The sequence below is a fragment of the Phyllostomus hastatus genome, unplaced genomic scaffold (genome assembly GCF_019186645.2).
Source record: "Phyllostomus hastatus isolate PE091 unplaced genomic scaffold, TTU_PhHast_1.1 phas_contig_58, whole genome shotgun sequence".
Lineage (NCBI taxonomy): Eukaryota > Metazoa > Chordata > Mammalia > Chiroptera > Phyllostomidae > Phyllostomus > Phyllostomus hastatus.
The window spans coordinates 59013755-59085198 of record NW_025333916.1 but is presented as its reverse complement, the minus strand read 5'-3'; the positions used below and the strand labels follow the sequence as shown (position 1 = coordinate 59085198).

Sequence of the window (71444 nt, the reverse complement as noted above, 5' to 3'; positions counted from 1 at the left end):
ACTTTCCCAATTTTCTTCCCTTTATCCCCCCTCCACCCTACACTCACCAACCCTCCAGCCTCCCCCCTCCTTAGTTCATGTCCATGGGTTGTACCTATGAGTTCTTTGAATTCTCTGTTTCCTGTACCATTTTTGACCTCTTCCCATCTATTTTATGCCTGCCAATTATGCTTCTTCTTCCCTGTACCTTTTCCTCCCATTCCTCCTCTCCCCCTCCCCACTGAAAACCCTCCATGTAATCTCTATTTCTCTGATTTTGTTCCTGTTCTGGTTGCTTGCTTAGTTTTTTGTTTTCATTGTTTTTTTTTCTTTAGGATCATTTGTTGATAGTTATGAGATTGTTGTCATTTTACTGTTCATATTTTTTTATCTTCAATTTCATAGATAAGACCTTTTAACTTTTCATATAATAAGGACTTTGTGATGATGAACTCCTTTAACTTGACCTTATCTGGGAAGCACTTTATCTGCCCTTCCATTCTAAATGAAAACTTTGCTGGATGGAGTAATCTTGGATGTAGGTCCTTGCCTTTCATGACTTCAAACAATTCTTTCCACCCCCTTCTTGCCATCAAGATTTCTTTTGAGATATCACCTGATAGTCTAATGGGATCTCCTTTGTAGGTAACTGTCTCTTTTTCTCTTGCTGCTTTTAAGACTCTCTCTTTATTTTTAATCTTGGGTAATGTAATGATGATGTGCCTTGGTGTGTTCCTCTTTGGGTCCAACTTCTTTGGGACTTTCTGAACTTCCTGACAGTCTATTTCCTTTGCCAGACTGGGGGAGTTTTCCTTTATTATTTGTTCAAATAAGTTTTCAATTTCTTGCTCTTCCTCTTTTCCTTCTGGCACCCCTATAATTCAGATATTGGAACATTTCAAGTTGTCCCAGAGGTTCCTAAGCTTGTCTTCATTTTTTTTTTTGAATTCTTGTATCTTCCTTCTGTTCCAGTTGGATGTTTACTTCTTTCTTTTGTTCCAAATCATTGCTTTGAGTCCTTGTTCCCTCCCTGTCACTGCTGGTTTCCTGAATATTTTGCTTTATTTCATTTTGAACATCTTTCATTTGTTCTTTCATTTATCAACCAAGATCAATTCTGTGAGCATTTTGATTACCAGGGCTTCAAATTCTCCATCAGATATGTTGGCTATCTCCTCATTGCTTAGCTCCTTTTCTGAGGTTTTGCTCTGTTCTTTCATTTGGGCCCTATTTCTTTGTTAGGGGCACCTGTTAAGTTGTAAGGGGCGGGGCCTTAGGTATCCACCAGGGTGGGGCAACCCTCCTTGCTACACTGTGGTGCTGCCTGTGGGGGTGGGACCAGAGGGGGAACAATGCAGCTTACTTGCTCGTGTCTAGTGCATTTTCCAATAAACTTTTGTGTGAGACTGGGAGTTTCCCCCACCGTGGCAACCACCGTAGTCCACAGTCAGCTCCGAGTCTCAGCTTCACTTTAAGTCAGCCCCTCCCACACAGCCCACCGCCGTGGCCACACTGCAGCCAGCTCCATCTGCAAGGTCCACCACCTCTACACCAGCCGTCTCCGTCTGCCCCCTTATAGATCTGGTTGGTCTGGTTGACTGTTTCTTTAATTCCTCAGTTTTCAGAGTTCCATGCAGTTTGATTTTCTGGCACATCTGGTTGTCTGTTGATTTTAGATTGGTTGTAATCCTCCTTTTGGTTGTATGAGGAAGCGAAGGGTTTCTACCCATGCTTCCATCTTGGCCTGAACTCTGGAGGTTAGGATTTCAACAAATAAACTTTTGGAGGACACAAACATTTAATCCATAACGCTGAAACTTCTACTGTTCCAGACTTTCTTCAAAGCCAGTTAGACCTGGAGCTGAATCATCAGGAGCAAATCTTGGGCACCTGGGTAGAAGTCCTCAGATTGCTAGCCCCATTCCCTTCCCCACACATTTTATATTGGTCCATCTGAAAATGTACATAATTCTAAGTGTTCATTAATTATAATTCTCCTCCGTTGTTTCTAGCAGTTGAGTTTTGCCCATTGTGTCAGGGTGGTGGGAGGCCACCAAGTTCCTGCTGTGCTCTCTTCTGGGATGGTCCCTGGTCTTCACACACTCACCGCTCCCTCCCTACTGGCAACCATCTCTCTCCCCATGTGACGCATAACTATGACTCGTTCTATATTTGTCTGCCACCTGAAATCCCAGGGGTCCAGCACTCTGCTCACCTTCCTGACTACTTACATATTTTACTAAGCTTAATTTTTTTAGTGATTCTAAAACCATTTATCTGTCATTTTAGTGAACTTGTCTCTGGTCCCCTAATATCCTCTCCATACTGGCTGCACAGTGTTATCAATTTCTAAATACTCCTGTGGGTGAGATCACCTAGTTTATAGCCTCTAAACCATTTTTAAATGTTTAGTTTCAAAATTTATTCATTCAACAAATATTTATTAAGCATCTACTATTTGCCTACTACTGTTCTGAAAACCAGAAACAGAGAAATAAATAAACAAGTGAAATGCCCTGTCCTCATTTGAAGTAGATGTACTTTGAATTTTTTCTCAAAACTGTGAGGTATATTATTAGAAGGTAGAAGAATCAAAATATACTATAAGGATAATCCTAAGCAAATAAGATTAAATTTAGCTAAATGATACATTTTTAATTGTCTTTACAAATTCCTTTATTTAAATGTGTGTTAGGGAAGATCTAATATACCGGCATTTCAAGCAAAAAAGACCTGTGAATTGATTAGAATATAGAAACCCAGTGTGATAGAGCTGCTAAAACAACAAAACAAAACTTCAGTCTTAGCCTGAAGGAAGAGAAATTCAGTGTTTACATCAGTATGGAATACTGCGATCAGTTATTGGCAGCATAGAGGAGGCTTTTGAGCACAACAAGGTATTTAGAAGTAAATGAGAAAGGTCATAAGAGAGACATGGAAATCACATTATTGTGGGAACTATTAAGAGATCATGTAGAGACTTCCTAGAAAACAGAAACATTTGCAAGGTACAGAATAGTTCTGGGAATCTTACCAAATATTTAAAATACTATCATATGGAAGTAAGAATAGAGTTTTCCTACTTCAAAAGACAAATCTGTGGCCAACCATAGGCTTCCCAAACCAAAGAAACTAGCTCATGCACTAGATTTTCTAATAATTTGAGTTGTGTCAAAATGGAATAGTCTGATTGTCTACAAATTTTCCTGCAGAGGTCAAGGTGCTACCTGCTAAGAACTGGAAGTGAGCGAGAGGATGATAGGAGTTTTACAGTAGGGCATAGGTGACTGTACAGCCATCTAATATCCCCTCCTCATATCTATTGCTTCACCACTTACCAAAGGAAAAAGAGATACTTCCCAGGCATTACAAAAAGAATCTGACAAGCCCAGTGATCCTCCTGCCATGGAGAAAGCTACATCTAACATCAACACAGTCACAGCACAAATGGAAGCAAAATTGTTACAGTAGGCAGCCAGCTAGGTATTAACAGAGAAAGGGAGCAAATGGAATCAGACATTAGGCCTGATGTCCAGATGCCCCAGGGAGATGCCCCAGAGCTGCATCTTTTGCCAAACGGACATTAATCCCAAGCAGGCTGGAGGGACGGGCTTTCCAATCTCCCCAGGAAACAACTGGCCTCTGCCCCGAGATTACTTGGGGGAGGAATAAAAGAGAAGGGGAACTTTTCCTGCTGGGTGCATGCACAGTAGAAACCAAGATAGCTCAGGGGGAGGTCCTTCCACTATGAGGCATGTGCAGAAGGAGTTAAATGTTGACCAGAAAGAACAGGTGTCTAGCATGGGAAAATCTGGGTAAAGGATTAGATAGGATAAGAACACAGAACACCAGAAGATCCAGGAAAGGGATTGGATAGGAAGAGGGTCCAGCACAAGCCAGCAAAGGATTAGGAAGAAGATTGGCTAGTCCGAAAAGAAGCATACTCCTTCCCAAACCCAAGGCAATATAATAAAAGCTTAACAAAGGCCTGAAGTCCTTTCTCAGTAGCAGTTTTGGGCCTGGGTATGTCAGTCAATCATGGCCCAGGTGTCCATCAGTCTTTGACAGTGGACATACAGATGGAGAAATGAAACACAGAGAATTTCTTCATCTCTGGGTCCTGGCCCCCCTGGGCCTGATAGGCACTGGTGCAGGTCAGAAGCCCTGGACTTCTGCACCAAGATGGAGTAGAGCCACCTGGTCATGGATGAGGCAACAGGCACCTGGAGGCAGTCCTTTGTTTTTGCTTCAATAAATCTCGCCACTATTGCTCACAGCCTCCTATGCATGAGCCCTCAAAGTGTTTTTATTGTGACTGTGGAAGAATCCTATTTCCACTGGCAGAAAAATGGCCCTTGTGAGGGTTGCTAATTCAATCACTTAAATAAAACTGTCTAAATTTAGATGTGCATATGGTCCACATTTAATAAATCTTAGAAGTGACACTTCTTGACAGGCAAGGGAAATATTTAAGTGCCAATTTCAGGACCATAAATCTGTCTAAATCCTAACATTTGTGAATGACATACCTTGCCAATTAAAATACAAATAAGGTATACATACAGCTACAAATACATGCACACATGCTTTTTAAAGTACTCCTTCTTATATTGTATATGTTTGTTTTTATAAGGCAAGTGTTTATAGCTGAAATTGTTCAATATTTTTTACTTTAAGCTTATTTTTCTCTGTTTCCTTAATATTGCTATCTTTTACTAAACCAATGTTTTGTAAATAGGGAAAACAATTATTCTGATATAGCCCACATGTTAAGTCACAGTAGGTAGTAGTAAATCTTGTTCATATTAACTTTAAACCATATGCAATTTGTGGTATCTGTATAACCAAAATGTATTTGTCATATAAATTTGGCCTTCATTCAGGCTTTCTAGTTCACAGCTTCCAAACTCTTAAAATTTCCTTAATGTTGAAAGTGATAAATATGTCTTTTGTTATTTAATGAGGAGACTTTTAGAAAACTCCTGAGAATAGGGGCTGGTTGCCAGGGGACCCACCCCTGTAATTAAAGGGTTGGGGCTTTCAGTCCCACCCCTGACCTTCACCTGAGAGATGGAGAGAGGGAATGGAGATTGATTTCAATCACCAGTGGTCAATGATTTATTTTATTCCACCCAAAACAAATATATTCCAAATAGCACAAGTAAATTATGCAGATTTTATTGACTGTTTAGTTAGGAAATGGGAAGAATTTGCAACATTCTTTACACTGATGTCAATTTTTTTAAAATCTGTAGATGGAAATAGACTTAAGAGGCATATCAGCTAATTGCAATGGATGGATCATAACTGGGTCATATTCAAATAAATGAATTCTAAAAAGCATATAATGATACTCTGAGTAAATGAAACTAAATATTTAATGATATTAAGAAAATGCTGTTAATTTTTAAAAGTATAATAATGGTATTGTGCTTATGTTTTCTTTAAAGACTCTTTGTTTAAATTGTAATCTCTATTGTATTTTTTTCCATTACCATTTAGTCCCCTTACACTCCACTCCCCCAGCAATCACCACGCTGTTGTCCGTGTCCATGAGTCCTTTTTCCTTTTTGTCCAATCCCTCCACCCCCAACCCCCCCTCTCCACTAGCTGTCATGTCTTCTCCATCTATGAGTCTGTCTCTGGTTTGCTTGTTAGTTCAGTTTGTTCATTAGATTGCACATATGAGTGAAATCATATCATATTTGCCTTTCTGGAAGTCTTAGCCACAGCAATTAGAGAAGAAGAATTAAAAGCTATCCAAATTGGAAAAGGAGAAGTAAAATTGTCTTTATTTGCAGATAACATGGTTCTGTACATAGACAGCCCCAAAGATTCCACCAAGAAACTACTAGAACTGATAAATGAATTGAGCAAAGTAGCAGGATAAAACATTAATATTCAGAAACCAGTTTCATTTTCATATGCCAAAAGTTAACTAACAAAAAGGGAAATTAACAAAACAATCCAATGCACAATTGCTTCAAAAGGAGCAAAATACCTAGGAATGAACCTAAACAAGGATATAAAAGACCTGTACTCAGAAAATTATATGACACTGAAGAAAGAAATTGAAGAAGATACAAATAAGTGGAAGCACGTACTGTGTTCATGGATAGGGAGAATGAACATCATTAAAATGTCCACACTACCCAAAGCAACCTGTAGATCCTTTATCTACAGCAATCTGTAGATTGTAAAGCAATCTAGGAATTGCTTTAAAACAATCCATAAAGGTGGGCAAAGGGGGGACACAGATGAAAGAAGGTGAACTATGACTTGATTATTATTGAAACTGGTGATAAAGACATATATGAGATGCAAGAATGGTGGAGGAGTAAGCGGAAGCTACACTAACCTCCTCCCAGGACCAATCTTGAATTACAACTACATTGTAGAGAAATCATCCAGAATAACCAACCGAACAATAACTGGAGAGAAGACTTATAACCACAGACAAAGAAAACACTGCAGCACAACATGACTGGTATGGAGTGCAGAGGAGATGCAAGAGAGCTGGATGGGTTCCCATGGGTGGCAGCTGAAGTACTTGAGGAATATTTCGGCAGCTGTGGGGGTCCCCCTGAGAAGCGTGGGGTCTAAATTCCAAGCTGGGCTCCCCAGTCTACAGCACCAGAGCTGGAAAAGAACCCAGATAACATCCAGCTGCAGAGTTTCAATCTGCCAGGGAGAGACAGCTGCAGTCACAGAGGCCCTTAAAGAGCCAATACATAAAATTTCATTTGCAGCCACTTAGCCTAGACTCTGGCAGAGGGGGGACAGAGTGGACTAGAGATGCTTGAGAAGAGACTGGAGACAGTGGTTTTGGGGAGAGAACTGAGGGAGCAGCCACCAGGGTCCCTGGGCTGCATAATCTCCCATACTGCAGGAGCCATCTTGCTCAAGCAGAGCACCACCCCCCAAGTGGCATCAGCCTGAGGGGAAGCAATAGCCCCGCCCATAGGAATAACTCTGCCCCAGCCTGTGGTGCTTAAGCTGGGCTGCTGACTACAGCTTGATTAGACTAACAACTAAAGAAGACAGCCCTAGATTGTGGACCCCTTAGTCTCCAACGGGCTGTCTAAGGCCAGCCTGGGACACCATCTGACATCACCAGGGGTGGATCCAGAAAGAGAAAAAAGTTGCAAATACTAGATGTTACCAAGAAAAATTCCACCCTGTCTTCTTCAGGATTTGCAATCGTTTATCTCCTGCAGAGCTTTTTAACATTCATTTCTTGTTCTTCAGATTTGTGCATATTAAGTCACTAGATTTTATATTACAGTTTATTTCAAATCTCATATTTTGCTCCTCCCTGCTCCTACTCCATTTTACCTTCTTCTTTCCTCTTCTTATTTTTTATTTAAATTTTATTTTCTCTCTTGCTACAACTCGTTTCCCTTCCCTTACTCTCTCTCCCCACTCCAGCCTCTCAAAACCATTTTTCCTGTCATTAGTCAAATCCCATTCTTTCTCCTACTCTTAAAATACCCTTATTCTCTGTCCACCTTTACCAGTCTTTGCTCATTGGTTGTGGGCAAGGTGGTTGTTGTTGAATTTTTTCCAACTTTATTTCTAGATCTTCACTATTTTGGTATTTCAAATCTCAAATTTTACTGTTCTCCTCCCCTACTCCATTTAGCCTTCTTCTTGACTTTTCTTTTTTTACATCTCAGATTTTAACTTTTCCCTGTCTTAGCCTGGTTTTCATTCCTCACTCTTAGTATTCCTTCTCCCTCTATCATCTCAAAATCACTTCCCTTTCCTCTAGACATCTCTTAAGCTTTTCTTTCTTTCTCCCCCCGTATTGCCATCCCGCCTATATTGATTTTTGCTCATTGGTTGTTGATAGTGCTTTGGTGGATCTTTTTCTCTAATTTAGTTTCCATTTTTTTTAATTTACTTATTTTTTTCTTTCTAACTATATATATTTTTTAATTTCTGTGTAAACCTAATACTATGCACTTCCCTTCTCTTACTGCATTCTGCCTTCTTCCCTCTCTTTTTTACTTACCATGTAAATTTTACTTTCTTTCCCTCTTCACCTGGTCCCTATTCCCTACTCTTATTATTGTTCTTCCCTCTACCCTCTCAAAATCATTTTTCTTTCAGTTAGTTATCTCATATTTGTTTTTTCTCTCTTATAAGAGTCTTAATCTCTTTACACCTTTATTAATACTGGCTCATTTGCTGTAGATAGTGTGATCATGGATGGGGGTTATTTTTGAGGGTGGTGGGTTTGTTCCTTCAGCTGTGTGGTTTTCTTCTGGCAGCACAACAGTGTACAAAACCTGGTGGGTGGAGAGACTAACAGTCTGCCAGCCATAGAGAAGGACCCACCGAAGACAGACCCAACAACAATCAAAACCCAGTTACAACCAGAGAGCCAACATAAATGGCATAAAAGGCATCCCAAGAGCATCAAGTTCAGGAGATCAAGGAGACTACACCACTGAATCCCACAGGTCTCCTACCACAGAAGATGGAAACATTCAACAGACTGGAAGAGTATAATGGGGGAAAGAAGGGGAAGGGACTAGTTAAAGAACATGTATGAATGACCCATGGACATGGGCAACGGTGAGGGAATTGACTGTGGGAGTGGGGGGATGGACTGGGCAGAGGAGGGCAAAGGAGGAAAAATTGGGACAACTGTGATAGAATAACAATAAAAAATGATGAGAGAGAGAGAAGAAAGAAAGAAAGAGGAAGGAAGGAAAATAAAGAAAGGAAGGAAGGAAGGAAGGAGGGAAGGAAGGAAGGAAGGAAGGAAGGAAGGAAGGAAGAAAGAAAGAAAGAAAGAAAGAAAGAAAGAAAGAAAGAAAGAAAGAAAGAAAGAAAGAAAGAAAGAAAGAAAGAAAGAAAAAGAAAACAAAGAAAAAGAAAGAGGAAGGAAGGAAGGAAGGAAGAAAGGAAGGAAGGAAGGAAGGAAGGAAAGAATAAAGAAAGGCCTATTCTAACGCTAAGACCAGCCATGAAAGTCATGGTTTGTTTTTCAGTCCTTGACCTTGAGATGTGCCTCTTTTCCAGCAAAATCCCTACTCATATCTGAATGATTCTAGTAACCAAAAATTTATCAATTGAACTTTTATCTAATATTTTACCATTAGTTCTTGACTTAAATGATTTTGAAGAGTTTCACTTAATAAGCTGTTTTTGCAAACTCATTGAATATTTATAGGATTTTGAAAGTCTCCAAGTATACCATAAAAATATCCACATTTTTATGGTATATCTAGAGAGGCAATTGAAACTGCCAAAATCATGAATGATGTGTTTTTAATATTATAAAAGGAATCAAAAGACAACAGAGATGTGTTTGTTTCCCTAAGGAAAAAAAAAGTGAATTTTTTTTTTGCTTTTTAAATATAAGATAATCACCCAGAGGTAATCAGATTATATTTTAATCCTTAAAAATATAATACTAATGACTTTTTAATAAGGATACACTTACTTAGGAAGTTAGGGGACCCAAGTAATGTATTATGGACAGCTGAGATACCTTAGCAACCATTGAATTATCTAGCCACCGTTAAAGCTGAATTCCTCAGTCAAAAACATGATGTTTCATTTCTCACTAACACAACCTAACAGTTAAAACCTAGTCTTTCTAAAAGCTTCAGCCAAGGCCAAAGGAGCTCCCGAAAGCAGCCAGCCAGTTCCTGTGAAGCCAGGCATTAGGCGAGGTCTGTGGGGGTCAAGGGCTTCCTCGCGCCTCCAAATCACAAAGTCGGGCTGTGTTCTTCTCCCGGCGCTTGTTAGTAATGAAGCTAGGACGCCTAATAGGAGAGGCACTGGAGAAACAAATTGCTAGAAAATTACTTAGTCATCTGCAGGAGCTTGAATTATCTATCACTTTGATAGTGAAATCATTATATAAATCCATCTTCAAATGTCCTTGTCTGGATTAAATTCCTAAGCACCTTCTGAATTCCTGAAGGGATGACTTTCAGATCAGAGCCTCAATTTTAAAATGCGACATGTTTAATAATATACAAAAAAAGTAACTGCTGTTTACACATGTTTCATATTAGCAATTCACGGCTAATATCCCTCGAGGTTTATTATTCCACAAACATTAACGAGGCTTAGTCCCTAGGCTTTCAGGTGTTTTTGTGAGCCTTACTGTGCCCTCCACAGTGGCTGTCTTACATTCAATCCCTACACACGTCTCTGACCTCTTCTCCCTCCACCACGAGCTGCTGCTACCAGTGCAAGGAGGAAGGGAGTCTCCGTCCTGGGCCTATATAGGAAGTAGTATAGGGCATTTCTTTTTTTATTTTTTTTTAAAGATTTTTATTTATTTATTTTTAGAGAGGGAAGGGAGGGAAGAAGAGAGAGGGAGAAACATCAATGTGCGGTTGCTGGGCGTCATGGCCTGCAACTCAGGCATGTACCCTGACTGGGAATCGAACCTGCGACACTTTGGTTCACAGCCTGCTCTCAATCCACTGAGCTATGCCAGCCAGGGCTTATATAGGGCATTTCTTATCCACAAAAGGTCCAGTGCAAAAAAGTTATAAGCTTGTTGTTCAGGAATTAAAAACAGCATTACAAATGATTTTGGCATTACCAGGAAAATAAAAACTAAGTTGCTTTGTGCAGGAAGTAATAATCCTTAGGTCAACTAATGTGATCCTCAGATTTTGCAGTTGAGAACACAAGCCCAGTCCAGAGAGGCTGATTTTTCCAGAGGGATACAACCCGTTTGCAGCAGAACTTAGATGCAGTTCAAGTTTCTGAACTCTGGAGTTCCATGCTGTTTTTTTCTCTTTCCTTTTATTTCAGATCATGCTCTGGGGGAAAAATAGGTATTTTGGAAATATATTTTATCATGATAACATAGCTGAACACCATGTATTTGCACTGAAAACAATAACTAACCCTTGGCAAATAGAAAAAAATTGATCATCTAACTTTTCTAATCTGTATGAAATCAAGGTATTCTTTTAAAGAATTTATTTATTTATTTTAGACAGAGGGGAAGTGAGGGGGAAAGAGAGGGAGAGAAACACCAATTGTGGTTGCCTCTCACATGTTCCCCAATGGGGACCTGATGGGACCCACCACCTAGGCATGTGCCCTGACTGGGAATCGAACCAGTGACCCTTTGGCTAGCAGGCTGGTGCTCAATCCACTGAGCCACACCAGCCAGAGTGAAATCAAAGAATTCTTTATGCACAGACATTCACAAAAATGTATGTCATCACTTACAAAAAGAGTAAGACATTGATTATAACAATACTTAAATGACTAGCTTTCTTCTTGATTTTATTGCACATTGTTCTTTAAGATTCTAAGTGCACATAATTGCCAATGTTTTTTTCCTGTAAGACATTAGGAGTGTTAGGCTGCCTCTCATCGCCTCCATATCTCTCTGACCCACCAACTCTCGGCCCTTCTCCAGTGGCTGAGTCGTGGCGTCAAGGTGAGCAGCTGCTGGTTGTGCCCAACCCAGTGGGTGCCCTTGAGGTAACCGCCAGATTTTCAGCTGCCCGCTAATGGGTGATCGGGCAAGGGTCTTGGCCAGTGCTCCTTAGGATTTAGCAAACCTAACAATCACCAGGAGCACTCATTAAAAATACAGATTTCTGCCGCTCATTCTAATTTACCAGGTCTGACAAGGACCTGGGAAGGGACTTTTTAAATGAGGTGCCAGGTGACCCCTGTTACTAGGCACTAGTGGACACATCAGAAGATAGCGATGCTGACCTGGAAGCTGCAAATGTTCTGAAACAGCAGCGTGCTGAGGACCCCTAAGTAAGCACAGTGCAAAGTATCGGTCTGTGAAAACAACAGTGAATTCAAAGATTTAGTTGGGAGCGATTTACCTCAGAATGTGAAATAAAGTTCACCAATGAAGGGGAGATAGCCAGAGAAGCAGCAGCCCCTGAGCACGGTGCTGAGCCGCACCCCCCCGCCCCGCCCCCCTGCACCAGGCCCCTTTCCCGTCCAGACCTAAATACTGCCGGGACACGCTTCCCACTCCCTCCAACAGTGTGTCACATTAACATCCCATCTGGACACACCTTGGAAACTGTGGCCCTCTAGATTTAGGATTGGGGGGTATGGAGACCAGATTTAAGTTCAAACGAGTAAAGTTGAAAACGTTATAGCTGAGAAGTCAGGATAAAAAAATCATTTGAAAATCAGAAGAGAGAATGAAGTCAAGAGAAGAAATCCTGAGCCTGCAGTGCGACCCAGTCCGTCCAGCGGGGTGGGGTGGGGAGAGTGGGGAGGGGTGGGGAGAGCCGGGAGGGACGTGGAGAGAGCTTTGCTTGGCTGACGTCAGTTGGACGTTCCATCCAACTGCCCCTGGCGGGGATTCCAGCGCCCTGAGCATGCCCAGTCTGTGTGACCGAGTTTCCCCAAGCAGAACAATCAACAAGATCACCACCATAAAGGCTTTGCCACCACCAAGCCTGTAAAGTGACCACTGAAAATCATTCCCAAATTTGTGCTCCATGGACCCAAGTTTAGAGGGAGGAGCTCGTTTGGTCTGCAAACATGGTTTCAGTTCCAGTCTCTAACTTCTTCCCTCTCAGGTGCTCTGGTCTCCACTGAAGGGACAGCATTTGGTGAGATGCAGCCATTTTGTTGGTCAGCAGGAGCTCAGAAGCGAGAAAATGTCGTAGTGGTAGAATACAGCATCCTCCTCCTCCTCCTCCTCGACAGCAGCCCGTCACTGGAGCTTCCAGGTCATCGTGCCCATCAAGCGAGGGGGGGAACTTTCAGTTAGAGAATCTTATGTGAACCTTGTATGAGAAGCCTGCCAACCTGCTTCTTCGCACTGTTAGCCTACCGTTTCGGATACTCAGGTGCTATCTCTTCACCTGAAATAGCAGAGACATGACTCAGGGCAAGGAGGAGTCTGTAGGTAAGGCTCACACTCTCCCGAGGAGTTGGGTGTTTTTGTGTCTGTGTGGCCACGTGCCTCTGCGGGGCAGGGGGTGGTGTGTGTCATGGCGGGAGGTCCACACCCTTAAAGGTTGTCTGAGAAGCTGTGCTGAAGTAAGTCTGTCTCTCTGCTCTTTCTTAATTCTAAAATGATAAAACCACACTGAGCGTAAATGACCAAGGATAGACTAGGAGCCTGGAGATGATTACGTAGTCATTAAAATGTATAGTCTGCCTGGCTACAACACAAGAAAGACCACTTATTTTTGTTAATGTAAGAAACATCCAAACCTGTACATAAATTTTATGGCTTATTTGAGCTAAATGGATGACATAGGCGGGGGAGCAAGTTCTTAAATGTTCTGGAAAAATCACAGTTTTGCAGTTTCATGTATGCATTTGAAATTAAGGAGGGAATCTAAGAAATATTACATAAACGTGGGAGGAAGCAAGGTGGGGACTAAGGTACAGGACGGTTAACAAGGTTATGTGCTCTCCTGAGGGCGGTAGAGTCTTGTTTCAAAGGGGTGTTAACCTAGATGCACAGGAACCATGAACAGGCTTGCTTAAAGCACAGCTAACCCTTTGACTAAGAAGTGATAGGCTAGCCCTGACTGGCCTAGCTCAGTGGATTGAGTGCGGGCTGTGAACCAAAGTGTCGCAGGTTCGATTCCCAGTCAGGGTACGTGCCTGGGTTGCAGGCCATAACCCCCAGTAACCGCACATTGATGTTTCTCGCTCTGTCTTTATCTCCCTCTCTTCCTTCTCTAGAAATAAATACATAAAATCTTAAAAAAAGAAAAAAGAAGAAGTGATAGGCTTGTGTGGCTGGGTGAAAAAAGTAAAGGGATTAACTAAAAGGCAACACACACACACACACACACACACCCTGAGGTGTGACTAGCCACCGTGACCTGCCCATTTAGGAGTTTATGATCAGATCACCCTGATCTGTGGCTGTGAGGTTACTTCTTTGAAGCCCTTTTTTGTTTTGTTTTGGTCCACACTGTTTAACCTTAAATACTGATTCATTAAGAAGAATTCTTTGTAAATATTGTCTCTAATTTTCAAGTTTGGTTGACTTTCTGCCCTGCCAGAAAAGACTGTGCTAAGGGCTCTGCTGTTGAACCTGGAGGCTTGTGGAGAATCACCGTCTCCAAAAGTATGTCTTCCGCCAACTTGCTGTGGGGCCTAAAACTACTCAATCTCTTTGACTCCATCATTTTTTCCGGTTTCCGGAGAGCTGTCTTCAAGCACAAATATTCCCGGAGCGTGCGCATCAAAAACCTTTAGAATGTTTGTATCAGGGAAGAGCAGGCTTCCACGAGCACGGCGGGGCCACAGGGCGGACCGGCAGGGCCCAGAAGGACAGAGGGTGTGCAAGGGGGAGACGGAAAGTGTGCCGAGGGGGGACCATCTCCCACGCTGCCCTCTCAGGCTCTCGTCGGGTGTCAGCGCCTCCGTTCACGGCACCCGAGGGCTGAGCCTTGCTGGAAAGGGTGCCAGGCAGGGGACGCCCACAGAACTGGAGGGACATGTAGAAATCTGGCATCTTTCCTCTTTTCCTCCACATTTAATTTAGGTTTGGGAAAAAATGCTTAGCATCGGTGAGTTTTGAGTATGTCAAGTGTAAGAAATATGAATGAGACACAGTTCCTGCCAACCGAGAGCCGGCAGTTAAGAAGCAGGGGCCGGGGGTGACAGAGGGAGGGAGAGAGAAAACTTTTCTGTGACTATTGATTATAATGAACAGGAAGGCACTGTAGCATAGATTCAATTCATTTTTTTCCATGTATTTCAGAGACTTTTGGAGATATTAACCTCACTCTTGGCATGCTGAACAAGGAAGATATTATCAGCAAGGTAAGAAAAATAGAGAGAAATCCCCTTCCCATTCACTTTTCCTAGTTAGGTTATTTCAGCATTTCACACCCGTCCTTCTTTGCCTCAACCCCCTCTTTTCTCTCTGGTTTCTCACGTGGCAATCATTTCGTCAGAAAATGCACTTTCAATGAATGTCATCATAGTCTCTAAACAATTACATTTGGCGTTGGAGGAATCAGAGTACCCAGTTCTAGAAGTTAGCGAAGAATGCCCCTTTCCATAATCTTTTCGAGGAGTGTGTGGACAAGGGGATGTCGGACTCACAAGCCTGTGGATTGCAGCCTCCTCCTGAATAATCTTAGCACTCCCCTGAAAATCCCAGAAGATCTCCTGTGGTTGTCTACAATGCTGATTAACAATTAACTGTTCTTTCCTCTGGGACGCGAAGGCTATCTGGCTTCATTAACCTTTTGTAAAAGAGCAACAGCTACCCTTTGATGTGCACTTACTGTTAGCTTTGCAAACAACAGTGCATCAGAGTACATTCCCTCCTCACGGCTTCACGAGGTAGGTATTGTGAGCTCCATTTGACACCTAAGGAAAGAGAGGCACAGAGAACTTACATGCTTCGCCTCGGAACAGCAGGGCTGCATCCCAACACAAGCCTGTCTACCCGCAAAGTAAGGCTCCTGACAGTTACTCAGTGTAGCCGCCCTGAGAGGGACGATGCCTGGTCTTTTCTCGCTTAGTCCAGTGGTTCTCTACCCCGACTGCCGGTGAGGGTCTGTATTCAACGAGAGTTGTTTCACATGTGAAATACAGACACAGTACCTTGAGGCGGCATGCTGGGGCTGATGGAGATTTCAGAACCCCAGTCTCTCATCTTCCAAAGGCCATGGAGCTGTCTGCAAGAGCCTTCTCACACAGCGTCTGGTCAAGCCGTACAATTCTCAGAGTCTGTAGCTCTATCCACACAACAACAATAGCAAATTTCAACTTTCTCCCCACAAAGGCATGAATGGAGCAAGAGCCTATAAAACTCCCTTAGGAACAAGTCCGGTAGCTTAGTGGCCTCTTTGGGAATCACGTTTGTTCCTAAATACCATGGCCACTCCCTGGTAGCAAGAGCAACAGTTAAGTCGATGGGCATTTCCATTCCCTCTGAGTGCCCCACCACAGTGATTTCAAGAGACCTTGATTGTCAGGTAGTCCACCCTTGCCATCAGTTAGACTTTGCCATAGGAATGTAGTCAAGTTAAAATAGTTTTTCCCTGGCTGGCGTAGCTCAGTGGATTGAGCGCGGGCTGCGAACCAAAGCATCGCAGGTTCGATCGCAGTGAGGGCACATGCCTGGGTTGCAGGCCACGGCCCTCAGCAACCGCACATCGATGTTTCTCTCTCTCTCTCTTTCTCCCTCCCTTCCCTCTCTAAAAATAAATAAATAAATAAAATCTTTTAAAAAAATAGTTTTTAGAATGAACTTTGCTCTACCTAAAAGCCCTCAGCTCCTAAAGATGCATATTATGTTCAGGAAGCCCAAATTAAGATATGCAAAAATCTGTTGTGTAGTAGAGATACCTTGCTTAGTTTAACGGTGGTATTCATTTGGGCTTCCTCTCATTCCTTTCGTTTTGCAACTCAAATTTCTGTACATCCCTGGTATGTTCACAGGAAGAGATCTACAGTCATCTGACTTCCATTATTCAGAACACTGACATCTTGGATGACGCCATCGTCCAAAGGCTGATTTATTATGCTTCTAAGGACATGAGAGACAACAATGTAAGTTTGATGGTTGACAATGAATCGGGGGCCCAGCCAGCAACAGGGGTCTGAGAGACCCAACCGTACCATGTAGACATCCACAGGCTTCGTGCACATCGCTGCCAGGGCCATGAATTACTTTTATTTGTTCTTCCTGGTAACTTGGGTACCACAACAGTGCCTGTTATTTACCCTTTGACAGATGAGGAAACTGAGGCAAAGCTAAGAAAGACATTAGAGGTAATATTATCCAATCTACTTTTATATGAGGCAGTTGATGTTTAGAGGGGTTTTTTTTTTCATAGTAATGACCTATGTGTCGACAGAACAAATGACTAGAACTGAGTTTTCCTGGCTCCCATATAAATTTTATCTTTTTACGTGCCTACTTACCTAGGCTCGTAAGCATTGTATCTGAAAAATTATTTGCAGAAATTATTTTGAGTCCTGGGATAATGATATTTTCTCCCAGAAAGGACATTTTACTATTTTACTTGCTTACCTACCAAGGGCATCAAGAATGTATGATGAGAACTTCAGAGCTTGAGATTGTGTAGGCAACTTCTCAGGAGTAAGGCTGACCAGATTTACCTGGTTCACCATTACCAAGAGCAGAAATCCCTGCAAGTATCCCTAATAACAAAGACGTTATTAGATGAAGACAGCACTAACACCCAAAGCTCTAGACTCCTAGCCCCAGTTTTCTCTCCTCATGGCCTTTCTACCACCATAACTCCACCACAGTACTTCATATCACCCAGACATAACACATAAATCCTGTGTTTACAGTGTCTCATCTATCAGCGAAAAAGTGTGTGTTTACCCCAAGTTTACAAGAATCCCATTATGACTTAGTTTTAAAATTACCTCTGATTTCCCAACTACTGAAAGCTACCCTGAAGCTTTTGCCCTGGGTTTATAAACAGCCCGTTCTCCGGCTGTCCCAAAGCCCGGAGACCTCACAAATATTATGCATTCTATTCCTCTCTGCAGACTTACTCTGTTCTTCCTGTCCTCATTGCTGTTTTCCTTTTCTTCCTCAGGTCCCCAGAGAGATCAGAATGCTGGCCGGTGAGGTTCTGGTGTCTCTTGCGTCACACGACTTCAACTCTGTGATGTACGAAGTGCAGAGTAACTTCAGGATCCTGGAGCTACCCAATGAGTTCATTGTGCTCGCCCTGGCGGAGCTGGCGACCAGCTACGGTACGGAGAGAATGCTTTGCATGTCTTCCTGGGAAACAACCTCCTGACTAATTGTTGAAAACCCCAGTGGGAGCATGCAGCAGAAGGGAGAGTTTCTCTACTTTGTGCCGAACTAAAGAATATTGATAGACGGATTTGGGCCACTGTGTATGGGCCAGCATGAACCTGCTGACCGCCACTGGCCCGTGCTGCTCTGACTTTGGCTGGATTCCCCCCACCCACCTCACCTTCCCTTTCATCCAGCTTTGTGTTTGCAGAAGCACATTGTCCACAAGGTATATGCTGCAAACCAATGAAAACGTATACGAAGCAAGGGTTTCTGAAGATGCTAGACCCTCGGGATATAGGAAAGTTCTGATGAAAGGGATGAACATTAATGAAATAATTATCCAAATAAGTAATTGCTACTAAACTTAGGTATAGGCGGCTGTGTAGCTAGTACCTTACATTAAGCCAGTGATTCCTTAATTCTCTAACTAGAGCCTGGCATTATGGAGGGGGTGGGATGGAGAGCATCTTCCTACTGCACCTCTGGACACGCTTGTTGTTAGCCCGAGGAGGAGTCACAGAACTCCCCTGTGTGGGAAGGTAATGCCTTTCTTCTCTGGCCCCTCCCTGCAGCGTCCCAGAGCATCCCCTTCATGATGATGACCCTGCTCACCATGCAAACCATGCTCAGGCTGGCCGAGGAGGAAAGGATGAAGGCCGCTTTCTGTGTCGGTGGGTGCCCCGTGCTTTCTGCTTTGGGGCCAGACTATGAATGGAGCAAATATCTCATTTTTCTTTCAGTCCAGTCTTTCCCTTTCTAATAGCTCCATTTACTGAGTGCCTACCATAGGGAAGGCCCTCTGCAGAGCGTTACCAATCCTCATGACAATTCTGCACAGTGAGTACTTATTAGACCATTTTACAGACAAGAATCATGGAAGTTAAGCAATTTTCCCAAGGTGGTGACAGAGCCAATGAGATGCGGAGGTGGCATTCAAACCTATGTCTGTATAAGCACCTGATCTATACTCTTTCCACTGCCTTGTGTGGTCTCCATTTCTACTGGCCTCCTTCTTTCATTGGGCCACAGTTTCTCTACAATGATTACAAGGGCTTAGCTGCTCTTACCAGCTGGCTAAATTTTAACATCTCTTTATAATGCAATATTATAATCATGATAAGTAAATAATCTAATTAAATATAAGCAATCTTAAAATCAAGGAAAATAGGTAAGCAAATTATGGTCATGCACCCCCTCCACCTTCAAACTGAAATGCATCTGCAGTGATGAAGGGTCTGCAGGACCAGCATGCCCTGGAATGCCCAGGAAGGAGCGTTCACAGCACAGTGAGAGGCTTTCTGGGTGAGTCCAGAGACCCAGACTCTTCTCTCTGATTGGCCATTGAGGCATCAGGCACGTCCACCCTTCACTCAATCTCAGTTTCACCTCTAAAAACATCAAATAGCCCTGGCTGGCATAGCTCAGTGGATTGAGTGCAGGCTGTGAACCAAAGTGTCGCAGGTTTGATTCCCAGTCAGGGTACATGCCTGGGTTGCAGGCCACGGCCCCCAGCAACCGCACATTAATGTTTCTCTCTCTCCTTCTCCCTCCCTTCCCTCTCTAAAAATAAAATAAAAGAAAATCTTTAAAAAAAATCAAATAAATTGAGTGCTAAGATCCCTTCCACCCTTAACATCCCCAATATGATTATTTTTGCATTACTTGAAAGCCCATGCTGTCAGAAATATCTTCTTTACCTACTTTCCATTCCTTTTTTGCCCTTTTCCTATTGTTCTGTCCTCAGGGAAGGTAATATTTACATCTGATATATACGAAGAGTGGACTATGTGTCTGAGCACTTCCTTGGGTGCTACCTTGACCCCTCACAGTAATCCCATTAGGTAGATAACATTTTCCTCCAGTTTGAAGATGAGAAGATTAAGGCTTAGAAAGAGTAAACAGCTTGCCTGAGGCCACACAGCTACTATGTGGCAGGGCCAAGATTTAAACTATAACAGTCTGACTCAAGGACTTGAGCACCTACACTAGATTAGCACACTTTCCAATACTCTTTGCTATCCCTGCTTACAATAACAGCTCACACTGTCTTCTGTAAATAAACTTTGGTACCTCTGGTAACATTTTTACTTGCAAGATAAGCAAGCAAAAAAAAAGTACAAGAAACAAAAATCAGAAATCATTATGGCAATGAATAAGGGAATTATCTGTCTTTGTGTTGTAATGTTATTTAGTGCCATTTGGCCCTAGAGCAACTTCTGCCCAGCTGCCACTAAAGAAAAGGCATAACATTCAATAGCTGTCTATCTACCCACCTATCTATTCATTCAACCAATCAGCAAATAAGTAGACCCTGGATCTGCTGCTTTGAATGCCATCCATACATAAGACATTATCCTGTCTCTCATGCTACTTGTAGGCCAGTGTGACACACACACACACACACACACACACACACACACACACACACACAAAAGATTGTGATAAAGCATAGCAGGAGATTCTCAGGAAGAGTTTGGAGAGAATGGCAGCTCCAAAGCTAAGATACTTGGCACCTTTTCTAGAGTTTTCTTTTCATAGGAAACTGTGATTTTATGCATCATGCATGAAAGGGGCAGAATGAGGGCTGAAGGAAAAAATAATATTATTTATTACATTTGATGCATACACGTATGGGTTAGTGGCCCACATGACATTTTTATTGGCCCAAGGTCTTCCAGGCTGCTGAGCTGTAACAAAGTGAACATGTTCATTTGGCCATCACTCAGGTCAAGCAGTGGGGCATTACTAACCCCCCAGAGGCCTCCCTTCATCTTCCTCCCAGCCCTCCCCCTCTCCACCCTCCCACAATCTTGACTCCTACCACCATAGATCAACTGTGCCTATTTGTCAGATTCCTATGTGTTGCTTTGCGCAGCTGTGGTCTGTTTTCACTTCTGTATACTATTACACGTCTACAGGAAAATTTAGTTTTTCAGTGTAACTTTTGGCAGACATATGGACTGTTTTCTTTGGAGCTATTACAAAAAAAAAAACCATAGCCCTGGCTGGTATAGCTCAGTGGATTGAGCGCAGGCTGCAAACCAAAGTGTCTCAGGTTTGATTCCCAGCCAGGGCACATGCCTGGGTTGCAGGCCATGACCCCTAGCAGTCGCACATTGATGTTTCTCTCTCTCTATCTCCCTCCCTTCCCTCTCTAAAAATAAATAAATAAAATCTTTTTTAAAAACCCCTAATATGAATGTTCTTGTACAAGTTTCTAGTGCCTATATGTATGCGTATCTAATGAGTATTTACCTGGAAGTGGAATCTGGGTCGCAGAGGTCACGTATTCAGCTTTGGTCGATAGTGTCAAGTGGTTTTCCAAAGTATTTGTATTAATTCACAATTCCACCAGCCGTATGTGAAAGTACCAGCTGCACCTTAGCCTTGTCGACACTGGACGTTGTCTTCGATTTTAGCCTTTTTGATGTTATGTAATAGTATCTTATTATAGTTTCAACATACATTTTACCAATGTGACGGAACACTTTTTATATCTTTACCTGGTATAGTCGTGAGATCTTATAGACTATTACACTATATTCGCTAATCATCAGTACTCTCTTTTCAAATTATTTTATGATCCTTTCCACCTTTATATTTTTTGCTCAGTTTGTCGTTGTTTTTAAAATGCAGCCCTTGAGAAGTTCAGCAAGGCCATTTACAAGTACATCAACCACTGGAGAGACTTTCCCTACCCCAGGCTGGACGCCAACCGGCTGTCCGACAAGGTCCTCATGCTGTTCCGGTACATGATGGAGAAGTGGGCCCCCGGCGCGTCGCCTGAGCAGGTGAGTGGGGCCTCCGCCTAGCTCTCCTCCTGTGCTGGCCCAGCCTCCTGCTTTCTTTCTCACAGGATTGTTAACTGCATTTGTGTTTGTTTGTTTGTTTGTTTGTTTGTTTGTTTGGAAAGCTATGGGTTGTGTTTTATGAAGTTTATCAAAACTTCCATCTTTCTTAGTGCTAATCAGTATTTATTCATTCTTCCAACTAATATTTATTGAACCGGCATGACTCGCCTGACACAGTTCTGCATGCTGGGGACACGGCAGAGGTTAAACAACCCAGAATCCCCACTCTCATGCAACTGCCATTCCAATGTGTGGAGAGAATGATAAACAAGTTAAAACAAAAAAATACATGGAATGTTAGCTCCTTCATGTCATATATCATAACTGATATTTGGGCTGAGTCACTGGTTAGGAAAAACAACAGTCCGCAGAACTTTCCTGTGTGTATGGCTATCACAGTGAAATAAAATAATGTGTAAAGAATTTGGTTGCCTGCTTCAAAATACTGCAATGCTTTGTAGAGACTAGGTCACAAAGTACGTATACATAAATCGTATCCTTATCTTGCTTAATTGCTATCATTTTTTCAAAGTAGGCTAAATGAGACTCTACTTAATCTCCTATGGCTACATTTTAAAAGATTTAACACTTAACCACCTTCTCTAATTCAGTTTCTTTTCTATCCTTTAAGCCATTAAGGTATTTATTTTCAACATGCTGCGTTAGTTAAATTATTCACAAACATGCCGTTTTTAAATTATCCTATAGAAGTCTTTTCTTTGGGACACCTGAAAAACAAAACTCAGTACAAATCCGATGGCTGCCTTCCTAGCTTCCCACAAGAGAGTTAAGCCAGTGTTAGGAAGCCATGTAAAGTAATAAAGGAACACAGAGAGTAGTGCTGAACTGTTGTGGTGAGCGCTGGAAAGGCTGTGGCATTGGCGCTGAGCTTCTGACCCCTGGAGTCGTTCACTACAGGGCAGGTGCACTCCCTAAACAGGGAACAGAACCTACTGAAGCAGAGGTCGGGGACAGGGTCGCATGCACACTTGAGTGAGCCTGGCGGGACAATGCAAAGGGGACGGGGGAAGAGAGTACAGAAGCAGAAGGAAATGAAACCAGAAAGGTCTCAGCTACGTAATGAAGAACCTTGAATGCTACTCAGAAGTTTGGACTTTTTCTTTTTTTAAGAAATGAGACACCTTTAAAAGATTTTAAACAAGGGTTTAAGTGCCAGAAAAATCATTATAATATCCATGCTAACGGTGAATTGGGCATAGGGGTGGAGTAAGACAAAAGGTATAGCCTCAGTTAGGAGGCTATAGAAACATTCCAGGTCGTGAATACTAAGGGGATCAAATAAGTCACATGCTGAAAAATAGGATCAACAGGACTTGGCATCCATAATGAGGAAATGGAGTAATCTGGGATGACTCTTAGCTTTCCAACTTGAATAATATTGGGGCCATTAATCAAGATGAGAAAAAAAACAGAAAGAATAACATATCTGGGGCAGTAGGAAAAATGGGTTTAATTATAGACATTTTGACTTGAATGCCTATGGGACATCCAAGCAGAGATATTAATAGGTTTGGGGATATTCAAGATTAGCAAAAACTGGATGCACAGATTTGGGTGTCAGCTTTATATAAGTGACAGCTGCCTAGGTGGTTGTGAACAGAGTTGTTCAAGAAGACTGCAGGTTCAGCGATCAGAGCAAACTCTTCGAATGTCTGCCAACTGTGCTGCACACCCAAAACTAAGGCAAAACAGTGTTGATTTCAAACTTTAATTGAAAAATAAAAGGTAAAAAAAGAGCATGGGGAGTGGAAAAGTGCCAAAAATCAAGTTCGGGGTTGGGGGGGGGAGGAACATTTAAGGAAAAGGAAAGGAGGAAGCACTCACAATGGAGAACTGAGAACGGGCTGCCAAAGGAGGAGAGGACCCAGCAGAATGAGATCTCACGACAGGAGAAAGGAGGCTTTGTCAAAGAAGAAGAGAGATCTAGGATTCACGACATAGTGTTCAAGCAAGAGAAATCTTGAGAAGTATTCCTTTCACAGAAATGTGCTAGAAGAACAATCCCACTGACACACAGTCTTGAGTGAATTAATGGTGGTTGTAATTTGCATTAACTTTGTAGGTAGTTTTCTATATGGCAAAATTTAGCTAGTAGAAAACCATTCGTCATCTGATATCAGGCAGAAAAAGTAGAATGTAGAACTATGTATTAAAGAATGATGTCAACTTTTTAAAAATGGAAGTGCATAGAGAAAAGATTTTTTTTAAAGTGAAAGAAAGAATGTATTAAAAAATTCACCCAGCTGTGATTATCTATGAGAACTGTGGGTACAATATGTTCTTCATCATGATTTGTGGGATTTCTAAACTTTTGTCATCAATACATATTGCATTTATATTTGTTCATTTTGTATGTCAATGGAAGCCAGATTATGGATTGGGGGGATAAATTGGAGGGGGAAGAGGATATAGCAAATGGAAACCACCCCTTCAAAAGACTTTTCTCTGAGAGTAAGAAAAAAACACTGAATGAGGATAATAGTCAGTCAAAGTCATATGGAATCAAATAATTTCTTAATATGAGGAAAATTTTAAAAGTGTTGGTATAGAGAAAGAAAGTACTAGAGAGAGGTTAAAGAAATAAGAGGGACAAATATTGAAATGAGAATCAACATAGATATAAATGTTGATAGAAGTAGAAATAGAAATGTAAATATAACTGCCTTGTGCAATGATCTTAGCCTAAACATTTTTAAAGGTTTTAGAAACATTTCTTGGTTGAAAGCAGTGAGTCAAGTTTGGCCAGGGGATGGGGCTCTCCATCTCCTGGAATTCTGAGAAATGTGTGAAAAGCATAACGAAGCACTAGAAGTGCTCTCTCTCGGCCACCTCTGCAGACCTTGTCCATCGTCAAGGCCCACGGCCCCACAGTGAGCCTGCTGCTCCACTGGGAAGACCTCTGCGAACATGCCCTGGGCCAGGTGCCCTGGCTCCTGAACCAGTACAAAGACAAAGAGACTGACTTCCACGTCACTCAGGTAAGAGCCACGCCCTGAAGGAACTGATTCAGAGAGCCCACTGGTAACCATCTCAGAGCACACACAGTCTCGGGAGGGCCTAGAGAACGTCGATGCCTCTCTGGGCAGCTGAATTTAAAAATACCTCTTTGGAAATATGAGGCAGCGGGAAGCTGGCATAGCTGGATGATGGAAATGCCAGAAAAAAAGATTATTATTCCTTTTCTCAGTCTGCTGAAGCACTGAACAAGGTAGAAGGGTAGGTCACTTAAAATAACAAAACAAAACTGCTAACTCCAGGAATGTTACAGATTTGTTCAGAGAAAACACAATTATTTGCCTTCCACATCCTGTGCCTGCTGCTTCATGGGCAGCAGCCTCCAACTCCCCTTTGATTCTAGAGCCTCAAGCAAATACTGGCTGCAGCCATCCTTTACGACATTGGCCTTCCAAAGGACTTGAAAAGAAGCATCTTCGTCAATCTGCTCCACCAGGTAAGAAGGCCACGCCATCCAATCTGACTGTTTTGTTCGCACCAGGGTTCTGTTTTTAACATCCACCGCCCTCTTTTCCCTCCTCATTCAGGTGTGCAGAGCCCCAGAGCCTCTGGGGCAGGAAAATGAAGTCGAAGCTTCAAGCTGCTTCCTCCTCCTAGGTAGGACCAAATACTCAGAGGGTTCCGAATAGAAATGTCTCCAGGTGACGATGGTGACAAAGATGAAGGGTGTGCAAACTGTCAACATTAGTTACTCTCACACATACACACACACACAATGTTTCCTCATCTCACAGTGTTCCATGCCTGTCCTCATCTTACCTGTTCCCAGATGAGTGCAATATACAGGGTGACTGGTCATCTGGACACAAAACTCTCAGTTGTAAAACCAGAAAAGTGTCAGGCATATTTTCATTATTAACCACTTAATTAATTTTGTGATACTAAAGAAGAAAGAACATAATAAAATCTAACTATGAACCTAAGGGGGACTTTGACAACCCTCATGGAATTCCCCCTTCCCCTTCACAAATATTTTCCTTGAAGAGGAAAATGAGTTCTTATGATGCCAGTGTTTCTTACACCTGCAGCCCATTCCAACCCTGCAGACCTGATGGAATTTTTTGATGAACAAATGAGAAGTAACAATGAAGCCAATCGGAGGGGAATCTTGGCTTTGTTAAGAATGGTTATCCTTGCTGAAGGTGAGCCATGGGGAGGAGGCCAGAGTGGTTGGTTTTGTCTCAAGAAGAAAACTGAAGTTTACTCATGCTCTAATCCCCTCCCACGCCTTTGGGATGTTTACACAACATCATAGTCCAGTGAAACTCTGTCTTCTTGGTTGTCTACAATTTACTGATTTTAAACAGCCATTTTTCAGTTACCTCCCTTCTTTTATTATATTTATGGATGCACTGAGTTGATAAAGACACATAGAATATTTGAGAATTTAATTTAGAATTTGGAAGATCTAGTAAGCTGGTTAAGTGGCCCAATAAACAGGCAGTGTGTGAGAAAAATTCACAATATTGTAGAGGTTAGTACATATAGGAAAGAGCAGAATTTAATGAACTATCATATTTCATTAATTCCCAGAAGCACATATTTTCATAATATTGGAAGATATCTTATGATTGACAGCATTTTTCATTATAATCAGCCACTATAGTTTTTCCTTTATTTGATGCAATATAAAATAAGGGTGCTTCACAACACTGATGATAGCTTGGATTAATAAAGTATGATCATTTATTTTTGCCCTACACCATAATAGCTTTTCAGTTCAGTTGGCACTGGGATTTACTGAAGAATCGAACAAAAAGTATGACGTAGTCCCACAAAATTTAAAGCTGAATGTATTGAATTCGCTTTAGGCTCTAACTTAATTTTACACAAGATGGAACCAAATGTAATAAGGAGCTAAGAATGGAATCAACATCTTTAAAGAGCTGGAGAAGGAGAGGATACCGGGATAAAATGGGGACACAATGTTAAGGGCAAGAGACTTTGCAATTTTGTCCTGTAACTCTAATGGGTTGTCATCAACCCTAGAACATGCCATGCTCCTACTGAGCCATGCCTCTCCATTTCTCCTCCGCCCTCCAGAGCCCAGACTGAGGGACCACATCACTTCAGTTGAAAAAACAGTGAAAATCGTCCTGGGTGACCCCAGTGTGAAAGTAAGAGAATTAACAGGCACTTTTATGTGGTTGGTGGTCATGTTAGGAGTGAACCAAACAGTTTTGATGGTTTAAGGATCTACGTATGAGACTATTTATAAAGAACTTGGATCAATTCTATTTTTAAAAGAACTCCATTTTTCCTGAAAAAAAGTTAACCCAATTAATATCCAATTCTAAAGTACATTCAGTTCAAGGGCTTCTCAGCAGAAAAAAGCATTTTTGCACACAGAATCATCGTGCAATGCTCTTCAAATAGAGCATTTAGAAATAAGTCGTTAATTATAAAAATAATATACTTCCCTCCAAACAATAATAACCCCTGACCTTGTTCTGTGAATAGACATCCTATTTTCCAAGCAGGGAGCAAGTAGAGCAAGACTTACACATAATAAATTGCTCAATATTTCCAGATTATTTGACCAAGTGTTTCATGTTAGGAAAGATACAGAATTTATGCTAATACAAATTTTTAAAAATCAGGATTTGTTGCATTTTTTGTATGAAAACCATATTTCGTTTGGCTCAAAGCCCTACCCAGAAGCCAATCTAGAAGAAAAAATTTCCCTAAGAAGCTTTGATTGACTGTGACTGTGTTTAAAATAAAAAAGTTGTGCAATAAATAACAATGGAGTAATTATACAGAAAAATCTAGCCCAGTAATTGGCCAAGCCAATTAAAGAACTATTGGATTTTAGGGCAGAATAAAAGAGCACAGAAACTTTAAGGAAGGGCAGCTCCTTGGGCAGAAGCAGAGAGAAGGTGTGTCTCCTTTTCCTTCCTCCTGTGAGACTGCTGGGTGACCTTTGTGCTAATTGCCACCACTTAGCTCTGCCTCCCCGTTCCAAAGCGTCCTTTCCTTCCCAGCCGCCATTGAAAGACCCGTTCACTAAGGGATTAGATCTGAGCTTTTTATCCTCCAGGGAAGCAAACCACTAAACTAACTGAAGCCAAATTTTTAAAAAATTTGTAACACAAATTCCTAACCCTTTATTCCAGTCCTTAGGGCCACACATATTTCAGAATTCGTAGTTTTTCAGATTTCAGAAAAACATTACCACGACAATAGCCCACAGTCAGAACCATTGATATTTCTGCAAGAAAATGTATGGCTATCCACACTACATAAAATAAGGCCACAAATAGCTTTAAAAGATCTCAGTTTGGGTTTTTACCACTAATGAATTGGCACCAAATTTAAAAACTAAAATCCCAGTTTTCAGAGGTGTTGGATTTTGAATTTGTGAATAAGGGATTGCGGAACTTTACTTCAATGTATTGTCTTCCATTGAGGATTTGTTTTTAAGATTTTATTTATTTATTTTTAGAGAGGGAAGGGAGGGAGATAGAGAGACAGAGAGAAACATCAATGTGAGGTTGCTGGGGGTTATGGCTTGCAACCCAGGCATGTGCCCTGGCTGGGAATCAAACCTGGGACACTACATTGAGGATTTTTAAAGTGAGGCAGCATTTTAGCCCAAAGTCACCAACATCGCATATTTATAAGAACAGAGGACATGTCTTGGGAGCTAGAGAGAAAGCTTTTGGTTAAAGAGAGCTTTTCTGGTGACCTTTTAATCATAACCTACAAATTATTTACTGATCTACTATAGTAACATCATAAAATGTATACCCTATTTTAAAAAGATCCCCACTGAATGATCCATTCAGGATGAAATGATATTCTATCATTTGAAAGAATAGAAGCTAAATTTCCACTCTGCCCTACGTAGTAAAACGTTGCAAATGCATTTCTCTTACTCTAGGTGAGAAATTCCACCCTCCTCCTCATCCAAACCATGTGTGAAAAATGCTACATCGAAGCCAGGGAAGGATGGCCGCTGATCCATTACGTCTTCTCCCAGTTTGCGATGTCCAACAAGAGTCTGGTACGAAGAGGGAGCAGTTTCGAGGGCTGCTCCGTAGCAAGCTCAAGCTCGGGCGACTCGACTGCGCTTTGAGAGGAAGGGCTGGGGTTCGACGCAACGACTGAGTTAGAAGTAGTATTTCACTCTCGTTACTTTTATCATGTTTTTCAGCCTCTAGCGTTATCAGTTCCCTTTCACTGACATCACTTCTGACCTGGACAAAACACAAGGCAGTTAAATCACAGTTTTCCCTGAGGAGGAGGCAGCCTGGCCCCCAAGGCTGGCGGGTGGTGGGGGGAGAGGCGGAGAAAATGAACTGTTAGAGAGCATGAGAGACAACGGTACTTGCTGCACCGGGGTTGGCTGTGTTCGTAAGATCTCAGTGATTTTAGCAAGTTTGTCACAGCTGAAACTGCAGTCCACTCCACGAGGAAGCATGGCCTTTGACATTTCTGGTCCCAGAGAAAATGGCAAAGGCCTGCGAGGCCGAGGGAATGGCCATGGTTCAAGGAGCCTCGCCATTTGCTTTTCAGCTTCAGCCAGGGGTGTTTCTCCTAACCCGTCCCTCCAAGAAGCATTGCAAAACAGGGACTGGATGCTGAAGACCAAGGTGTCTGGGCCCCCGGAGCCTGTGCCGCTGAATGACTGCATTCTGCACCCACGGTCTGAGAGCGCACCCCCGTGCAGTCAGGGGGGACCCACAGGAGAAAGCATTAACACGTCGCTTCTTTCATGTTTCTTAAAGGAGAAACCAAGGAAACCTCTCTCCCAAGAGGACGAAAAGGGAGAGCAATCTGTCCGGGAAACAAGCCTCGAGGTCCTAAAAACGCTAGACCCGCTGGTCATTGGGATGCCTCAGGTGAGGGGCCTTGGTCACCCCTTACAGTTACTGTGATCACCTTCCCAGAGCTCCGCCCATTTGGGAGCAAAGACACAAGTGCGTGTCATCGGCTCTTTGATGCTCTGACTACAGGAAGGTGATTGTGATGCCCAGGGCCCAGCACGTAGTAGGTCCTCAAAGACGGGTATGGACTTACTCGATTAATTAATCTCTTGTAACTGGGATAGCAAATGACAGTTTCTAAGCACCCTAGTACATCTCTCCTCTTCTTCCCCTAACATTCCTGGCCGTGCTGTTAAGTGGCGAGTGGTGGTTCTAATGCAGTGAATGCTAGACATCCCCAGTCATCTGGGGATGTGTTAAAAGCTCATATCCTCAGGTCTCACTTGAAGCCTAATATAATCTGAACCTCAGGAGAGGGGCCTTGGAATCTGTATTTTGCTTAAGCTAAACAACTAGAGAAGGGGTTTAGTGGTCAGAAGTACGTGGTAAAGCCAGGAGACGATGCATGGCCAACATAAGTGGACCAGAGGCTTTATCCAGCTGGGGCACGTGAGTGGACCCAGGGAGGCAGTGCCCGAAGCACCATTCTAGCGACCACCCATGGAGAATCACTGATCAGCCCTCACTACCACCAGCAGCTGGAAGTGAATGTGCCGTGCAGAGATTCTGTTTAATGATTCCGTTTTGATTTGGCCTGAAGAGCAAAATAATAAGTGGGAAAATGGTTTTAAATCAGAAGCAAACACACAGCGAGGACCCAGGAGAAATAATGGAAAAGGATAAGCAATCCTTGCATCTTGGCCTATGTCTTCCGCAGGTGCTCTGGCCCAGAATCCTGACTTTCGTGGTACCTGCGGAATACACGGGCACACTGGACCACCTCTTCAACATCATCAGGATTCTGATCATGGCAGAGGAGAGAAAGAAGAGGAATGCCGTGGAGTCAACAGCCCTTGTCATCTCTACGGGAGCTGGTTTGTACATTCCCAAACGATGCAAAACGTTTCTCTTGTCTGAGGCTCATGTCCAGAAAGTCTGCAGAGCTTTGGCCGTACCCCCAGCCCCGACCTGAAACTTTCTAGCCCCCGCAGCAATAACAAACGTTGCTTTCTCTTTCTAGTGAAACTTCCCACACCGCAGCAGCTCCTGGCCAGGCTCCTGGTGAGTGAGTTACAGATAAAAGTGTGGGATAAATGGAAGCTAATATTGGTAACTCAGTTCTGAGCAAATGCTAATAAAAATTACTAATACTCCAAACCAAAAGAAACACTAAAGGCATAATAAATGTTCTCCTATACCAATGATACTCATGGAAATTTATAATTGCCAAGAGTATCTTCTCACTCTGAAGTGCTTGTTAAACTTCATGATTTTAAAATAAGCATAGGCCGAATTTGATCCATAAGTACTGTTCAAAATGCATCTGTTGTTCAGATTGCATTTTCTTTTTTGCCCCACGTGTATTATTTACTCAAGCACTATTTCCACATGCCCTTCTTTAATTAATAAATATATCTATGTTGGCACCTTTTATTTATTTCTGCTCTAGAATAAGTGAAAATGGGCTGTAGTAATTTATTAAAAGATTAGCTAATGGCCCTGGCTGGCATAGCTCAGTGGATTGAGCGCGGGCTGAGAATCAAAGTGTCATAGGTTCGATTCCCAGTCAGGGCACATGCCTGGGTTGCAGGCCACGACCCCCAGCAACCGCACATTGATGTTTCTCTCTCTCTCTCTTTCTCCCTCCCTTCCCTCTCTAAAAATAAATAAATAAAAATCTTAAAAAAAATAAAGATGGAACTACTTTAAAAAAATGATTAGCTAATGTAAGAATCAAGGGAATCCAGGACAATGATAAAAGGGAAAATGTAGGTGGCCTTTTTTTTTAAACTTTTTTTATTGTTGTTCAAGTACAGTTTTCTGCCCTTTCCCCCACCCCTCCCCACCACCCCAGCCTTCCCCACCTCCCTCCCCTGTTTCCACCCTCCCTTGTTGTTGTCCATGTGTCCTTTATAATTGTTCCTGCAAACCTTTCAGCCTTTTCCCCTATAATCCCCTCCCCTCTGCCCTCTGGTCACTGTCGGCCTGTTCTCAGTTTCAGCGTCTTTGGTTATATTTTGCTTGCATGTTTGTTTTGTTGATTAGGTTCCTGTTAAAGGTGAGATCATATGGTATTTGTCCCTCATCACCTGGCTTATTTCACTCAGCATAATGCTTTCTAGCTCCATCCATGCTGTTGCAAAGAGTAGGAGCTCCTTCTTTCTTTCTGCTGCATAGAATTCCATTGTGTAAATGTACCATAGTTTTTTGATCCATTCATTTACTGATGGGCACCTAGGTTGCCAATGATACCTCAGACAAGGGTTTGATCTCCAAAATATATAAAGAACTCTCACATGACTCTACTCTAAGAAGACAAGAAACCCAATTAAAAAATAGGCAAAGGACTTGAACAGACACTTCTGCAAGGAGGACATACAGAGGGCCCAGAGACATATGAAAAGATGCTCAGCATCACTAGCCATCAGAGAGATGCAAATTAAAACCATGATGAGATACCACTTCAGACCCATGAGGATGACCATCATAAACATAGCAACAAACAGCAAGTGCTGGAGAGGATGTGGAGAAAAGGGAACCCTAGTGCACTGTTGGTGGGATTGCAGACTGGTGCAGCCACTTTGGAAAACAGTACGAACTTTCCTCAGAAAACTTAAGATGGATCTGCCTTTTGACCTGGAAATTCCACTGCTAGGATTACATCCTAAGAACCCTGAAACACCAATCCAAAAGAACCTATGCACCCCAATGTTCATAGCAGCACCATTTACAATAGCCAAGTGCTGGCAGCCTTTTTTAAAAAAGTTTTCCCTTGTAATATTTATCTTTTAAGTTAAATATATATATAAATATATAAATATATATAAATATATATATTTATAACTATATATAACTGTTCTATGTAACAATAAAGGTAGGTAACCTTTTAAACACCCTGAGTTGACCAGCATTTTCTCTCTGTCCTTCAGGTCATATCCATGCTTGCCAGTTTAGGGCAGTTACGTGGTGCTGGTGCAATAGGACTGTTGAAGATTCTGCCTGACTTAATCCACCCCAAATTGGTCAACCTGTGGAAAACCTGCTTACCCGAGCTCCTGAAGCCTCTGGAAGGTACGCGGGACTGTGCTCAGTCTTTACCCAAGGAAGCAAGAACACAAAGAAACGCAGCATCACTTCTCTGAATGAAGCCACTGTGTTCATTTTAAGCAATCGAAACAATGAACTCGATAAGCGAGGGGGACCACTGTATTTTTCTTGACTGCTCACGTTCTGTTTCTCTGTCAGACTACTCATACTGCAGCAGGACCTGGTGGCTAACATCCTTAGCAGAAACTTTAACTTTTGCCCTGGTCTTTTACTTGTGCTCAGAGAAACTCTGTGTTGGTTTGTTCTAAAAAGTTATCATTCATGTTAGAATATGGAAATAATGGTCATTTCAGTCGTTACTGTTGACAGTAGCAAAAAGTCTAGATTTTTACATGGATGGAAGACCCTCTTCCCACCTGACTAGCACTTGAAAGTGGGCAACATGGTATACATTTCATCTGACATAACCATCCCATGTGGAAACAAAGCTTGCAATGGAACTCTGGCATCCTCTGGGGACCTTGGAAGGGAGCAACTGAATCTGGATTTGGTGGACAGTTATGGCATTAATTTCTTTTTCCAGGAAAGAACACTAGTATCGTGCTATGGGAAACCATGCTGCTTCAGGTAAGGGTAACACCTGGGTTCATTGTTGATGATGAGGCGATAAAATCAGCTAAAGTTACCCATCTGGATTCCAAATGGCAGTCAGTGATATTTCCTTTCTTAGGAAAAGGGCTAAAATGCTAAGGTGATCACTTAAGAATTATGCTCATTAAATCACCATAATTTGAGCAACAATCTTTAGTCTCCAATTTGATTAAGAGTTTAAGACAGTTTGGAATATTTCACTTACCAATATTTTTCTCTGTGTCTTAAATCTTCTCCAGTTTTCAGGGTTTTTGTTTTTCTGTCCTTACAACTGCATTCTTTTGCCATTCATCTAAAGAAGCACAGACTAAAACAATTTTCACTTCCATGCTTCTCAATACAACTCCGTTTCCTCCTCTATGTCGGCTTCTCACTGTCTTTTCCCGATTTCTAAAAACCAAGGGACCGTGTTGGAGAGTCTTCAGAAAAAGAATCTCCTCCTCTCACAAAAACTTTTTGGACTTTTGCAACTAACCAGAGCCCCCAGTGATGCAAATTCCCAAAATGGTCAGTTGCAGACAAGAGTTATACACTGGATTTACAAGGAGGATTCTGATTTCAGGAGCCTACAAGGGGTCAAGGAGCCCATGAGCAGGGAGCTCTTGATCTAGCAGAGGAATTACACGTGCTTCTTTTATTTTTTTTCTTTTTTGAGGGATTTATTTTTTAAATTGCAGTTTCCTTTCAGTATTATTTTGTGCTGGGGTCAGGTGTATAGCATAGTTAGACAGTCTCATACTTTACAAAGTGTTCCCTCTGATATTTTCAGAACCCAACTGGCACCATACACAGCTATTACGATACTATTGATTCTCTTCCCTGTGCTGTAGTTTACATCCCTCTGGCTATTTTATAACTGACACACAGCTTCTTGTAAAACGTCAACTTTCAGTGGCCTCCCCACGGCACCTCCACTTCCCATTACCAGCCCTTCCAGAATCAGACTCTCAGGGCAGAAGGTGGGTGGGTGTGAGAATCGGCAAATTGTAAAGGCTCCCACAGTGATCTTTACCCACTGCCCAGTGTGAGATGTAAAAGCTACCGTCTACTCTGCTGGTTGTTAATCCTAGGATCTGCCTCTTCCCCACATTCATGTTTCTTTTATCCTCTACCCACCGCCCCTGACCATCGAGATTCCTACCTTGTGTTCCCCTGCTGCCATTTTACACTAATTGTTCTTACTAGGAAAAAGTTTCTTTCCCTAGAGAGAAGCCTTGAGGACAGAGTTTCCCTGCCCCCTTCCAATCTTGTGTATGCTTCTAGCCTTCTTTCAAAACTCTTCGTAGCTTCTTCCCCATCAACTTCCAAGGTTGTTGAATTTTTTTTTCTTCAAAGGACCCACTCACTGAATGAGTTCTTATTAAGAAAATGCAAATGGGTTTCTTCCTTGGCTTTGAGATTAAGTGTCCTTTCGTAGGCTTAGAGGAAATACAGGTAAAATAATAGCTTTTAGAAATTGCACTGGATTTTGTCCTCCAAAAAGACACAAACCCCTTTTTATGTAATTGTTCAATGAGGAAGGACATGGGTTCATGTGACTGATTGTGGCCTTAGCTCAGAACAGTTGGCGAAACTGGGAATGTGTAGTCCTTACAGCTGAACTTAGCAAAAAGTGCCTGTGTATCTAATTGGTTTTTAAAGACATCGATTTCTTTGTTACAAAAATGTCCCTCTTTTTTAAGTATATAATAAAGCAAACTAACACTGACTAATGGGGTTTTTCCAAATCTATTCACAACTTGGAAAACCTTAACTTCAATTTAAGCTTCAGGATAGATTACCTTTTTTAAAGTTTTTAAGCAATCTTTCTTTAAGAAGAAGAAAAAAGACACTGACCTGGAATTACTTCTACATTCTGTGTAACTAATTCCTAATGGGGATTCAGAACATGACAGAATATGGCTTTTAAAATAAATGAAGAGGAAAAGTTCTAAAGTAGTTTTTTAATGAGAAATGGAATAATCTTATTTACTGTATGTTTCTACTTTCGAAAAATAAGATAACGAGAAAAGACCAGGAAAGCAGCACACTAAACAGGCACGTGTGTGTCTGCCTTCCACTTCCTCCCGCAGTTGCTCAAAGAATCGCTATGGAAGATCGATGACGTGGCCTGGACCATTCAGCTGAGCCAGGACTTCAACCAGCAAATGGGCAGTTACAGCAACACCTCTGTGGAGAAGGTTGGTGTTCAGTGGAGGGGCCTGAGCTGTACCTCATACTGCGAAATGGCCGCTCAAGTTCCAATTTGTCTACGCTGCCATCAAAACAAGGGAGGAATTGTTAGAAAAATGCTGCCTTCTCTTATCTTACCCTTGTCCAAAAGTTACTCATGGGGCCGCAGCTGTCTGAGGGTACAACCGAGACGTATTGTGTTTTCAGGATAGATCCGTGCTCATGAAAATTCAGGGGTTCTGTTCTAGAGAAGGAAGAAGAACGAATACTGGAAGGCAAATAGCAGCCCCGCCATAGCACTTAGCACATAGCTTGTGTCCAGAAAAAATTACGAGAGTTTAACAAAAGCTTTGAGCTAAAAGAATGCTCAAAGGCCAGTTCTTTCATTCCTCTTTCTCCAACGAGCCTTTACCTAACCCTCCTCACTGTAGCCATCCATTTCGAGGGGGGTTTGAATCCACTTTCTGCTGCTTGCTCCTTTTGTAGCTTTAGGTAAGTTGCTTAACCTCAGTATACTCGCCAATGAAATAGAGGTTATTCCCACCTCCCAGGGATGAGGTGTTAGGAGGATTCAATGAGATAAAGTATATAAAGTCATCAGAGTCTTGCTTTCCAATTTTTAACATTCTGTTGCTTGTCCCTTGTTTTCCAGAAATTCCTTTGGAAAGCCTTAGGGACCACCTTAGCATCCTGCCAGGATACAAACTTTGTAGGCTCACAGATTAAGGAATTTCTGACTGCTCCCAACCAGCTGGGAGATCAACGACAGGTAGGACCCCTTTCTCTCAATTTCCTCCTCTGACAGTGGTAATTAAGTCCACCCAGAAAAACCTCTGTCCGTCTCATGATAATGTCTTACATGTCTAGAATTATCCATGGATACCTTCAGAATAGCCCAGCAAAATTTTTCAGAAAAATGACACATCCCTGTCCAAATATCAATGCCTTATTATTTAACCAGGTTTGTAAAAATATTGAAAAATGAGTTGTATCATTCTTACTTCACAAGAGTATCTTTAGTATATTTTGACATTGGCTTTATAACTTGAATATGATCACAAACATCAAAAGCACTGAGTTTACAAGTTTAATGTAAACTTACATACCAACAGTCCTCAACCTAGAGAGAGTGTGAGTATAACCTGGAAAGCGTTTGCAAAACACTTTTACCTGCCCTTACCCTAGCCTGGGCTGGAGAGCACATCTGAGTGTGGAGGAAGGGGAGGATGTGTATTTTAAACAAACAAACAAAAGAAACCCCCCACCAACTCCCTGGTTAATGAGGATCACCTAGTATAAAACAGTACTGGGTTGTGTTATCTACTCTCCTCAGGAGTTCCAAAGTGTTTAGTGCTCCTTCCCCCACATTAAATGTCCAGATTCCACCAGACCTACTCAACTTTTGAAATTGCTTTTTTTTTTTTGCTATTATTTCTTTTGTCCTAGTCAGATATTTAGTTGTCCATTAGTGCCCTCGGTATTATTGCTAACACCATCTTCCCTACACTGATTGCTGTTTCAGCTCTGCTGTAAGCTAGGAAATAAAGCAAGTTTATTGAAGATATAAGCATGCAGTAAGGCTCTCATTCAGAGTCTGAGGGGTTTACAAACTTTAAAAGGCAAACTTTATGACACCCATTTGAGCTTCTTTAATTCCTTTGCTGCTTAACTTCACTTCAAGTCTCAGAGCATCCCACACACTTGCGTCACTTAGTAAGTGATCTCTGAACGGGGAATGTGTCAGCGCACGACGTTCGTAATCCTGTGGCCTGTTGACTTTCCGGCTCCTAAGCGCGACTCACACTCACGTAATGCCAGACTTCACATTACAGAGTGTCAGATTTGGATTCAAATCTTGGCTCCAGTATACTGGCTGTCCTCCTCAGGTTCCCCAAAGTAAAATAAGGGAAAATAAAATGCTTCTGGTGAGCAGTTTCAGAGGAAGAGAAGGTCTGTGGCAGACTCTGGCCAGCAGAGTCCACCTGCTGTGGCTGAAGACGAGACTAAATGCACAGGCGACAGCAATCCCATGGAGAAAAGGGGGATGGCCTCTCTCTCAAGCGGAGAGTGCCTCTGAGTGCCTCTACCACTCTCTCAAGAGCAGAGCATGCCGACCCTTGCCTAGACAAGCGTTTATTGTTTTTCTTGGGTCTTACCTCAAAGAAGGATTTATTATCTATTACATAGAATATTATTGTCCACATTTTAGGTACAATCAAGGAAATGAAAATAACACACACAGAAGGGAAAGGTGGTAAGTTGATTAGCTCCGTCTTTGGGAAAGTTCACACAGGCTTTGGAAACTACCTTGAAGACAGACGATATACATTTACTATTGTAGACCAGGGTGAGGGAGTTTTAGCCAGAGCAAGCCATAGCAGTCAGTACGCATTTCCTAGGCCTGGTTCCCACGGGAAAACTCGGCTTGAAGGTCTGGCTCCTGCCCACCACCTCGCTTCTGCAGGTTTTCCATCCAGAGCTGAGTCACATTTGCCAGGCCAAAGCAAACCGGTCCCCTACAAAGGTTTGATATTGAGAATTGCTATGAGGAACTAGAGAGAGGCATCGAACTATGCGAAGACAGTCGGGGATTTGTGCAGATTTGAGGGCCCTGCTGACCGTCTCTGCGGTATCACCCTTTTTTCAGTAGCACCCAGAAGACCAGGTGTAGGCATAGGTGACAGGTAAATGGGAGAGTCGGATTATTGCAGAGCTTGGGCTTTGCCAGACTTAAATGACAGAGAGGTAAGGACACACAGAAAAGTTGGGGAAGAAACAAGAAGGAAGATGGAGCGGGAGAGAAGAAACACAGAGCATTATGGGGTGAGAACACAAAAAGGCAAAAAACGCAGAGAGGATTATATCTCTGGCCATGACCAAGGAACAGAGCAATGTCAGGCCACAAGCCTTGGAGGATTCTTCCAAGAATTGTCTGGTGATGGAGGCTAGGTGGCCTGGTACCTGGGGACTAAGAGCGGTGCCGGCTGAGACCGTGGTAACAGTGGTCTAGCCCCCGGGTTCTCTAGCAGGGCTATGCGATCAAACCAAATGAAATGGGGTTCATGAACAAATCATCACGAAGGTACTGTGGTGAAATTGGCCCGGGGTAAGAGAGGTGGAGAATGGAGAAGGTGGGTAGGAGGGAACATAGCCTTAGAATGCCGAACAAGAGCTACCTGTGGCTTTCAAAATCTTAACCACTAAGACAAAGTTTCAACCACAGAGCAATCCTTTTAAAATGTCAGTCAACTCAGCCCTGACTGGAGTAGCTCAGTGGATTGAGCGCGGGCTGCGAACCAAAGTATCGCAGGTTTGATTCCCAGTCAGGGCACATGCTTAGGTTGCAGGCCACGACCCCCAGCAACTGCACATTGATGTTTCTCTCTCTCTCTCTCTTTCTCCCTCTCTTCCCTCTCTAAAAATAAATAAATAAATAAAATCTTTTAAAAAAATGTCAGTCAACTCAAGCTCAAAAACCCCCACCAATCTAAGACTAAAAGTCTAAAACCTTGAATATTACCTAAAAAGTTCTACTGGAACCAGCCTGCACCTCTGCTTTGACCTCACCTCGAGTTGTTCTCCTCCTGGATCATCCACTCAGCCCTCCTTGGTGGGCACGGGGCCTCAGCTCTTGCTTTCTCTCTGCTTGGAGCTCTCCTTCCCAGAGTCCAGCGACTCACCCCCTCCCTCATTCCAGGGCTCCGCTCCGCGTCACCCCACCAATGAGGTCTTCGCTGGCCACCATATTTAAATTGCAAACTTTCCCCAACCAGCAGCAGCTGCACCTTTTTTTCTGTTTCTCTTTTCTCCATTACATCCTTATTGCTATCAAAATACTATATTTACATTTACTGAGTTTGTGTTTATTTAATGCCCCTTCCCTTAGTTGCGTACTCCACAAGGACCAGGAGTTGGGTGCGTGTCTTTTTACTTTTGCACCCCCAGGACCTAGCAAGGTGCCTGCCACGTAATAGGTGCTCGGTAAGTATTTGTTGAATAAGTGAAGGGTTAAACTCAAAAATCTTATCTTTTCTGATTTTAGGGAGTGACATCTATTTTAGGACACTGTGCCGAGAACCACTTGGATACCGTTTTAAAAGTTCTTAAAACATTCCAGGATCGGGAAAAGAGTTTCATGAATCGATGTAAGGTAGAACAAAACAACAACAAAAACAAAAACGATTTTCTTCTCCGAAGCTTTTGGTCATATTGTACTTAAGTCCAGTCCTCAGGCCTTTGTTCCAGGTCGGAACTGCAGGAGCCCAGGCCCCACCGAATGACCCGCTGGGTGACAAGGCTGCCCTATTTTCTGCCACTAATGCCGACCCCGACAGTCCTATGTAGCCTTGTACGTGCTTAGGTTGGTCCCTACCAGCTGCTCCAGCCTCACAGACAGCTCCCATCGTGCACGCCCAGCCTCCCCTGAAGGAGACAGATTTAATGAGTAAAGAGACACCCAAGCCTCCTCGCAGGAAGTTCCATTAAAGCCTGACCCATCAACAATGCAGTCCGGGGCGTTGAAATCTGGACAAACAAGAGTATCTGTTTTAGACAAATTTTCCCCACCCCAGTCTCATTTCTTAAACCCCTGTACTCGTCCGTAGGGTTGGGAAAAGACGTACGAGGAACAGAACCCCCTTCTGCCCTGTTTTTCCATGCCTCTCCTTGTCTGCAGGGTCTCTTTTCTGGGAAGAAGAGCCTGAGCAAGACTGATGTCATGGTCATCTACGGCGCTGTGGCCCTCCACGCTCCCAAGGCCCAGCTCCTCACCAGGCTTGACCAGGACATCGTATCCCAGGTCCTGTTTCTCTATGGCCAGTGCTCTCAGGTAATGGCCGAGAGAGGTGGCTTCCGTTTCCAGGGTGGGGTTCCCCAGCCCTGGAGGGGCTCAGTCCTTGGGAATGTTCATGCTCGAAGAAAGGGACAGGCCGAAGGCAAGACAGGATCTGGTGTCTACGGGAGATGGGAACATGTGGGAGCAGAAACATTTACTATGAGACGGAGTCGGGTAATTTGTTTCTCTCCTATGTCCTACCGCTCCCGTGATGCCCTCCCAGACCAATGGTACCCATAGTGGTCTACCCACCTTTGAACTTCCAGCAATTACTCCCATTCTACTTTAAGGCAGCTGGTGTATCAGCTGTTTCTAACAGCCTCTAGAATGTCACTGATGGTATGCCATTCACCAGCCTACCCGATCTGCCTCAGTGTCCTGTCTCCCCCTCCACCTTCGTCCCCGCCACCCGACTGTCCTTGCCACTTCTCACACGTGCCAGGAATGTTCTGATTCTAACTCAGAGCCACCGAACTGAGTTAGAATTCATCCCATCACTTTTGAGCCCCATAGCACTTTGTGGATGTCCAGTAAAGGGCTTCATACGTATTGTCAGTTCAGCCATTTTGCTAACCAATGCCAATGTAGCCACCTAAGAATCACTTAGGGATCAAGTTTAAAACAGCTCCCCAGAGCCGCTTGCCAGGGAGGCTGATTCCGTCGGTCTGGGTGAAATACGGCATCGGTCCTTTTCAAAGGTTTAGGAGCGATTCTTATCCATAGCCAGGTTCGGGCAGCTTTCACTGATTACGTACATGTCTGCTCCCCCCATTCGATGCTGGCATCTCGACTTTAGGGACTGTAGCTTGTGCTCCTTTATCTCCTCTTCGGTGCCTTCCAGAAGCCACCTGCTTGATAAATCTGTGCTCTTGACTTGTATTCATGCGTGTTCGTGAGAAGAATGGGATCGTAGGGAGCGCGTGAGATCCAGATATAAACCTATGCCAGCGGGACAGTGCAGGGCGATGATTCTGACGCCTTAGCCGTGTGAGAGTTTTTATCTGGAGTCTGTTATAAATAGAGATCCCTAGTGAATCACCGTCTCCCACGATGGATCACTGAATCTGTCCTTTCTCACCATGCTCCTCAAAAGATCATTCTGACGTACCCAAAAGCTGAGACACAAGGATGAGACTAGAAAACACAATTTTTTTAAAAAAGACGTTTTAGGTTACGTTCATTTTCAGTCCATCACTGAAGGAAATTACGGTGAAAATAAAAGAAGAAAGGAGATAAAGATGTTTTGGGTAACGATGACTGTCCGCTTTCAAGGGACAGTCGGGTTTCCTGTGACACGACGCAGTCACCAAGCAGTACAAGAAAAACCACAGGGATGATGAGGAAAGTGGGTGGAGGGGGACAACGTTTTTAAAAACCCATCCGTGACACATTAAAAAAAACAAGAATCTATGTTTAAAACAATGTTTAAAAACAGTTAAGTATATATAACAAAAAATTATGGCCCTCTTCCTTCAAAAACGCCAAACGTCAATTGTGAGAGTTGTAAAATATTTTGAAAGGGTGGCAAAGAAAAGTTACCTGAAGTCTGACGGACAGTCGTAATGCCAGACTTGGGCGGGAAGTGCTCACAAGACAGTAAGCTGAGGCAGCTGGCAGAGATGTGCTAAGGGGTGAGTGTGAGCATTTTTCCGTGGCTTGGCTCAACTAGGGCACCACTCCGCTCTCACAGACACAATTGTGCACATGCACACGCAACCTCAAATTGCTACAAGTGTTCCCCCATACATCAATCTCACTGCAACGAATCTGCATTCTCGACACAGACGTTATAGCAGAACTGACTGTATCCAGTTCCAAAGTGCGCTGCTCTATGAACGTTCCTTTTAGAAGATTTCACTGCTCATTTCACCAAGAACCTTCCTACCAAACCACAGAGCCTGAAAACCAGTGGCTTAGCATCCTCACGCCACCTCCTGCAGGGCAGCCACGACCCACCCAAGGGAAAGCTTCTGCCTACAAATGAGCCTCACTTTGAAAATGGGGGGGGAGTGAACAGACCCCACCCTTTGACGAGACGGGGTGTCCTGCTTCTCCGTGTCCTTCAGGCTGAGGGATGGGTCTTTTGCTGGGGTGTGGGAACTCTCGGACTGCTTGCTCCAGTGTCTTTTTTTGCCTTTGAATTTCCAGGTCCTGGGCATGTCTGTGATGAACAAGGTGTGTGGCATATTTGCATATATATGTTTGAACACAAATGCTGCTCCCATAGATTCCTCTTGATTGGATTCTGGAGGAAAAGCATCCCAGCCTATAAGTCATGAATCCAATTCCACAGCCAGGAATCCAGAGCCTAACCTAGGACTACACAGGTTGCTCCGTTTGGTTCCAGGGGGTTCAGAAGTTAAAACTGTGGACTGTGACCCGTCAGTATATTAGGGAGTTAGTTTCATGGATCTCAGCCAGCAACACTTTTTATAGTGAAATAACGAAGAAGTAGAAGAGTACATTGCACATAGCGAGAAGTATCCTAAAACTTTTCTAGACAGACAGATACAGAGATATGGTTCCTGTGGGTGCTGGGTGGAGTTATAAACTGTTCCCTGCTCTGGTTTACGGTCAAAAAGCTTGAAAGCCCCTACCCTAGGGAAACCTCAGTCTATCGGGCGGTGGGGAGAGGGAGGTGTTTTGCACTTTCCCTGCAACTTCCGCCCTAAACTGAGGTAGAGATGGCCATAGGGCCAGAGCCGCTCACCCCTGGGCATCCGTGTCAGGCCTCAGCCACACGTTTGCGGAACCAGGAGCACTGCCTAAGACCCGGCTCGTGCCTTGAATCGTTTGTGCTTTAGGACATGGATCTGCAGCTGAGTTTCACAAGAAGCATCACGGAGATCAGCATAGCCATCCAAGACACCGGGGATCAGGGGTTCAAGTTTTCCTACAAAGAGCAGCTGCTCGGTCACATGCTGGTGAGTGGGCCGAGAGGACGTGGGCGGGGCCCCGAGGAGTCCCTTCCCAGGGCGCAGGGCTGTCTTTGTAAAAACGGGTGACACTGACTCGCCGGCCCCAAGGAACACATCCACGCTGTACTTCTGCCCGAGGGCACCCGAGGGTCCCGTGAGGCTGTGGCTACACCCGGACGCTCGCTCGGTCCTCTCTGAACCATTTCGCCTCCTTGTCTGTGCTGCAGGACCTCATCAGGGACGAGCCCCTGGACGCCCTAGCCAGCCCCGTTCGGTGGAAAGCCTTGATCGCCATCAGGTACCTCAGGTAGAGAACTTTCTGTTGTTCTCATTGAAAAAAAAAAAACAAAACCAAAAAACAGCCCTGGCAGGCGTAGCTCAGTGGATTGAGCACCGGCTGCGAACCAAAGCATCGCAGGTTCGATTCCCAGTCAGGGCACATGCCTGTGTTGCAGGCCATGGCCCCCAGCAACCGCACCTTGATGTTTCTCTCTCTCTCTCTTTCTCCCTCCCTTCCCTCTCTAAAAATAAATAAATAAAATATTTTTTAAAAAAATCAACAACTCAAATGTTTAAAAAAAAAAACAAAAAAGAAAAGAAAAGAAAAGAAAACACAAACGTTCCCTCCTCCATGTCCTTCGGATTTGCGGATCAGCGCAGGTCCCAGTGTGCCCCCCCCCGCCCACAGCACGCACACAGTCCATCAGCGGGTCACTGCCAACAGGGGCCCTTTCTCTTCCCCGACTCGGAGAACTGACAGGCTGGTCGTCGTTTGATGGCCGCCAGAGGCTGAAGAGCTACTTAGAGAAATCGTGTTTATTGACACAGGGAGACTGAAATTTCTTTTCCAAAAGAAATGTTTCTTCCCAGGTCTAGGCCTGTAGGCAGATTTTTATCTTCCCGTTAACAAAATTGCAAAAGCTCTAATCACATTCTGGTTGGTTAGTAGCAATAAACCTGAAGCAGAAACTAGTTTTAAGTCAATTTTAAAAAATAATATTTCCTCCCTACAGGAAAAGAAATGTAAGTTCATTGCTAAAACTTGGAAACTATAGGAAACTTTTTTTTAAAAAATGATAAAATCACCTCTATTTTCTCCCCCTCTTCTCAACATTTTTTGATGTGTTTTCTTCAAGTCTTTATACGCAGCGGTCCGTATCGATTAGTTCTGATCCTACTCTGCACATGCTTTTCCATCCTGCTTTTTCCTCACTTCTACCTTTTCTATTTCCAAATTACTGCCAATTCTTCACAAACATCAGTTTCTTAATTAAAATGTTTAAAAGTTTTAACTGTGTTGAAATACACATAACAAAGTTTATCCCGTTAGTCATTTCGGAGTGTACGTAGTTCGATGGTGTTCAGCTGCATCGCGTTGTGGAGCCTACACCCATTAAACCACCCTCCGTGCCCACCTCCCACCGGCCCTGGAAACCGTCTTTCTACTTTTTGTCTCCACGAATTCTACGTGTTAGGTACCTAACATAAGTGGAATCATGCAACATTTGGGGTTTCGTGCCTTCTTTACTACTCTTAGAATAGCGTCCTCCAGGTCTGTCCACGTGTCACACATTAAGCCAGATTCTAAAAAGACGATAACGAACAAAATGCGGCCTTGCCCTGACAGAGTGTGAGCCCACTGGGCACGACAGATGTGAACCACAGCTACGTGATTGCTCCGAAGGGTGGGAAGAGGCCAGATCAGGGGAGGCGTAGGTTGCCACGTTTACAAAGTGAGGAAAATTGGCACGTGGCTCAAATTAATAAAGCTTGAACGAGAATTAAGAATTAACCAGATTTGCCCTGGCTAGCATAGCTTGGTGGATTGAGTGCGGGCTGTGAACCAAAGTGTCGCAGGTTCGATTCCCAGTCAGGGCACATGCTTTGGTTGCAGGCCACAGCCCCCAGCAACCGCACATTGATGTTTCTCTCTCTCTCTCTTTCTCCCTCCCTTTCCTCTCTAAAGATAAATAAATAAAATCTTAAAAAAAAATTAACCAGACCCTAGATCAGTATTGTGATGTCAAAACACAATGCAAGTCATATATGTCATTTTAAATTTCCTAGTAACCACTTTTAAAAGGGTAAAAAGAAACAAATGAATGTAAACAATTATTTTATTTAATCCTATATATCCAGTATATTATTTCAACATGTATTCAATATAGAAAATAGTAATGGACCAATCTGCATAATTTTCCTTACTAACTATTTAAAACCCAGTGTGTTTTAGGATGGCAGGGTATCTTAACCCGGACTAGCCACAGCGCCAGTGTTCGGCAGGCACACGTTGCTAGTGGCGGCCCTCACCTGGACAGGACACTTGTCAGAGCGAACGTCTAACGACAGAGGCAAATCGGTGTTTGCCTGGGGCGAGAAGAACTGCCAAGGGGCATACGGAAAAACTGGGGGTGTTAGGCATGTTTTGTATTCATTACAATGGTTGTTCCACGGATGTAAGATCACTTCATTGCACCCTTCCAACGGAAGTAGTTTGTTGTGCCCAAATTATATCTCAGCCAGTTGATGTTGAAAACGTCAGCCAGATAGCAACAATGAGAGACTGCTGCACAGGTGTCAGCCCATCTACCTACCCCTTCCCGACAGAGCTGTCCCCACCGCTCCTGGCTTTTCCTCCCTGTGGGGGGCCAGCGTCACATGGCCCGCCTGGGGAGTGTCATCACTTCTCATTTTCTCACTCATCTGGTCGCTGACAAGTCGTATCAGGTTGTCTTAATTTACATTTATTTAATAACAAATGGAATGGTTCATGTTTTATTGAACATTTGCATTTTGCCAAGGTGTATCCAGGTTTATTCATATCCTCATGTATATTAAAAAAAAGGGGGGAGAGAGGAAGGGGTCATTGACTCACTTGTGCATTTATAAGAACTTTTGGTATGTGTGACACTACATATAACCTGAGAAAACAGATGAAATTGGTAAACTCGCTGCTCCAAACTTAGAAATTCTCTCTCTCTCTCTCTCTCTCTCTCACACACACACACACACACGAGCACTAGTGCAAACAAAACGGCTCGTGTTATCACAGGTCATCTACTAAAGGGTTAAGTAATGCAGAGCAAGCGGCAAGCTGCTTATAACTCTGATGAATGATACTCAAGGCGTGTTGATGATGGTCACTAGTGCAGTCTCATTCCGTGTCCCCAGTCGCTCTCTCCCTGCTTCTGTCACCTCCTCCCTCAGCATCCCAACATGTCAGAGGGTGTATCTGACCCCTTCAGACATGACAGGCAGTTTGGGGGACTTGACCGGGTCTGGTTTTGTGTGTCATCGTGATGCCCACTCCTCCACGTGGTTCTCATTTCAGTAAACTGAAACCACGGCTCTCCCTAAATGACCACCTTAACATTCTTGAAGAGAACATTCGGAGGCTGGTGCCCCTTCCACCTCTGGAAAATCTCAGAAACGAGGGTGAGACGGACAAGGACAAGGAACACATCAAGGTAGCTGGAGTGACGCCCAAGTGGAAGGAAGAACCCAGTGGGACCTTCGTCTCACCCTCCCGCTCGCATCTGGTTTCAGTTTCTCTACGAACGGTCCATGGATGCTCTGGGAAAGCTGCTGAGGACCATGATGTGGGATAACGTGAAAGCAGAGGACTGTCAGGAAATGTTCAATGTGAGTAAGGCCACTGCTCAAACTGATCCCCCTCGCGCCGAATCTGTGCGCCAATCCACCACTCAAAACCACGTCATCTTCTTCGCAGGGAGGTGTCCACTCTGGCCCACTCACCCTCCCCTGCCCATGTAGGGCTGGTCCACTTACAAATAGTTCGTGGGGAGGGGAGCCCCCGCTCCAGACGAAGCAGAGAGGGGGTGGGACTGAGAGAGAGTGGCAGCGAGAGCAGGAGGACAAGAATGAGTGCGTGCGAAGTGCACCAAGGGAAGGACGCTTCTTCTCTGACCAACAGCTTCTCCGAATGTGGCTGGTTTCACAAAAAGACTGGGAAAGAGAAAGAGCCTTCCAGATCACCGCAACAGTGCTGACAAATGACGTCGAGGTGAGCGATCTTCTAGAATGAATAGGCATCAGTGCTTGCTAAGAGCAGGAGTCACCGAGGCCCCTGGAATCCAAAACTCTTACGCAGGATGGGTCTCCAGTCCCAGCTGGAGTGCTTTCCAGACAGGTGTCTCCCAGCGCTCGGCGGGGTGGGGGCGGCAAGCCCCTGGGAACAGCATCTAGTTGTCTTTGCACGCTCGGTTAATTATTTTCCCACCGCCCTTTAGGGGTAAGTCCAAGATTTGATGTCATTCTAAGGACCTGCAGAGAGAAAACAGGGACTGCATATCCAGGGTTGGGGATATATGCGGAGGGATTATCGAGCCACCCTCTTGCCTTGGGGGCCTCCTTTGTCCCGCAGGCACCAGGGAACTTTAAAATCGGCTCGCTCCTGGGCCTTCTGGCTCCCCACTCCTGCGACACCCTGCCCACCATCCGCCAGGCCGCTGCCAGCTCCACCATCGCTCTGTTCTGTATGAAAGGTGAGTGAGGGGCACACGAAGAGAAACTACCGCTCTCAGTTTTTCCTCGTTGTACGTATGTATCTCTCTGCTTCCTCTCCTCTGTTTCTCCTTCTCCCTCTCCTTCCCTCCCTCCCTCCCCAGCTCATCCATATCCGAGGAAGGGAGGCACCATTTCAGTAAGAGAAGAAATGTGTTCAAGCGGGGACCCCCGAGGAAGGAAGGAATGTGAATTCCATTATTGTTCTACCTCTTCTGCCTTTAGCCCCCTGTATTCCCTTGAAAGATGCAAAATTCAGGTCTTCCAACACTCTTTGTTAACAAGAAATCCCCTAATTTGTGATTCACTTTAACGCATTCTCCTGATTAATTAAGTAAGCAGAGTAGAAAGGAAGAACATCAATATTAAACACCTACTGGATATAATTAATGACTGTAATACTAAATTAAATACCCATTTGATACTCATGGATGGGACTCGGTCAGTTTGAGATGAGGCATCTGAGGTCAAAAATGTGCCGGTACCTTGGACTGCTGGACTCGTGGGGCTGGGCTGTGAGCTCAAGTCTGTGTGGCCCTAAAGTCTTTGCGTGTTTGCCAGGCCAGGTGGCCTTCTGCCGAACCATCCAGGCGTGCGTGTCCACAGTTACTCTATATTCAAACAACAAGCAGAAAATCATTACAACCTAGGCCTGCTTTTGTAAATGGAGATCAGCAAGCACCTACGCAGGTGCTGACGCTCCTGTTACCAGTGACCTTCCCGTCCCCCCACAGTGGCTCACTGCAACCCCCCCCACGGCGGCTCGCTGCAGTCCCCCCACGGCGGCTCACTGCAGCCCCCCCACGGCGGCTCACTGCAGGAGGGAAGGCCGACGGGGTCGGCAGGACCGCTCAGCAGCGAGAGCCTGGGCATCGCTGTCAGGGTGTCAGGCAGACCAGGGTACACACCCTGGCTTCCCTACTTTTTACTCGCTATCATGTGGCCAAATGGCTTCCTATTTCTGCCTCAGCTTTCTCATTTGCAAGATGGGGACAGTAACAGGGGAGTCTACCGCAGACGACCTTTCTGGGTAATAAGTGAGGTCATTGTATGCGAGGATTCCACACGGTGCCCGGCAGGTAGAAACTACTCAGCACACGTTTGTTCTTACGTTCGCTGTCTCGTCAGACGGTCTTCATGGTGTCCCACAGCGGAATGAGCATTGCATTGAAATACAGCCAGCCTCTTCAAGGTCTCTCAGGTCCCTGAACTCTTACCTGTGTCTCCTACTGTTGCTTGTAGGTATTCACTTGGAGATGGAGAGGCTGCAGGATTTGCAGGAAGGGCTACAGTGTGATGACGTGCAGGTCCAGATCAAGATTTCTTCTAAAATAGCAAAGGTAATAGACACGGAGGCCTGGCCAAGGGGTGTCAAGGTGATTCTGGTGGACTTTCAAGTGAGTAAGTGTGTATATCTCGCTACCGAAGAGGGCAGTAGTAGAGCCACCCAGGCCAAACGGAAGCCCTTTGTCCTGTCATTTGCGAGCTCTGGGTTGACATGTGCCCAGTCGAAGCTTGCTACTGCTCATTTCACAGTCCAGGAAACCTCATCAGCCAAGCAAGTGGTCCTCTGCAGGTGGAGGAAGGCAGTGGGGTGGAGGTGAAGGGACAAGGGCTGTGGGGTCAGTCAGGTGGACTCCGTGTGCACTGCTCGAAGCTCCAAATCCTTATCTCCAAAAAACTTCCTGGACTGCCTGTCAGAGTTGTCGTGAGGACGAGTCGATCAATCGTCCATTTATTCAATCATCCATGTATTCACCTAATATGCCCTGTGCACCTACCATGTGCCAGACTTCGGCCTAAGCTCTGAGAACAGAGAAGGACAAAATGCCTGCACTCACCGGGCTTACATCCTAGTAGAGGGAGTCCACCAAATAGACACCATGTCAGGTAGTGACTGCTGAGCAAAATAAAGTCAGGTCAGGAAGGGGTGATCCCCCCGAGATCGTCACTCTGAAAGAGACAAGCAGGCAGACCAGGGGAAAAGGGCACTCCAGGCAGAGAGGGAGCGGCAGGTGCAAACACCTGGTGTTGGGGAAAAAAGCAGATAACGAGGTCCAAGAGACAGCCCAGGGCCAGTTCAGGAACCTGCCAAGCCTCGGTAAGGACCCTGGCTTTTACGCAATTGAAATCTAAAGCCAGTGGAGGCTTCAGATTTAAGGGGCAGAAGGGTCAGGACGACCCCCTGTAGCTGTGCCGCCTGAGGAGAACACACAAGGGCACCCCCACGGGAGGCGGCATCTGGTCTAAAGCAGACATTGTGGATTTGTGTGTATTCTGGCGACGACCCACAAATGGCAATGAAGAGTCCAACAAAATCAGTCAGAATTGAGGACAGGACACCTTTATCTAATTTGCAAAAAGCCTTTTATGGGTTAGCGATAGTTCTCTGAGGAGGAACTAACTAAATTTTGATTTCTGAAGTGTCCAACTGCCGTGTTTACCCTAGAAAATAGGCCGGCGAGAGTGACATTAGTGAGCCAACTTTGCAGAAAACTACAAGCATCTAGGTGTGAGATTAGGTGACTCGGACTAACAAGGCAGCAGTGATGACAGTGAGAAAAACATCAGAATATGGGAGAGAAGCAAGGTGGGGGTTGGGGGGAACATAGCTCAGGAGCCTAAGGAAGTATCTGACACAGGATAGGGGCTCAAAGACATAAATTCCCTTTCTTCCTAGACGAACACCCATCACAATGTATTATTTTAAAAAAAGGAAAGAAGGAAGGAAGGAAGGAAAAAAGGTAGCCACTGAGCTTGGCATTTGGTGCCATGTAGAACAGACACGCTAGCCTTGCCCTTTGATCTGGGGACAATGGGAAGTCTCACACCAGCCAGGACACGCCAGTGCTCACGGACAGGAACTCAGTTCCTCCCAAGGGTGGTTCTGCTCAGCCCACCTCAGCCCACTTAATACAGGCGGAGTCGGCTGTGAACAGGAAGGTTTTCCTACCAAAGACCCGTAATTATGACCGCCTTACTTGGTTAAAGCCCCGAGTAATGCTCCTGGAATTCTTTCAAACTGCTGACTTTTCATACACTCACACAAACACACACACACACACACACACACACACACACACACACCCCCATGCTCACACACTGCTATCAACCACCATTCTGTATAGTTTTTGTATGTAAAGACCAAACTGCAAAGCTTTACATTTCTGGACATGTGATCGACTACTCTTAACATTGAGACAGAAGAGCAAACTACTGGGCTCGTCATGGTTTGTCTTAGCCAGTCTTTGGCAGACACGAGACTCACTTCCATGCTGTAGGGAAGGTCTGTGAAGTACTTTGGAGCATACAAATTACTATGTACACATTGTACATCATTTTTCCCCTACGGAGCGTCCTGCAACCTTAGTGTGGAGAGAATATTGCATCCGCAGGCCTGGGACTGGATACGTGTAAAATAATAAAAAGGCAACCCCAGGGAAATGTTGCTTAGAGGTAGAAGGTCATGTCTGTGTCCATTCTGAGTGTTTTCTTCAGTGTCTAAGTCCCATGCTCACTATTTGCCAAGGCCTTGGTCTCCAATAGGCAAAAGCAAGGAGTGACAGCACGCTGTACGTGTTCAGACGTGAAGGGTGGCGGTTGCTAACATGAGTGTTTCTGGCACCTTCTCAGATGGTCACTAAGCTCATCCCAAGCGAAGAAATGGTCGTGTTCCTGGAGGAAATCCTGGACGGGCTGGAGACGCTCGGCCCCTCGTGCACAACGGCCTGTGGCGTGTGGATGACCACCGCCCTGAAGGAGCAGGGAGCTGCTCTGGAGGACCAGGTAAACTGACGGCCGGTCGGGCAGCCGAGCCAAACTGCGGCGCCTCTGCAATGCCACTCGGCGGTCGCTTCTCACCTTGTCCTCTGATGGGCAGCAGACACAGCACACGGATCCTCAGGAGGTCTCCGCAGGGGCCCCAGCTGTGTGTCAACAACCAGGCCCGTGCTGACGGACTGCCTCTCTGATCTGCAATCACAAACACCTTCCAAACTGTCCTTTGTTGGCCAGAGAAAGCAGCTCTGAACCAGGGACATTTGGATTATGGAAAACTGGGCTGTTAGACCTTCGAGCATGAGAGTGACCATGTGAATGCCTTTGGGGTGGCCACTGAGGGCCAGGACGGCCTCTAAGGCTGCTGGCACTCTGCTGGCTGGTCTTCCAGATACCTTAGAACCTGTTCTGGGGGAAGGAGGGCTGTCCTTGAGGAACTGATCGAGGGGAAAATCCTCCATCCTTTTTCCCAGCTGGAGAGGGAAGCTGAGAAAACAGGGTTTCCATTGAGGAAGCTTGGCTAAGAGCTCCAAATGGATATGTTCTATTCTGTCTCAGAGTTGGAAGCAGAGTACAAACAACTCAAAGATTAGTAAGAAGGAAAAGACTCTTTAACTCAATGCAGGCATTCCAAGGAGACTGGGAGGAATAAGCTATGCTCCCCACAGCCCAGCGTCACTGTCCTAAGTCAAAGAATTCGCTAACACATGACTCTTACAAACGGCCTCTATGTTAATTACTTCCCAGTCAGTTGTTTGTTTGTTTTTTTTTCAGAAACATTTATTGACTACATACAATTGGAAGGCACTGAGCTAAGCATGGGAGAATCAAAGGTTAATAAATGTAGAATGTTCATGAATTTGTGTGTTTAGCATAAAAGAGAGTTACTCACACAATACATAAAAGGATACAAAAGGGACTTAAATCTTCTCCAAGAATCATTGAAATGAGACTCCGTAGTAATCATGTTATGCTTAACCTAAAACTTTCTATCCAAAATAAGTGAGGGAAACAACTACAAGAAGCAAAGTTACTTCACCATAGAGACACACCCTTCTCCAAGTCAACAATCCGAATATATAATATCATTCCATGCTACTTGCAGAGTAACATCCAAATTCGTAACGGCAGCCTTCGGTGCCCTCTGGGATCTGGTTTCATCTTCCCCATGGTCCTCTTTTTATGGCGTTCATTCTCTCTGCACGCTGAACTACACCATTCTGCGGCTCCTAAAGTCTTTTCTGCATTTGCTTATACCCATGATCTCATGCTGTTTTTTATAGAGATTTTTAAATTTTATTTTTAAATTAAATGTATTGAGGTGACAATGGGTAGTAAGATTATACAGGTTTCAGGTGTACGATTCTGTGACACATCATCTGTGTGTTGCATCGTGAGTCCGCCACCCAAAGTCAAACCATTTTCGGTCACCGTATATTTCAGCCCCTTTCCCCATGTTGACCCCTCCCAGCCCCCTCCCTCTGGTCACCGCCATCCCGTTCTCTGTGTCTGTGAGTTTTTGTTTGTTTTGCTTATGTGTTCGTTTGTTGCTTTCAGTTTTATATCTAACATATGAGTAAAATTATATGGTTCTTAAATATTTCTGTCTGACACTTTGTTTAGCATGATATGCTCAGGATGTAGATTTTATCTTTTAGAGCAAAGTTGAGCAGAAAGCACAGAGTCCCCCCCAATAGCTCCCGCCCCCACACAGGCTCAACTGACGAACCTACATCGACACAAGATCTAAGCACCCAAAGTCCATAGTTGGGGTTCACTCTTGGTGTTGACAAATACATAATGGCACGTGTCTACCACTCTTGTGTCATATGAAACAGTGTCACTGCTCTAAAAAACCCTCTGTGCTCCACCTGGTCTCCTGCTTTTTGACTTTACATCTTCACCTGTATTCTTTCTGATGCGGCTGCCTCTCGCCACCACCTCCCCCCACCCTTGCCTTTTGAAACTGCTGTGTGTCCTCGAAAACCCAGACGAGGGGTCTCTCCACAGCAACCTCAGTTACTTCTGCATTCCCTGCCGGCCCTGTGCATTGCTTGTGCAGCACTAGTCACACACCGTCTTCTGCACAAGCCTTTGAGTATGTGCCTAAGAGCCTTTATCGGACCACCCGTTTCTTCTGGGGGAGGGCTGCATCTTACCTGTCTCGGGCCAACTCCGCACGGCGCTCAACTCGGCGCCACACCTGGCATCAAGCAGCCTTTCACGAAGTAGTTACTAAAATGTTTAAGAATAATTACCCAATTCATCAATAATTCTCCCGAATAAGAGAAAAGGCCGTGCGTAGAATGACCGTGCATAGAATTAATGATCATGTTTAACAGTTTTTATAATTCATCAACCGCCAATGTGCCGACCAGAGAAGCCCTGAGCCTTCCACATAGAAGGAAAACAGCAACTGAGTGTTCGCGTTGGCTTCTCCCTCTCAGCTGCTGGATATCCTGAGCATCCTTTACTACCACATGCCGGTCCTCAGGCAGAAGGAGGAGAGCTTCCAGTTCATGCTGGAAGCCATCTCCCAGATGGCCAGCTTCCACACGGAGGCCGTCGTCACCAGCCTCCTGCAGAAGCCTCTGCCCTTCGACAGGTAGGGCCCGGCCAGCCCTAACCCCTTCTCCCGGAGGGAAAGGCCGCACTCCGCAAGGCACGGGAAAGGGGTCGTCCCGTGAGAGGAAGGGAGTAAATCAGGCCGGATAATAATTTAAAAATTAGAGTTTGAATCACAAGTGGTGTTTTCCCTATATATGCTCCTTGAATGAGAATGAGATTTTTCTTAAACACACCATAGGAATTAGTATTAAAAAGTGAATATTCTTCCTCTTTCTGGTTGCCCAGAATACACCTATTTATAGGTTTCCGTCTTGATGGACATTAACAGGGATCCGAGGCCGGAATGCAGGGTTGTTAAATAAAACATCCTCATTATCCCCCGGCGTGCTGACATGTCCATCTGCCCTTGAGGATTTGGTCAGTCATCACGTGGTTTTAGAGTGAGTCGGAGGGAACAGCTCGCACTCCAAGGAGCTGGGCCTCACCAGCCCCCGCCTCGCTGCCCTAGGGACACAAAGACACTGTGGAAGGCTCTGGCGGAGAACCCGGCGTCCAGCAGTAAACTCCTGCGAGCCCTGACAGACAAGCTGGAGAACAGTCTGGAAGATGACCTGGCCGGCATGGACGCGATCGCGGTGAGTTGGCCAGCCCGCCACGTGTCTGGAACGGGGCCCCACTCCGTGAGCGCCCCCGCCTGGAGCTTGGGGGTGTGCCATCCATTCATTCATCGCGCGTGTCCTCTCGGGCCCTGATGTTCAGTCAAGTCCGGACAAAGATGGCAGTCGTTTTGCCTGCGGCTGCCATTGTTAGAAGCAAATTTCTCATCAGCCCAAAGAAAATCTGGGTCCCTGTATTTCCAAATTTGTCCCCAAGATATCCGAGGCACCCTTTTGTGTTAAGAGAGCCCCCACTGCTGGGAAGCATTTCGTTGCACCTGACTGGTGGCCCCTGGAGTCGGGGGTCGCCGAACACGGCAGCCCTGAGACAGAAACACAGTCCGAGCTGACAAGTGTCCAGACAGACCCCACATCCCTCCCCGCCTTTTCTGTGTTTTTACCGTGAATGTGGTCAACTCAGGAGGCAGTCATGGGGGGCGGGGAACAAAGTTGCCCACCGGTCCAGCGGGAGGACGACCTCGGAGGAAAGGAGCCTGTCCCACCACAAGGCCCTTTCCCCCCTCAGGTGGCCTGCGCCATCCACGAAGTCGTGTCGATAGGCACCCCTGTGACAGGCCTGTACCCAGAGCTGTTCACACTGCTCCTGAAGCTGGTCAGCTGCACGCTGGGCCAGGCCATGCCCACTTCCACCCTGAGCTTCCGGCGGCGGGTGATGCAGCAAGGGGAGCGGCAGCAGGTCGCGGACCCCTGCAGGTGAGTGGCCGCGCGGGCGTGCCCTCCAGAGTGTCCTCGTCCCAGGTCCAGAAGCACGGGGATGCAGGAGTCAAGGCCTGTGCCTTCTGGCATGGCCTCAACTACCTGTGGGAAAGCAAGGCTCCGCCGCTCTGCATCCCTAAGCCTCGGAGAGATTCTCCCTGAGCCGACAACACCCAGTGTGATTGCCCACAATGTCACAGCACAAATAAGCAGCTGCGTCTTCTTCCCCCAAGGGCCCGCTCTGTTTCCTCTGGTTTCTTTCACTGAGACCTTTTGAGGAAAGCTGGCATTCTACAGTGCGCAAGGCCACCAGGGAAAGAAGGAAAACAAAAACCATATTTCAGCAAAGCTAAGACTTTGCCCATTGAAGGAAGCAACTTGATTTTGTGTACTGTTGAGAAAGGAAAACAACAAAACAATTAAGCCATGGATCAATGCTTTCTTAAAGTTTAAAACTGTATTTTATTTTTATCCAAAGAGCTAGTTTAGGATTAGTAGACATACATTTTTCTCCCATATCACATTGCTCCGTTTCCCCGCTCTTTTGCATAACTTTTCATTCCAAGGTCAAATCAACATTAAAAAGACGGTTTAAATAGCAGTCAGGCACAACCTGTGTAGTTTCCACAGTACATGTAACTTCACTAAAATGGCATCAGTATAAAAAGCCATCCCCCAATCCATGCGCGTGTGTTTGTGCGTGTGTGTGCGTGCGCATGTGCGTGCACAGACAACAGCAGCCACGTCCCAGCTACCGGCCGGCCACCAATGGCAGCACACTGTCCACTGCAGGATGCGTCCTGATCCCCGAGGCGCTGTTCCCGAATCAGCGAAATGCGACGCGGAATTCACCTTCCATCCTTAGGGCTTTATTTTCTCAGGAGAGGCTGACGAGATTTAGTGGCATTATCGCCCAGCTCCAATCCCCTCCATGTTCCCTTTGACGAAAGCATGAGGCCAGCCCACCCGCCCGTTGGTTCCCTTGCGCACCATACATTCGGGCAGGAGCCAGGGAGTGCTGCAGGGGAGGGGAAGGGTGGCCCGGGGAAGCCGAGGCTCAGGCTCCCGGTACAGGGCTGACTTCCTCTGGCGCTGCCACCCGGCTCCCGCAGGCTCTCGACGGCCACCCTGAAGTGCGTGCAGGCCCAGGCCGTGAGAGGGGGCTTCGCCGTGGAGTCGGACGAAGGGGACAACGTGTGGACGCTGCTCCACAGCCCCAGTACCCACCACCTCGGCGTGTGCGCACTGGCCAGGTAACGCGCAGGTGTCCCAGGCTGGCTGCAGAGGAGAACACTAGAAATGGAGTAAAAAAAAAAAAAAAAAAGATGCAGTGCAGGCGACTTGACTGGGAGCAATGGACTCACCAAGGGCTTGTGTGTGTGGCCAAGGAGAAGAAGCAGAGAAGAAGGAGCAAAGGGGTTTGGGAAGGGGTGGTAGGATCAGCCCAGAGCTTACCACTCCCTAAAGAAAAAGAAAGCAAAATATCGAACAGTCCTAGGCCAACCACACTTAAACTGGGCACACGGTGGGCAATCTTAAAGGGGAAGCCTTGGAGCTCTTTCCTTGAACATCCCTGTTTAGAGGATTTATTTTCCTGGGAGAGACAGAGGCTAGGATCCCCCCCACTGCTGAGGAGGAAGGGAGCCCCCGTTACAACCAGACGCGTGCGTTTTCCAGGAGCACGGCCGTGTGGCAGCAGAGAATCATCCTGGCCATCATGGAGCAGCTGCACTGGTCGCTCACCTCCTCTTCGGAGAACTACCGCATCACGGGCATGGCGTTCTTCTCCGAGGCAAGGCCAGCCGCGTCTCCGCGGGCTCGAGGGGACGTCCCCTGGGTGTTTCTCTCAGGGACCTTGCAGGGGAGACAGGGGACCGGCCAGGGCCTTGGTTACCTGAGCAGGGAGTGAGAGGGAAAAAGAAAAGAACCCACCCCAACTTCCTCCCTTCCTCCAGTCTGCAGAAGTCAGCCTCCCAGGACACAGAAGGGCAGAGAGTAAATACAAGAGGGACAACACAAAAAGTAACCAACAGGCATCTGTTACTGCCCCCCTCCCTCTGGGGTAAAGGCAGTCCCAGTTGATCCAGAGAAGGAAAACCCCCCTTTTCCCTGCCCTGTTTGTTCCACTTACCTTAATCAGAAGCCTCTCCTTAGCGAGGGATTCTCGTCTCATCCCTGGGGAACCTTGACCTGCGGGCTGCTCCCACCCGGAGCTTAGTTTCTGCAGGACTGGCTGGCCCACCTGCGGGCTCTTCGTCCTCTGCTCCACGGGCAGTGGCCACCCCCTCTCCAGCTGGAGTTGGGAGGCCTCTGGCACTCTCCCGAGGGCAGCCACTCCCTCACCTGAAGGGGAGGGCTGTGTCCCTCCTGCAGCTCATGAAGGAGCCGGTCCTGTGGAAGCACTGGAATCTACGGAACGTGCTCATCCTGATGGACCAGAGCGCCTGGGACTCCAACGCCACTCTCAGGCAAATGGCCATCCGGGGGCTCGGCAACACGGCTTCCGGCGCCCCCCACAAGGTAACGGGGGGTGAGGGTGGGGGGGATCGTTTATTTAAGCAGAGTCTGAAATACTTACGGACTAACCCACACCTTCTGTTTGTGGTCGCAAAGCGATCAAGCACGATTCCAAACAAATGGCTAAACCTGTAGCTCTTGATCTGAAGGGCTTGTGACCCCAACAGAATTTCAGTCCTCTTCCCTGGGGCCTTCTCCCCTTATTCCAGGCACACACATACAACAGCCTTTGACACTAAAAGAGCTTACTTCAAAACAGGTGAAGAAGCATAAGCAGATAATATTGGAGTCTATCATCAGAGGCCTGTACCACCTGGCCCGCACCGAGGTCGTCTGTGAGAGCCTGAAGGCTCTGAAGAAGATCCTGGAGCTGCTCACGGACCGAGACGTGAGCTTCTACTTCAAAGAGATAGTGCTGCAAACGAGAACCTTCTTTGAAGACGTAAGTGAGCCTGCTCAGGAACCTTCCCTCCCCAGGAGAAGTGAGCGAACTCGAGAGGTCCAGGTAGTGCTTGTAGCAGACCATGTCAGTGTCCCATCCATATTCCTTGTGCTGGCCCTGAGGTCACCTGCCCAGGGGTCACCTGAACAATTCCTGAGAAGGCTGTCGGCTTCCTGCGTCTCTGTCGAAGGGTACTCTCTGGCCCAGGAATCATCATGGGTCTGAGCAGGCTGGGCCCGACCTTGGGGAAGGACCCTCAGATGATAAGAAGCAGGAGTTTGTAGCAAAACTCCCCAGCTTTCTCACCCCTCGGGACTGAGCTCCACCTTCCTACAAGGGTAACACACTCATCAATGTTCCCTTTCGTAGCTTTTGTCTCTTCCCTGTCCCATTATGCTGCCTGGGCTCGCCTCCCAAATAATTACTTACGCCTACATCCTCACTGTCCAAGTTTGCTTTGGGGGGAACACACGTTAGGACTGTGAGTTACACTCAGTACAGAGGTAGGGGCCCGGGGGTGATGCTGTCACCTCGAACCCCATCTTTTCCACATCCGAGAGTTATAAAGACTCCAAACGCTCATGTGGCTCATTTCGTCCAGGAGTCAGCAGGAACCGTAGCTCGAGGGCCAGATTTAGCCCAGAGCATCTTCCCGCAAATCGAGTTTCTCTGGAACACAGCCACGCTCACTGGTTGCCCAAATGCCTGTGGCGGCTTTCCCATCTCATCCGCAGAGCTGATTAGCTGTTACAGAAACCAGATGCCCCGCAAAAGGCCGGACGACTTCCTGTCCGGCCTTTCAGGGAAGAGTTTGTCGACCCCCTGATCTAGTCCATAGCCCTGATCTCAAAAAATACCAGGCAGCGATCCGGGGCCAGGGAAGGCCATGTTCCTTTAGAACTTCTGGGAAACTTGGTTTGATTGTTTGTTTTTGGCGTGTGCACCGTCACGGTGTACAAATCGACTCCACGTCTGACTTCGATGTCTGTGTCTGTGATCCAACCCTATGTTCTGCACTGTCCGAGGAGACGGAAGACTGCTGGCCGCCTCCTTCAGAAACATTAAGGCTTAATTACATGACTTATTTCCCTCCAGTCTCCAGCCTGGAAAGTCTTCATTTCCTTCACTATTCATCACAAACCCAATTTTTCAGCTCCTTAAGTATTTTACAAGCCAGCAACTGTATTGTATCTCTACACGAGGCCTGAGAAGCATGGAATAGAACCTAAAGAAAAAAATTACCTCTCACGTCCACACTTTTCTGGTTCACTCACTCCATTTCTTTCCTTTAAATCTGGTCCTTTCTTCCTGACTCTTGGGCAAAGTTTCTTAGCCATACAGACCTCTAGATGCCAGCCTGCGCTGTAAGCCTACAGTCCACCACTCTCCCGTTGTGGGTATTCAGTGGCCCTTGTTTACTCACGCGCTAGCTTAAACCAGCCCTTTGAAAGGAGCTGCTCCTTTCCAGCTACTTTTTTTCTCATCGCACAGACGGCTGGTGATGATCTTTAACGAGGGGCTCGGGTCGTCCCTGTGGAGCCCCATCTGTCTGCTGGGTTTCCCTCTGGTGTTGTGGACTCAGCGATGAGTTTTTGTTTTTGTTTTTTTTGGATCTGAGCCTGCAGTAATCAATCACAAGGACACTTATGGAAAGATAGTGTTTTTCCCTCTTATGGCAGAACATAAAGTCTCAAGTCTTGCAGGTTGTTAGGTTCGACCTTTCTCATTCTTAATAGGTATCAGTTCCTATTGTGTTTGCATAAAAGTTTGATGAAACTTGAGTCTTAGCGATGACATGCAATTTACTCTCCAGCAATGCTCTCTTGCTGCAAATATATGTAACTCTATGATGCTTGTCCCTATATTGTCTATAGATTAAACATACAATTTTGTAATCTCCAAATTCCCCCTTCTTTTTTCCCCAATATTTAAGTGTTTTCCTGGGCTTCTCAGAACACGGCAACACTTCGGTGAAATGGGGGAACTGAACATGTGGCCACCGCCCCGTGCCCAGGCCCAGCTCGCTGCTCTCTCCCACGCCGTCACGCTGAGCAATCTGCCCACGCTCTGTGCGTCCGTCTTCCCAACTCCCACAAGGTCATCGGACCCAGGGCCTCTCCCGGCACCCGAAACGCTGTGGCACTTCTCTTTTCCGCTCTTTCACGCTCCCGGTCCGCCGATTCTTCCTTAACCTATCTTCAGGTCATCGATTTTGAAAAATTCAGATTTTTTTTTAAAGTAAATGCCTTTTGGGTACTTTGTGATTGGTCTGCTTTCTTTTCAAAAATGACACTTTTTAAACATCTGTATCCTGATCGCATCCCTAGTCCGTGTAAAGAACATTTCTACCATACGAGGTCATGTCTCATGTTTTTGTTTCACTTTTCTGGCCCTTTCGCAACAGTCCGTCTTTCTTTTTTCTGGGGGATCTTCATCAGGCTCCTTTTTTGCGGCGTTTGGTTTGCGTGCCCTCACACATGGGCAGTTCGCCATCGAAACGAACTCCTCTGTCTCCCGCCCCCGCATTCAGGCAAAGCTCTGGTGCGCCCGCGTTGACTGCTGGTCTATAAACAACATTGTGCTCCTCGGGACTTGTCCTTTCATCCCGGTGCCCCCACACAGGGGTTTTACACTAATTTTCTAGACCTGGGTCAGGGAAAACTCTCCAGAAAATTCCCCAGTCTGTTACAACTCTGAACCTCATCAGCCAAGTATCAGAGACAATAGAAGGGTGTCTTTCTCCACCACCTTACCCTTCCGTTTTTAGGGTCACGGCCTGCCATCCAGGAAGACAAGCAAAAAAGTTCCTTCACTCCACATACACAAGAATGGGGCTAAACACATTTTTTGTTTGTCCCTTCTCTCTGAGACCCAAAGTCCGAATTTCTGAGCGGCCTGTAATTCCGTTAGAAAGGATCTGGAATCTTGGAGAAGGTCCCAGGCCTTGGGGAATCTGGGTGAGAGGCCCCGTAACTCACGCCCAGGCGGCGGTCAGGCCGACTTGTATAAATAAAAAATAAACAGCAGCCCTGTCCTGGCTTTCTGCTCCTGCTTCCCATTCCTGTGGTCACGTTTCCCCATCGGCCACTCAGAGGCAGAAGCCATGTCTCCCCTTGCACGGCATCACTTAGAACCCGGGCCCTCGGCCATCAGAACCCTCGTAGTGAGTGCGGGTCAGAGAGCTGCTGGAAGAGGAACGGCTGGGGCTGTGACCCGGCCGCCCCAGGCAGGGTGGGGCTGGAGCTGGGCGTGCCGGATGGAAATGGCCCGAAAGGGGGACTCACCCAGGACTTGCATCTGTCGCCACAGGAACAGGACGATGTGAGACTGACTGCCATCGTCTTATTTGAGAATCTGGCATCCCTAACAGGGAGAAGGTGGAAGATGTTTTTTGCGGAGGAAATTAAAAAGAGCATGATATCGTTCCTTCTCCACCTCTGGGATCCCAACCCCAAAGTTGGAGCTGTAAGTGGCCCTTGCAGACAACTGTCCCTTCTCCTCCCCCGCGGCCGGATGTGCCGTGTGCCCCATCCGACCCAGAAAGCCACTTCTCCACTCCTGGCTTCTCTCTCTCCAGCTCTTCCAGAGTTTGCTCTTCCTCCCTTGACACTGGGAAGGTGCCCATATGGACCAGGAAGCCCTTCCCATCACTGACATTGCTCCTTTCCCAGCACTAGTCAGCAGTTCACCCTCTGGAAGGGGAGCCGGCGCTACGGACTGTGATGCAGAAAACTCTGTCTTGCAGGCTTGCCACGATGCCTTGACTGTCTCCATCCCCTTTCTGGGCCTCCAGGAACTCTATGGGGTCTTAGATAATCTCCTTGATGGTCAGGATCCACCAAGGGCCCGAGATTTCTATAGGCAATTCTGTGCAAAACTGGTGAGTGTGCTGTCAACGCTGCCTGGAAAACAATGCAGGCAAGGGTCCCCGCCCATCCCAGAAGGACAACCAACAGGGCAAGGGAGCTCCAGCGAGACGCAGAAGTATGTTGGAAGGATGGCAGAGATCCTTGGTATCCCGCCATAGTTCCCAAGTCCTGGCTGGACTCTGTTCTCCTTGATTCCTGAGACACCTCTGTTGATGTGTCCCATAAGCCCAGTACTTTTCTGGTTCAACTTAGGTTGGAACCGCCTGAGAGAATCATTAATGGCTGTGTGAGCTGCACTGGCCTTTAGAGCTTCCTCCTTAGGGCCTCCGGGCTGCTGATTTCTGTAAGGGGTCCCCTTCCGGTTTCCCTCTTTGCAATTCCCTTCTCTTCTAGGCCAAGAAAAACCAGGAAATTCTGTGGATCCTGCACACACACTCCTTCCCCTTCTTCAGCAGCAGCTGGGAGATGATTAGGAGCTCGGCCATCAAACTCACAGGTGAGAGCGGGCCACGCCCCCACTCAGGTGAGTCTGCTCTCTGACTGCAGCTGCTCCAACATGGACACTGGAGCAATAGGTATGACAAGGAAGGAAGGAAGGAAGGAAGGAAGGAAGGAAGGAAGGAAGGAAGGAAGGAAGGAAGGAAAGGAAGGAAGGGAGGAAGGAAATTTTGTCTTGCAACATCTCCCCGGCAAGGAGCAAACCTGTGCTCTTTTGTGCATGAAAGCCTACAGTATCTTCTGTCTTTTCAACCCCCACTCTCCATCCTGGGCCCTTTGTGCTTCTTCCGGTCCCAAGTCATTGCTCCTTCTTTTCCCCAAGCCCTTGCTCCGAGCCTGCTGCCCCCTGCCTAAATGTTTTCCTTTGTATCACCTCTTATCATAAAACAATACGCTCGAGCTCAGGTGCAGCTGAGAGCCTTGGCAGCAACACGATACAAGGGGGAGGTGCCTTGGGACCCGCGCCAGCAGACCTTGGCTCTGCTGCGTGAGTCTGGACCATTCACGTCTCTTGTCAGTGTCGCTTCTTTGTCTGACCTGTAAAATAAGAGAGGAAAGTGCGTGAGTCTCCAAGGACCCTCCTGTCATGACAATCTAAGCCCTAGCATGATGCCTGTTCCCACTGATCAGGCCCACAGTGCACAGGCCCACGAGCTGGCCACTTTAAAGAGTGAGGATTCTTTACTGGATCATGTATAGGACCCCCAATTATGTCATAAACTTTTTGAAGATGGGGGCCATATCTTACACACGCTGGAAACCCTGACAATGAATGGCACACTCCCTGGGAGGACATAGCGTGAGCTTTCTCAAATACTCATCGAGGGAGTGACCATTCCCGACACGACACTCAGGACCCCAGACGCATGAGCCTCGCGTCACCCCGGGGTGCAGGGGGAGTTGGAGTTTGCTCATTCGCTAGCCAGACCACTGAACCTTGGACCAGGCGCGTGGCCTCCTCCTCTGTGATGATTCAGTCCCCTTCTCTCCTGTTGATTTTAGATGCCATTGTTCTCAATTTGACCAACCAATACGTGGAGTCGTTAGACAGAGAACAACTGAACATGCGTGAGTACCAGCCCCAGCTTCTGCCCGGTGTGCCGGCGCATTCTGAGAGAGGGAGGAACCAATGCGGCTCCAAGCTTCGTGTTCGCCCAGAAGCTCCCTAGATGCCCCCTGGACATTTCCCAGGGTGTAAAATAATCCCAGCTCCACGCCTGTACAGGCATCATACCCAGGAGACTACAGTTTCCCAGTGGTCCTTTGATCTCAGGGTCAGGATCTTCTCTTGCCTTATTTCAGCTCGTGGTTCCCAAATCCTACCTTTCCCGGCCACACGTGAGCCTGAAGCCCGCCTTGCTCCCCAGCGGGGAGCCGCACAGCACGGCCCAGCTCAGCCTGGGCATTCCTCACTCCCGGGGCTCACTCCCATTCTCTCCATTTCAGGGCTCCAAGAACTGCGGCAAGACCCCTGCATCAGCGTCCAGAGGGCAGCCGAGGCTGCCTTGCAGACCCTCCTGAGAAGGTGTAAAGAGATCAGCGTCCTTCCCTGAGCCACCAGGAAATAAACGGCTAGGCTTTTCCGTGACTGACTCCTGTCTTCTCCTCGTGACTCGCGGGCCCGCGGCATCCGAAGGAGGGATGGGGTGCCTGGGGTGGGGCCCGGAACGGGTGGTGGAGTCCTCACCCTCCAGGGCGTCCCTGGGGCGCTTCCACCGGTCAGAAGTCAACCCCACAAATATACTGAGCGGCAACAGCCACGTGTCTTGGCCACGGGCTGGCGCCCTATCTCGAGGAGCTCAAACCGACAGAGTGCGAAACCATTCTGCTGCCGTGAGGGAGAGGGCCACTCTCTTCTCCACACGCAGCCCTTTTGTGTCCTAGATTAGCCAGCTCCAAACTACTGCCTGCACACTTTTCTTTCTAATAAGCAATCTTAACAATAACCTTGAACCTGTCAGGTCCTTTCTTGTGTTATAATCTATGTGTCAGGACTGTGCCAGCGACTTTTCCACCAAAGACGCTTTCTGACATTCTGTTAAATCTCATGGTCTCCTCTCCATGTTTATTCCAGAGCCTTTTTCCCTCTGCATTGTGTGTCCACACACATGTGTTCATGTGTGCATATGTTAGACTTCTGTGTAGCATCTGAAACAGAAGTCTTGGCCATTTTCCGCAGTGCACACCCGAGAGGCCATACACAGAGCTGTGAGTGGAAAGAGGAGTCTCTAACACAGCGCCTGGCAACCCTTTAACAAGCACCACCTTCATGATGAGTTATCTGCAGCTTTATTACATTGATGCATCCCTTTCACAGACCCCTGTTACTTACCTTCTAGTCTCTCCATCCTCAGACTCTGACGGAGCACCGTTTGTTCTTATAAAACCCTCTAAGGACCAAAGGAATCTTTTAGGTCAAAGATTCTTTATTTAATCACTTAGCAAACATTTATTGAGTGCTACAATTTATAAGGCGGTGTTAGAGCCACTGAGGTGCAACTATGGAAAAAATATTTTAAAATTCTACCCTCATGGAGCTTATTCTGTGAAATCAGTGTATAACTTCTAGAGGCTGGAGCAGGCCTCCAAGACAGGACCTCCGGTGGTCCTGGCCTCCTGGGGTTCGTGCAGTACCCCCCCACAATGTCTAGAAAAATGGAAATGACCTGTGCCATCAATATTTCAGAAATGACAAAGTGGGACTCCCAAGGCAAGGTCACACAGGGTGTCGCACTCTCTGGAGTCACTCACTTCAGGGGAAGCCAGCTGCCATGGCAAGAGGAACCCCAAGAAGCCCAAAAGGAGTTCCCGGGCGAAGAACAGATGCCTCCTGCAAACAGCCAGGGTGAAGGCATCCTGGGCCTTGTCATGCTCCACTGCGGAAATAAACCCGTGAGCCCCGGGGAAAATCTTCAGATAAGGGCAGCCTGGCACGTGGGCTGGATTGCAAGTTAAAATACAGAACGCTCAATTAAATCGGAATTTCAGGTAAACAATATTTTTTCAGTAAATGTATGTCCTGATTATTGCCTGGGGCATATGTAGAGCAAAGAATTCTTTATTTTTTTTATCTAAAAGTCAAATGTAACTGAGCATCTCGTATTTTATTTGCTACATCTGACCGCCCTCCTGCACTCTAATGAGGGTCCTGAGCCAGAATCACGAAGCTACATTCGTCCTGAATTCCTGAACCACAAAACTGTATGAAATAATAAATCTTTCTTGTTCTAAGCCACTGAGTTTGAGGCAATTTGCTATGCACCCGTGGGCAACTATTACACAGAGGGTTCATGATCCCACCAAAGAGGTATGCAAATTTCTGTGTGTAATTGCATAGGGGCATTTTCTGGGTAGCAGCTTTCATTAAATACTTAATGGAGTCAGAAGTTATTCCCAAGGCTAACATGTGAAATGGAGCAAGGAAAGAAGGCAAGAGACACGGGTTTAGTTGACACCTTCTGGCAGGTTATTTTAAGTCAAATGACTTTTCAAAATATCTCTGCACGACAGAACTTTCAGCTCCGATGGGAAAGTTCTACACCTGCAGTGACCCGTATGGGGAGCCACGAGCCCAATGCGGCAACTCAGAACTTTTTGAAATGTGGTTGGTCTAACTGAGAATTAAATTTGTATTTTTACATTTAATTAAATGTAAGTGGTCCTATGTAGCTAATAGCTACAATATTGCACAACACATTTCCAGAACGTGGGGCCAAGGGTCATACAGAATTTGGGCGGAGCCACCCAAGAACTGGAAGACATTCTCAACAGACGTCTAAATGAAATGACAGCAGACCTCGACTGATCCTTCTTTATAAATCCCCATTGTTACCCTCCACCCTTCCTAGCACCCCGCAAAGAATCCTCCTCATCATCTACTGATGGAAATCAGGTAGAATGGCCACAGGTCACACACCTCGCCCCTGAACCTTTATCTGTCTAGACCCTAATCTTAGATCCAAGGCACGGTCACACATGGCATGGCACTCCCTCGAGCCACTCACTTTGGGGGAAGCCAGCTGCCATGTCAAGAAAATTAGAAAATTTTACCCTGACAAGAATTTGCAAGACTTTTTTTTTAAGTCACAGCCTGGCTCCATCTCTAACAGCCACGATACTTTGGAAAATCATATGACCTCTCTGTACGTCAGTTTTAACATCTGGGCAGTTGCCCTGGCTGGTGTAGCTCAGTGGATTGAGCGCAGGCTGTGAACCAAAGTATCGCAGGTTCGATTCCCAGTCAGGGCACATGCCTGGGTTGCAGGCCACAGCCCCCAGCAACCGCACATTGATGTTTCTCTCTTTCTCCCTCCCTTCCCTCTCTAAAAATAAATAAATAAAATCTTTAAAAAAACAACAACAAAAAAATCCGTAAAATTAGGATAATAATTATCTACATCAAGATGCTATTGTGAGGATTAAATATATTCTGGTACACATAAGGCATTTTGAAACGTGGCACAGCCTCGTCGTTAAGTAAATGTTAACCACGCAATACAAGTGTGAGCGAATTAACAAATGCATTATCATTAGGATCTCAAGTATTCACATGAACCCAGTGATTGGTACAGAAAGCCAGCTGATTATCCGACCCCCCGTGTAGCCATGTTCCTCGCCTTCTTGGGAGGCTGGAGATGAGGCAGCCCCTCTTTTCAGAAGATCCCCCCTCGGCAGCTCGCCCTGCCGCTCTGGCCGCCTCTGAGTTACCGCAGTGCCGCGGCGGAGCCTTCTCTCTGGCTCCCGTATTTGTCGGAGTACGCCACAGGCAGGCCGTGTGACAGGGGAAATGCAAATCCATCTGCTCTCCCCGGCCATGATGCCCATTAATCCCGGTGACTGCCGTTCGCTCTAAAGAGTTGCCCGCGGCCCCACCTGATGCCTGTCTCCCCGGTCCATCCTCCGGCAGCCTCTGCAGTCCGCCGATGGATCAAACACAGGCGCATAACCCAAGTGAGAGAGGCCGCTCCAGGGTCTCGAGGAAAGAGACCCACAGAAGCAGCGCGTGTTCAAGTACTACGGAGGAAATGACAGATTCTGTTCAGTGTTCAGTCACCCTCCTGTTGCTTGCCTCACTGTTGGCAGTCCATGTAATCATTTTTTTTTTGACTCCTGTGTACTTGAGGGTAGAGAGTCTGCAATGGCCACAGACTGCCCGGTGGGCTAGCCCTGCTTTGCAGGGCTCTGAACCGCGGCGTTCTGCAACTCAGGACTCTCTCTGCCCTTTGACCCACGAGTGAGAGCCAGGGTTCTGCTGGCAAATCAGCAATGTCCAGCCTGGCTGACCCTGCTGCGGAGGCGGTTTCACCAGAACAGGGGAGAACAAAGATCAGAGACGAGAAGAAAGAAACAAGCTTCCAGAGCACGAAGCCAGGGGGATTGCATAATTGGAACTGTCCCTGTGGGACCACAGTCTTCAAGGATAAAATACAAGATTAGCCACTTCTTCGGAAGCCCTCAAGAGACTCTGAGATTCTAGTAAAGGTTTTCTAATAGCGTTTTATCATTGGCTGATTTCATCCTCCATCCCACCGTTACCCTTCATCAGACCTGAGCACAGGGTCGAAGAGTTCACGGTCAGTCAGAGCTGGCAGCCACCTCCAGCTAACTGGGCATCTTGACCCAGGCCCCTGAGAGAGAGCAGCTTCTGACCAGCAATTTTGCACAGCTGCAACCAGGAATGATTGCTTCTTGCCTTTTTATTTTCTCATTGGCTGCAGGTATCCTTACACTGAGACAGCACAAGACAGGGAGGGAGTCAAGTGCAACATGAGGAAAGAGAGTGGGTTTTATTACAAAAATGTGTGTGTGTGTGTGTGTGTAAAATCCCCAAGCCGCGACCTGAGTGAGAAACGGCATTGGCGTCTCCCCTCCGCTTGGTCCGACCATCCATCCAACTAGGCGTCCTCCCCTGTGTGTGTCCCTTTGGGACGCACTGTCCTGGATTGTATTTATTGAATTATGTGGTTGTCCTGAGAGCAAGACACATTTGGAAACACAGTTTTATAAATATCTGTGACTCATAGCTTCTTTTTCGATCTCAGAGCCACCAAAAAACACAAGATAAGAAATCCTTCCTTCTACATTACCCACCACTTCCTCCGAACATTCTCAGAGATACATTCTGAGGGTTAAACTGACCGACGCTCTAACCCCCTCTTCACTGCATGACGGTCAAAACGAGACCCTCCCTTGGAGCCGGAGGTTCTGGGGCACTGCCGAGTAGCCACAGAACAGGTTAGCCAGGGCCGCTGTATCGCCAGAGAGAGCAGAGGGGAGTTGGAATTTATCTTTACCCCGACCCCAGTGGAGTCATCAGAAAATCAGGAATGACCCCACATCCAACCCTCCAAGGCTCTGCTCAGGGCTGGGATCATGAAACTGTGCCAGGCCGGTGGGCAGGGCCTGTGGTACAGCCTTTTCTTTTCTTTTCTTTTCAGATTTATTTATTTATTTTTAGAGAGGGAAGGGAGGGAGAAAGAGAGAGAGAGAGAAACATCAATGTGCAGTTGCTGGGGGTCATGGCCTGCAACCCAGGCATGTGCCCTGACTGGGAATCGAACCTGCGATATTTTGGTTTGCAGCCCTCACTCAATCCACTGAGCTACACCAGCCAGGGCTATACAGCCATTTCTTAGTCTACAACATTCTATGCAAGATAGAAAGAAGCCCCATGTGACAGCAGCAGGAAGGTTTTATTAATAGATAAAGATGACTACATAGTAAGGCACAAACATTGAATGACAAATCGAGTTATACGGTATCTAGAAAACAATGAGAAGCCAAAAAACTTCTTGGTCAAGGTAGTGAAATGATAAAATTAGTGCTTTAGCATAGGACCAACAGAGTAGATAAACTCTGTAGATCAGGGAGTGGGCAAGGGGTGGTTAGAGTAAGGAAGTATTATAAGAAAAAAAAATGACAGGGCCAATTACTAGTAAGGAGATTGAAACAGTAATCAACAACCTCCCAGCAGCTAGCTTGGACTCAAATAGCTATGCTTTCTCTTTTGTGCCTTGGAAGCATGTCCCAGTTAGCATTTCAGAATAGCAGCCCTGTACCGGTAACAAGAGACCACCCCCCACAGCTCGTTAACTCCGCCCTGTCCAGGAAGACACAGCTCAGACATGACATTCCAGGCCCGTAGGAATGGAAAGAGGCGGTGTTGTTGTGACACAGGATGGGCACTCCCGTGGGAACCACAAGAGCCGTCTGCAGGTTAGGTCTTCTGCTAACTAGCCGAGGACTATGGAGACTGACTGTGTGACTGTGGAAACTGGACATTATATCGAGTATACACAGGCAGTGTGCTGCGCAAGAAGGGGCACGGAACCATCCAGGTCCCTGGCCTGCAGGGTCCCTGTGTTGTGGTTGTTATGAACAAGTGCACACGGACTACAGAAGTCCTGTGGAGACAAAGGGATGGCGTGGCTGTTCTCTGAGAGAGTGAGAGGGGGCGCTCTCACCCCAGCCCCTGCCTGGACAGGCTTTTATTGCTTCCCTGGGTACACTACATGGAGGACGGTCCTCACTGACTGTGCACAGGTTCGCTGCAGGTGATTGCCTTTTACAGATGACAAAGGAAGGAATGTTGCTGATTACTTCAAAGAGAAGGATGTTACAGATCAGGGGGAAAAGTGGTTGAACTGGTTACAGTCCCTACTTGGGAGGTTTAGCACAGACTTTAGGAAGCTACAGTAAGCACTTGCTGCCTCAACCCAGGCTGAGGGAGTTTTAGCAAAAGCAAGCCTCACAGCAGTCTGGGCACAAGGCAGGCCTGATTGCCCACTGCAGAACCTCTCCGTGGGCGTGGTCCTGCACGCCACTCTCTTCCCACTGGTTTTCCATGCGGAGGCTGAGCTACATTTGCACACCACGAGAAACGGTTCCCTACACTGAACCCCTCACCAGTCGAGAGGAGATCCGGGACCAGATCCTCACAGGTGCCTTCCTCTCACACTTAGTGCATCTGTGCACCGTGTCCGTAGCAAACAGCCAATCACTGCACTTTTAGGAGACTCGGGATCCTTAGAAAGTCTTCTCGTCACACCCAGGTGCTTGAATCCCATAGGGCGGCAATCATCCAATGAATGGGCTTGACCACAGTTTCCCACCACACCCGGTTTCAGGAGTCCCCCTCGGTGCTCAGTACCCGGGAGTTCAGCTAGGGCCCTTTATCACACGCTGTCTCAGTGCACACTGGGGTTGCACATCAAGTGGGTCTCACTTTACACCAACCCAGAGCCCTTCACGGGAAGCACTTTCTTTTGAGGAATGTCGGGTGAAACTCTCCTTTGGTGGGGAAACTCCTCTTCACGATTACGGAAAATTCCTCTGACTCCTCTCTGTGCTCCCAGCCCCCGTGGCCAGCTGATGGCTACACAAGGGTCCCTCATTCACTGTTGCATAGGCGTCACCCTTCAGGCCGATGGCTGTCTGTCTCAGGCCCCACTGATCCGTCATGTGCCTGAGGACCCTCCCCTGGAATTCAGTGCAAGTCTCCTCGCCTAGGGATGCGTGGAAATAACATCCCTCACCTCGGGATGACGGGACAGTTCTTTTAATAAGGGGTTTTTAAAAGATGTTATGTATTTATTTTTTAGAGAGGGAAGGGAGGGAGATAGAGAGAGAGAAACATCAACGTGCCGTTGCTGGGGGCCATGGCCTGCAACCCAGGCATGTGCCCTGACTGGGAATCGAACCTGCGACACTTTGGTTCGTAGCC

The 71444-nt window shown here is 46.0% G+C and overlaps 1 protein-coding gene across 1 annotated transcript; it reads left to right on the top strand.

Annotated features, from left to right (window-relative positions):
* The first annotated feature begins 12828 nt into the window (after window positions 1-12828).
* Window positions 12829-64309, top strand: MROH2B (maestro heat like repeat family member 2B). The gene is made up of 42 exons (XM_045847805.1): window positions 12829-12856; window positions 14678-14739; window positions 16372-16482; window positions 17508-17667; window positions 18289-18387; window positions 21353-21507; window positions 24426-24566; window positions 24947-25039; window positions 25131-25200; window positions 25632-25745; window positions 26647-26720; window positions 28487-28609; window positions 29334-29447; window positions 30250-30406; window positions 30553-30593; window positions 32462-32603; window positions 33163-33206; window positions 35303-35410; window positions 36055-36171; window positions 39445-39552; window positions 40078-40230; window positions 42385-42411; window positions 43041-43160; window positions 43382-43461; window positions 46486-46621; window positions 46701-46796; window positions 47089-47178; window positions 47539-47659; window positions 48921-49018; window positions 51312-51464; window positions 53903-54060; window positions 54532-54658; window positions 55206-55393; window positions 56509-56649; window positions 57074-57188; window positions 57770-57916; window positions 58173-58355; window positions 61665-61820; window positions 62101-62235; window positions 62618-62720; window positions 63725-63790; window positions 64169-64309. Exons 1-42 carry the CDS (start codon window positions 12829-12831, stop codon window positions 64273-64275), a joined length of 4761 nt encoding a protein of 1586 aa, XP_045703761.1. The 3' UTR covers window positions 64276-64309.
* The last annotated feature ends 7135 nt before the right edge of the window (window positions 64310-71444 follow it).

What these genes read in the sequence shown, in the direction of transcription:
- MROH2B (XM_045847805.1), top strand. Translation starts at nt 12,829, where the DNA reads ATGACTCAGGGCAAGGAGGAGTCTGTAG. An exon ending in GGGCAAGGAGGAGTCTGTAG is followed by an intron (nt 12,857 to 14,677) that starts GTAAGGCTCACA and finishes CATGTATTTCAG; the next exon opens with AGACTTTTGGAGATATTAAC. An exon ending in CTTCCGGCGCCCCCCACAAG is followed by an intron (nt 57,917 to 58,172) that starts GTAACGGGGGGT and finishes ACTTCAAAACAG; the next exon opens with GTGAAGAAGCATAAGCAGAT.